Source organism: Cnephaeus nilssonii, assembly GCF_951640355.1.
Source record: "Cnephaeus nilssonii genome assembly, chromosome: 12".
Lineage (NCBI taxonomy): Eukaryota > Metazoa > Chordata > Mammalia > Chiroptera > Vespertilionidae > Cnephaeus > Cnephaeus nilssonii.
In genome coordinates this window covers 42837879-42901500 of record NC_137083.1, presented here as the reverse complement: position 1 = coordinate 42901500, position 63622 = coordinate 42837879, and the positions used below count along the sequence as shown (strand labels likewise).

Genomic DNA, 63622 nt, shown 5'->3' with positions numbered 1-63622 from the left:
ATGCACTTAGCCGCATTTCTTAACTTGGGTATTTTCTCACGTTAAATTTTTGAAACCAAATATCCCTTCTTCCAACCTCTTTTTCATTTCCATTTTGATCAAGTCTCTTCTCCAATAGTACACCTCTAACATATTTCCTTCTGGAAGGGAAAGTGAAGGCGCAGTTCTTTAAAGATGCTATAGAAAAGTAATCTGGGTTCTGTTTTTGAAATGACATGAAATCATGAAAAGGTATGCCTAATTATTTCTGTGAGTTGTATAACTAAGAAACATTTAGACTTTCTGCTTGATTCACTAATGCTTCAAAAATTTAATGTTGTTTGTACTTAAAAGTTATTTCAAGAGAATACTTACAGTAAGACTATCTTACCATAGACACAGACAATAGTGTGGTGAAGGCCTGGGAGGGGCAGGTACGAGGTGGAGGGGGTCAATGAGGAAAAAGACCCAAAGGGGACATCTGTAATACTTTCAACAATAAAGATAAATTTTTTTAAAAAAGACTAACTTACTTGATTTTTTTATTCCTTCTTTCCTTTCTTTTCCCAAAATTAAAATAAATGAAACATGATCTCAATATTAAAACAATCTTATGTTTGAATATTCAACACAGTCAAACTCCCCGCATCCCCCCCTACTCCCCCACCCCCCTGCCACCCCTTCAGGGAGAGGGATAGAGAGAGAGAAACATCAATTGGCTGCCTCCTGCATGCCCTCTACTGGGGATCAAGCCCGAAACCCAGGCATGTGCCGTGATAGGGAGCCGATGACCACTAACCCACACCTGCTGGGCTACATAAAGACCTGAAGGTGTGAACTGCACCTAGTGCACTGTTTTGCACATAGCCAATGCTCAAAAATATAACTTGTACTGAACAGAATTTAGCATCCTTTTGCGTTGCTTCAGATTAGCCTCTTACTTCAAATAACATCTCTAGAACCCTATATACTTCTTTTCAGCCCCATTACATCGGTATTGATGTGCTAATAACATTAACAAAATTTACTGAGTATATTCTCTGTGTTCATACCAGAGCTGGGACCACATCTCTTTTATTGACCAATATGTATTCAAAGACTTCTACAATGATCAGGTCATAAAAGTGTACTAGAAATATTTTTTTAAATACTAGGCATTTCACATATATTATCTCATATACACCTCTGTAAAAATCCTGTAAGATTGGTATTATTGTACCCATTTTTATTGGATATAAAAAATAACACACAGGAGGTTACAACACTTGTCCACCATCATTTTGGGAGAGATAAAATAACTCTGATCCATATGGCTCTGAATTTCATACTTTTGAGATTTTTTTTTTCATACTTTTGAGATTTTATGATATGATACAAGCAAGTATTACTGCCTTTCAAAATTTTACTTTCTATCTCAAACTGGATCCAAATTTACTTGTATGAGAAGGATATATTTTTCAAGAGTTGCTCAAATAAGTGGCAAAGCAAAAACAAGAACTTAAGTCTGTCCAGCTTCAAAGCCCATGCTTTTTACAAGTGATGTACTTTCCAAGGCTATTCTCTGACAAATCTTTAAGTGCTTAGAGATTGTAAAAACACTAAAGGAAAAGGGTACTTGCATGTAGGTACTGACTAATTCATAGTTCCAACCAGCACTTACCTGCTTGCTGTGTTGCTCAGCCATTTTGTTTTTCTGCCCTGCATTCCCCTCCTTCTTCCGGGCAAAACGTTTCTGCCAATACAGATTTGGTGGGAGATGCTGTTTTCTTAAAAAACCCAACATCCTAGGAATTTGAGGTAGCCTTACCATGCTGTCCAATCACGGTACTCATCCCCTGGCTGTAGATCATAATAGCCTTAGGTGATTAAATTTGGATTTTGAGAACTTTTACTGATGAGAAAAGAAAGGCTTGCAGAAGTTATTTCCTCAAAGTATCACAAACAGTAAAAGGTAAATAAGGCTAGGGCTCCAATCCTGTCTTAACTTTGAGGTTAAGAACAGTAATATTGATAGTAGTCTATAAGAAAACAACAATAAAATTCAATATTAGGGCATTTTAAGATTTTTGCTAAGTTTTTAACTGGGGCCTGGCTGGTGTTGCTCAGTGGTTGAGCATTGACCCAGGAACCAAGAGATCATCAGTTTGATTCTGGGTAAGGGCACATGCCTGGGTTACAGGCTTAATCCCCAATGGGGGGCGGTGGGGCATGCAGGAGGCAGCTCTCTCATTGATGTTTCTATCTCTCTATTTCTCTCCCTCTCTCTCTAAAAATCAATAAAAACATATTTAAAAATAAAATAAAAATTTAACTGGATAACATGGTGTATAAATATGTATAAAGTCAAGAAATTATCTACAAAAATATTATATAAAAAGTAAAATATAACTCAGATTCAAAAGCAAGTTAAACAAAATATAATTATTTGGGTCTTTAAGATTTTAATTTTGTGTTGTTACTTTTATGCTAAAAGCTGGGATAGAAATTTTCTATTAAAACTCTTCTTTGTTCACCCAGAAAATTACCGCATACAACTGGTTTAGCTCCTGGGGGGATGTCCCAGCAGGAAGTTGGATAAACTGTTTCAAAGTTGATACAGGCAAACTCTTGGGTGAAGAAAAAATAGGTTAAGTAGGAAAATAGATAACAAGAACAGAGCTTATGTCCTCCAAATCTTGACCTCTCATGATGCCAAAAGGAATCTACTTAAAACACAAATTTGACCATAGTACTCTTTTGCCTTAAAATCTAACAATGACTCTGATTACCCAGAATATTAAGTGCAATCTCGGCCTCTGTTCTCCCCACCCCCCAACTCTTATATCACATTTCCAGGACCAGCAACATGGAAAAGATCATAGTTCCTTTGGCGAATTACTGTGAGTACTCATGTGTTGTTTATCTCATTGCCTTTGTCTATTCTCTCTGTAAAGCTCTCTCTCTTCTTCCACACCTTTACCACCTCCACTACTGCCATCTGTCGTACTGTCGTACTAACAACTTCATCTTTGAAGACTCAGCTCAGAAATCCCTTCTCCAAGTAAGTTTTTCCTAACTCCACAGGTGGGGCTGGGGATACCTGCTCTGAGTTCTTATAATATTGGGTGCATATCCCTGTTAGCACTCTTTCCACAATAGTAGTATAATTACCTAAACTTATGCCATGAATTCTGTGAAGGTTCTTCAATTTTATTTATTTATTTTTTATCAAATTGCTTGATGCTTTTTGATAGGCACTCAGAATATAACTGTTGAATCAATGAATCTAATTCAATCAAGATGTATTCGTCAAATATTTATTGAGTACCTACTAAATGCCATGCCTAAAAGCTAAGGGTCAAAAACAAAGTCCTTGCCTTCATTTCCTCAAACTACATGAAGGTAGTCACATTCATTTTTCTATGGCTGCTGAAACAAAACAGCACACATTTATTAACTTGCAACAGCTCAGAGGTATTATGTCACAATTCTGCAGGTCAGAAGTCCAGATAGGGTCAACTGGTTCCTCTGCAACAGGTCTCACAAGGTCAAAGTCAAGATAACAGTCAGCCTAGGCTTTTATCTGGTGGCTCTGGTGCAATAAATTCTTTTAAAGGTCATGTAGGTTGTTGGCACAATTTAGCTTCCTGTAACTGTAGAGCTAAAATGTCCATTTTCTTGCTGGCTATCAGCAGGACCATCTCTTAGCTCTGTAAGCCCCCTGCATTTCTTGTCAAATTGTACCCCGACCACTCATGAATATCTATAACTACCCTCTGTCACACTTCTACTGCTTCCAGTCTGAGAAAGTTCTCTATTTTAGTGGCTCATGTGATTTAGATTGAGCCAACCTGGATCATCCAGGGTAATTTCCCTTTCTTAGCATTTGTACTCTTGAGCCATGACGCATAATGAAGAAGTCATCTGAGCACACAGCCAGCAGGTGGCCACCTACAAGCCAAGAGAAGAGGCTTCAGAAGGAAACCTACCTTCTCTAGGCTTCTTGCCTGGGTCTTGTCTTTGGCCTGCCAAGTCCAGTTTTAGCAAGAATCCTGTTAAGTCAGTTTAGAGAGAATTTCCCATCTTGCTATCTTATCATCTTTGGTATCTGATCAAATTCCTCATTTCTCACTCTTAATATCTGATCACACTGGTCTATCTCCAGCAAGAATTCTGTAAGGTCTGTTTAGTAAGAATCACCTCTACACTTAATGCCCCCTCTTAGTGATTTTCCTTCCACTGACTTCTTTCACTCTGCCCGTTGGCTATACATCTCCAGCTGTCTTTGTTGTATTCATAATTGAGGCTCAACTGTCTTCCCTATTATAGTATTGGCACCTAGTCCTAAATGAAGTCTTCCTTATCATTTTAACAAGTCTAAAGACTAAGTTAAAGGAATATTTTTTTCCTTTAATAATAGGGAGAAACATTTCTCCAAAACTAAAGACACTTCCATATGCCTCTAAAGTTTAATTTGTGCATATATCGTTTATTATATAGCTAAATAACATGTCTGGATTATGTACTGCAGGGTTTTACCAGGCATTATGAAGTATACAATCCATCCATTTGTGCCCCAAGAGCCTAGCAAGCTGGCTGTCACCTCATAATAAATAATAATAATGAAGAATAATAACAATAATGCCAGTTTAACACTATGTTTGTCAGCTCATACAATTCCTTCCTAAAAGGCTTTACACAGTCTTACAGGGAGCTAAAGCTAGCACCCATGAGAGTTGTGAGTCTAGGGGGAGAGAGTAACAGTCACCATATCCTTTTTAGTTTGCAGTCTAGTAATGACACTTTTGTATGTTTCCTAACCTCAACTTATTTCTAAGGTCAATTCAAGAGAGTAAGGGACGCTGTTGTAACTACCCAGATTCGGTGCTGTCCCATGAAAGCTGCTTGACATATAAAAGAATGGGCATGGCTGTGTTCTAATAAAACTTTTTTTTTTATGGACACCGAATTTGAATGTCATGTCATTGTCATGTCTCCCAAAAACATTCTTTTCTTTTAACCACTGAAAAAAAAATGTAAAAACCATTCTTAGCTCACAGATGTTAATAACAGGAGGTGGGCGCCCTAGTTGTTTTGGCTCAGTGGATAGAGTATCCGCCCGCGGACTAGAGGGTCACAGGTTCGATTCCAGTCAAGGGCATGTATGGTTCCAGGCTTCTCCCAGCTGGGGCCCTGGTCTAGAAGGCAACCAATGGATGTGTTTCTCTGGCTTTCCCTCTCTCTTCCCCTCTCCCTAAAAATCAATAGAAAAATATCCTTGGATGAGGATTTAAAAAAAAAGAAAAAAAGAGGGAGTGGGCCATATTTGCCCCAAGGACCGTCTCTAGTTTGCTGACCTGGTGTACACAAAATGTCAGAATTAGAAAAATGTGTTGAGTGTGGGACTTTCTGCGGGGTGGTATAGGCTAACGTCGCAGGCTAACTTTCAATGAGCTAATATATGGGAAAGCGTTTTCCAGTGATTTTTGGTCTGGCGGCCAAGCCCGGGTCAGGTGACAGCTGGATGTTAGGGGCGCGGGCTCCCGCCGCTCACCACCCGCTGGGCGGTTAGCAGCCCAGCGTCCAGCTCCGAGGTCCCGACAAAGCGCAGTCAGGGCCCTGCCTTCAAGGACACGGAGATGGAGGCTGCGATCAGCTGACAAGGGATGGAGGCCCACAAACAGAAGAAAACAAACTCCCTCGCCCGCCCCCACGTGGCGCCGCTCCAGGCGCTGGCGGGCGCGTGCCCACACGCACGCCCACTCGCACGCCCCCGCCCCGCGCTCAGTCATGCTCTATTGCGCATGTCTCCGGGCGGGGGGAGGAGCGGCCACTGAAGGGGGAGGCAGAGGCCCGAGCGAATCGGAAGCGCTCCTCCCGGGTGGGCGGGCCGCGCGCGCGTCACTTCCGCAGGGGCGGGGCGGAGAGGGGAGGGGTGGAGCCCGGCGGCTGCTCTCAGGTCTGTGTTGGAAGCTCAGCTGATGCGAGCCGCCTGGGGTGAACGTCCAAGCCGGGAGGTGGCGCGTCGCCGCTGCCGCCGAAGTCGTTGCGGCCTCCATTCGGGTAAGTGGCCGCTGGGGGACCGAGGCGGAACGAGGAGTGTGGGAAGCTGGAAGCCTGGTAGCCCCGGGCGCCTGTCCGGCCCTTCCGGCCTCCTCTCTCTCCGAAGGGCGTTTCCAGAGGGAGGGCGGGGAGACTCCCAGCTTGCTGGAGGCTCCAGGACCGAGGTCCCGAAAGGCCGCCGGTCACCGGCCACCGGCGGGAGCTCGCGGGCGCTGAGGCTGTTGGCTGCGCGGCGCCCTTCGCCGCTCCCGCCCCCGTGCGTTTTGCTGGCCCCAGGCGTGCGCATTGTTTTGGTTTCTCTGGCCCGGCCCCGCGCTTCCTGTCCCACCCCCACGACTCCCGGCCTAGTTACCCCGAGTCTGTTTGGCTTTCCCGGACCGGAGGGTTGTCCAGCAGTTTGCTGATGACTGTCCAAAAACAGTTTTCCTATTCTACCTCATTCTCGAATGTCAGTGCTCCCGGTGACTCCATTGCCTGGTCCTTTTTATTTATCATCGACTTCGTTTTCACGCCGCCCACGTTTAACTCTGTCCCCAACTACGGCTGCCTAAGCGGGTTCAGGTGTGTGCTTATTAAAGGGTGAAACTGTATGAATCACTATGTTGCCTTGCTTCCCGTCGTTGTCATTTCTATCATCACACTGGGAGGAACCTGGTTTCTGTGCCTAATGCAGTAATGTCAAAGAAAAGCGGTGACTCCTAGGAACAGCTGAGAGGTTTGGCACCGGGGACTGTCATGTAATCCTATTTAAAGTAGTGTTGTTACTTCCAGGAACAGTCCTAATGGTTGAGATTTCAAAAGGGACAACACTGTTTCTGTGTATCGAGGAAATGCTGTTAAAACAGTGAAGTATTAAGAATTTAAAATATAAAATTTTAAAGTATATTAAACTGTGAACTGAGAGTTTATGCCTCTTATGAGGGCAGTTGTTTCAAGCCCACTGTAGTTATTTTGTTAAATTGTTTGTGCAGATTAGTTGTACTTTCAATATAAGAACATGTTCTGACTTCATAAATTTTATGTTGAAAATATTTTTAAGTTTATTTTTATTGTTGAAAGTATTACAGATGTCTCCTTGTTTTTTTCCCCATTGACCTCCTCCATCATAATTTTTGTTAAATCACATTTTTTCTTAATGAATGTTGATGTTGTTTTCTATTTCTAAATGGAAATCTTGAAAGCAATATTCTTTTAACGAGTGATGTTGAATGAAAGGATCAGTTTCACACTAGTGTATATATTTACTTCCAGGAACATGCAAAGTTAAAAGTACCGCTTGTACCTTGACTTGTTTTTTTGGCTCAGTAATGACAAAGGAATTGTGCTGAGGTACATATTGTCTCACTTGTGGATCATATGTTTGTGAAAACGTCAGAGTTAGAGCTGTTGGCCCCTCATGTCTTAGTTCTCATCTTTCCCATTTCTTATCTTTTGTTCATTGTCCACCTCTTTTTAGACCTTGCTGTTGTATTCATTGCCCAGACTTTTTTCTGGCTGTCTCCCCCAGTGCTTTTTAGTTTTCTGGAAGACGTCCTCTAACCCTGGATGGCAGTCAAGGCTCGACCCTGTTCTTTCTAAACCAGAGTTTTAACATGTGAAACCAAAGGAATATGTTAGTAAGTCCATGAATATCCTGAATTGTCATGGAAAATGTAGTATACTAGTATATATGCAAATAAACACTTTTCAAGGGAGAGTTTTGTGTGTTTTTTTTTTTCAGGTTCTGTGATACCCAAATGCTCAAGAATTATTACTGTAATCCTTTCTTTGGTAAATCCAAACGTGATTTCAGCTGTCATTGTGCTGATAACTCCAAACACATCCACAGCCTATGTTCCTATAGAACACCTATACTTGCATGTCCCACTGTAAATACATATTTAATTGGACCCCTTCCCAGTTACCTCATATTTTTACAAATGACATTCTCCTTTCGTCTCTGATAAAAAATCCTTAAGTTGTCTTGAAACCTCCCTCTCCTTATCCCATTCTTCTCTGCCCTGTGTTGTTTCCCCACTTTCAAAGTGTGGCTCAGAGTAGCCCTCTACTCCCTTATAGTACTATTATCTTAATTCAAATCCTTGTAACTTTATGCCTGCATTATTGCAGTAACTACGTGAAGTCCCTATAAATTCATTCTTTCCATCCTCAGCAAAGCCTCCACCTCTAGAAATTCCCAAATTTCTTCTTCATTATATTTATACCTCCATTGTATTTATACTACTCTATAATTAGGTAATATAAAAAGAAAAATAAATTGAGACTAGAACACCCCCCCCCCCAGTATTTTAAATTTAAATAACAATGTAGCACTAATGTCTTCAATAAAGACTCATTGGTAAACTGATAAAAAAATAGTCTAATCTTCCCTGCTCTTCTCTAAGTTGATGATGGTACCTCTCACTTTACATTGTTCTCTGTATATTTTTGAAAGCTAACTTCTTTTCCCACTGAATTTACTCTCAAAACTCTTATCTACATTTACTGGCTTTGTGATTTGGGAGCAGTTAAATTAAGCTTGTTGGTTTTGTTAATAGCTCTCTATATTTAGTAATTTTTTGCTTGATAATTGTCATTTCTAATGAGGTACATTAAAATATTATGATCATGAAATTGTCTAGTCTTCCTGCAATTGCCCCCCCCCCTTTTTGCTTTATATACTGTATTTCAGTGTCAGATTTATAGGTGTATTTATAATTGGTCATGAGGGTTATAGCCTATTGGAAAGAAACAATTCAGACCCCTTACTGTAGTCTGTGCTTATGTAGCTCGTTTTCTTCGTGACTTTTGGGCCAACCTCTACCATTTTTCCTTCAACCACCTTGTTTTTGCTATTCTTCAACAGACATAGCTTATTCCTGTCTCCATAGGTTGGTTGCTTTTCCTCTGCCTTGAAAGCTTTTTTCCCAGATACTTTTAATAATTTGCTTCCTCACTTTATTTAGATCATCACTAAAATGTCAACTCAATTCTTCTCCCCTCCTCTACTAAAATAACACTCTGTGCCCGTTCTCCCCAATTCCCAGCTTTATTTTTCTTTATGGCACTTCTCCACCTGCTATTATGCATTATATTAGTTCTTTATTTGTTAATACATTATACTGTTCTCCAAAGCCCAAAAGACTGCCAGAGATTTAATAAATAAATGGATTATTCCTTTTACTATTATGTGTTATTCCTTTTTTAAAAATCCTTATTTCATGATTTTGCCTTACATTTGCTTGAAAGGGCTCTTTTGCTTTCTTTTGGTTAGTATATGCCTGGAATATTATTTTTCACATTCCATTATTTTCCGTCCCATTCTTTGTCATTATGGTATAGGTGTGTCTAGTAGCTAACATGTAACTGAAGTTTTCATTTCAAAAATTTGTTTTTCCTGTTCACTCTTTATATAGTTCTCTTTTTGCCTCATTATCTATTCCCTCTGTTATATCATTGACATTGTCAGTCTACTTAATTTTTTCTATTATTTCTAAATCTTGTTTACACATTTCCAAACTGTTTTGTAGCATGTGGTAGGATTTCCTTTTTAAAGGCTGCTTAATATTGTATTTCTTTGGCACATTTTATTTATCTATTCATCTATCCATGGCCATGGGTTGTTTCCACCTCTGCTGTTGTGAATAGTGCTGCTGTGAACAAAGTTGTGCAAATATCTTTTTGAGACCCTGCTTTCAATTCCTTTGGTGATATACCCAGAAGTAGGATTCATAGGATCATATACTAGTTCTATTTTTAATATTTTTTAGGAACCAACACCTGTTATTCATAGCAGCTGCACCATTTCAGTTCCACCAACAGTGCTCAATGATGTTGAGCATCCTCTTATATAATAAAAGGCTAATATGCAAATCGACCGAATGGTGGAACTACTGGTCGCTATGACATGCACTGACAACCGGGGGCAGACTCTCAACACAGGAGCTGCGCCCTGGTGCTCAGTGGGCTCCCACAGGGGGAGCGCTGCTCAGCCAGAAGCCGGGCTCACAGCTGGCGAGTGTAGCGGCAGTGGTGGAAGCCTCTCCCACCTCCGTGGCAGTGCTAAGGATGTCCTACTGACTGATGTCCCTGGGGAGTGGGCCTAAGCCAGCAGTAGGACATCCCCCAAGGGCTCCCGGACTTCGAGAGGGCGCAGGCCGGACTGAGGAACCCCCCCTCCCCCGCCCGAGTGCATGAATGTCATGAACCAGGCCTCTAGTCTTTTCATATGTATGCTGGTCATTCTTTGGTGAGAAGTCTAGTCAAGCCTGTTGCCCATTTTTATGATTTTTTAAAAATATGTTTTTATTGATTTCAGAGCGGAAGGGAGATGAGAGAGAGAGAGAGATATCAGTGGTGAGAAAGAATCATCAATCGGCTGCCTCCTGCATGCCCCCTACTGGGGAACGTGCCCACAACCCTGGCATGTGCCCTGACCAGGAGTCAAACCATGTCCTCCTGCCTCATAAGTCGATGCTTAACCACTGAACCATATCAGCTAGGCCCTTTGCCTATTTTTAATTAGGTTGATTTTTGTTGTTGAGATGTAGGAGTCCATAATTGGTTTTGAGTATGGCTTTTTATCCACAAGTACTTTAATTGTATTTTATCAAATATTTCTGTGTTGGGGATTGTAGAGCTTTCATGTTATTTCAGCTTATTACATTGACTGCAAGTCCTAGGGCGTTTAGAAGAGCCAGGTATGTTTGCTTCTTTTCTCTCCTCACCACTGTGAAATTGGTCATTTTAAAATATTATGCTCACATGCAATTTAGAAAGGTTTTTAGTTCAAGCTGCCATCTTCTGAACAGTCACAGTAAGTTCTTGGTTTCTGTCTTTCTCTGTTTTGTCCCATTATTCCATTCTGGCACAGATTTCCTGGAATCATCTTTTAATGTGATCCCTTAGCTTAAAATACTTTATTGACAGTTTGATTTTCAATCTCCTTGGCAAGATTTATAAGACCTTTCATGATCTGGTCCAAACTGTCTTTGTAATAGCATCTTCTACCTCTCCCTATTATTCTCTTCGGATCCTGGAGCGAAATTACACTACTTGCAGTTTTTGCTCATTTTGTGTATGCTTTTTTAAATGCTTTTTTGTGTTGGCTTGTGTTTATTTTTCCCCCATTAATTAGAATTCTCTCCTTTCCTTCTCATCTTTAACCCATGATGAATTTCTTTTTAACTTTGCCCAGTTTTTAGCATATTTTTTTCAGACTTACCTGGATATTTACTCTCACCTCGTGTCTTGCATTCACAAGGCACCATCTATTAAAGTGCTTTAAATTGTTTGATTTTTTTAAATTATAAAAGTAACACCTGGCTCATTGTAAAAAATTCAGACATTACAAAAATAAAAAGTAAGAGTCCTTCTGTTCTCTTTTGATCTTGCTCCTCGATTCATAACAATAAATAAACTGGTGCTAATCCTTCAGAATCATTGTGTGTGCTCGCGCGCACGCGTGCTTCTTGCCACAAATTTAAACTTCATAGGTAGGTTTTTGTTTTCTTTTATTATATAACTAGTAGCCCATTTGCAAGAAAATCCTGCAAGCGGCTGTTGCGGCCATGTGTGCTGCCGCTGCCTTTGCGGCCACCGCGCCTGCACCTGCTCGCCACTGCCGCCCGCCCCGTTCCACCCCGCTCTGCCCCGCCCGGGCTTTCCCTCTGGCAGCCACCTTGCTTTCCGCTTTCCCTCCCTCTTCCTTCTAAGTTGTCTTCAGTCTTCACTCCTCCCTCTCTCAGCGTATGCAAATTAACCGCCATCTTTGTTGGGTAATTTGCATACTCGCCCTGATTGGCTGGTGGGTGTGGCTTTGGCTAGTGGGCGTGGCTTGGGCGTAGCGAAGGTGCGGTCAATTTGCATATTACTATTTTATTAGGTAGGATGTCTACATCTCCGTGTCTTCATGAGTCTGTATTACATATAGTATTGCAGCTTCTCTTTTTTCACTGTATTCTGTAAGGAGGATATGTCAGTGTACACAGATCATCTGATTCTCTTTAACTGGTATAGTAATTCATTCCATTGTATGTACCCTAATTTAACCATCCCTTGCCAGAAGACATTTAGAGTTGTTTTCCAGTGTTTTATTTATTGCAAGCAGTACAGCAGGGATTGTGTGTATATACCTTTGCATTCTTATGCAAATAATTCTTAATAGGAAAATTGGTGATCAAAGAATATGTACCTTTAAAATGTCATAGATAGCATTTAATATTTCATGAGATACTGTCAAATAGCCCTCTGGGTCCCATTTCCCCCATCCATTATCAGTACTGGATATTATCAATCATTTAAATTTTTACTAGTTGCAAGAACAAAATATCTGCTTTAATTGGCATTTTTCTTTGATTCAAAGGATGTTTTCATAATTTTACTGTTTGTATTTATTTTTCTGTGACTGGCCTGTTTATGTTCTTTGCCTGTTTTTCTATAGGATTATTCTTTCCTTATTTGTATGTGTTTATTATATTTTTTAATTTATTTTTTGTATGTGTTCTTTTTATATTGTGGTTGGGAACCTCTGAGCTGTTAGTTGTTGCATATAGCTTCTTCTAGTCTGACTTCTTTAATTTAATAAGCTCTTAATACTAGATAGTGAAATTCTATCTCTAGCTCTATGCTGAAGCTCCTTATAGTATCCTATTTGTCTTTGTGGTCTCAGCATCTAGCAACTTGTAGTATAGATTAAATATTCTGTAAGTGATTTTCAATGAATGAATTATAAGACCTGCCTCTTGTCTTCAAAGAATGTAAGGTCTAGCATCACATAAGTTTGTCCTGACTTTAACAATAAGAAAAACAGCATTGTATCTAAATTTGCATATTCAATTACGTGTTGTAGAAAAACTTATCTTTGGCCCTACCCTGTTTGGCTCAGTGGATAGAGCATCGTCGGCCTGTGGACCAAAGGGTCCCGGGTTCGATTCCAGTCAAGGGCACGCACCTTGGTTGCATATTCCTCCCGGCTGGGGACCTGGTCAGGGCTTGTGCAGGAGGCAACCAATCAGTGTGTTTCTCTCGCATTGATGTTTCTTTGTCTTTCCCTCTCTCTTCCACTCTCCCTAAAAATCAATAGAAAAATATCCTCGGGTGAGGATTAACAAAAAAATAAAGCCAGGCTGGCGTGGGTCAGCCTATGAATCAGGAGGTCATGGTTCAATTCCCAGTCAGAGCACATGCCCGAGTTGCAGGCTGGATCTCGAGTGCAAGAGGCAGCTGATCAATGATTCTCTCATCATTGATGTTTCTCTCTCTCTCTCTCCCTCTCCCTTCCTCTCTGAAATCAATAATAAAAAATATTTAATAAATAAGTAAAATAAAAACTTATCTTTGGGTAGCTTCTCTAAATTAGTGCTTATAAAACATCCTACTAACTTTCTTTTTTCATTGACTTCTGTACTGAAAGATGAATTCTTTCCTATTAGCTTAAAAGTGAAATCTGTATCAGTCATAATGGAAATATATTACTCTTTTTTTTGAAACAAAGTTGCCGAGTTTAGTTCATGTAGTAATGTATTTTTCTTATACCCAATTTCAGTTATCTCTTGAATCCTAATTTTTGTTTTCTTGCCATTTCAGGTAAGACCATGAATTATGGCATTTCTTAAATGAAGCATTCAGGACTGAAGTGACAGTCATAACAAATAGAAAATAAGTGATTTTTAAGTTATGTCTATTAATTTGACTATAGATGTATATATTTACCTCCTTAGTAATGCGCGAAGTCTTTATGGGAAGCAGAAAAGCAAGCAACTACATTTCTTGTGCTCACCTAAACATTACTGGAAGATAAGCCACATCAGTCTACAAAGAGGTTTTCATACAAGCAAAATAAGATGTAAATGGACCGGAAGTGAAGCGCATTCTTGCAGTAAGCACTGGTACTCTCCAAGCAACAATGGGTTACATGGGATTTTGAAACTTAGCACTTCTGCTCCCAAAGGACTTACAAAAGTGAGCATTCGTATGTCCCGTATTAAAAGTACTTTGAACTCTGTTTCAAAGGCTGTTTTTGGAAATCAGAATGAAATGATCTCACGTTTAGCTCAATTTAAGCCAAGTTCTGAAATATTAAGAAAAGTATCAGATGGTGGCTGGTTAAAACAGAAAAACGTTAAACAAACCATCAAATCTCTGAAAAACTATAGTGACAAATCAGAAAAGAGTTCTGTTCTAGGAAAGCAAAGTGACGTTATAGATAAAGATAAAGATATTGGTAAACAAAGCCCTTTACCTTACACAAATAGTATAACAACGAAATTTGGAGAGTCATTCTACTTTTTATCCAATCATATTAATTCATACTTCAAACGTGACGAGAAAATGTCTCAAAAAAAGGAAAACAAACATTTTCAGGACAAGTCAAAACTTGAAGATAAAAAGGGTAAAGAAGGGAAATCCACGTCTGTAACTCCTGCTGTGCTGACTGACAAGAAGCCAGGCTCAGAATCCTCTTCATCTACTGTGGACAAGCCCAAAAGTCCCAGTGGGACACCTGAGGTCCTTCCAGTTTCTACTAAGAAAACTATTGCTAATTTTCTTTCTCATCCCACTGAAGGTGTACAAGCTTTAGTAGGTGGTTATATTGGTGGACTTGTCCCGAAATTCAAGTATGATTCAAAGAGTCAGTCAGAAGAACAGGAAGAAGCCACCAAAGCTGAGCAGGCTGACAGCAACGATAAAAATGCAGAGGAGAAAAGGAATTTAATTCTTCAGAGAGAAAAGGCAAGTTGTTATTCATGGTGGTTTTAAGTTTTAATTTTTGTCAAATTGATGTTTTATTTCTAATGGGACCTTAGAAACTTTAACCATTTGTTAGTATTACTAAAACAGTTTCATATATATTTAAATATGTCTCTGTAGATTATTGCAAGAGTGAGTATTGATAACAGAACCCGGGCATTAGTTCAGGCATTAAGAAGAACAACTGACCCCAAACTATGCATTAATAGGATTGAAGAACTGACTTTTCATCTTCTAGAATTTCCTGAAGGAAAAGGAGTGGCTGTCAAGGTAATTTTAATTTATTTACTCTGGTTTTGATTTGGAATAAGAATACTAATAAACCTTCTAAAAACTTTCATGTTTTTATTTAAATATTTTTTGTGGTTTTTATCATACATTTGATCTGTAATATACAGTAATTGACCCATTTATTCTATGATATACATTATCCAAAATGCTCCCTTTTATATAAATTACTAGAGGCCCAGTGCATGATTTAATCATGCACCTGGTGCACCAGCAGGCTGGCTGTCCGCCGGTGCACCAGGCCTTCCGAAAGCCTCCGGCGCGGCGGAGGCTTTCGAAAGGCCTTGTGCCGGAGCAGACAGCCGGCCAGCTCCCCCGCTTTGGCTTTTGATCGCGGGGGAGCTGGCCGGCTGTCCGCCGGTGCACCAGGCCTTCCGAAAGCCTCCGGCACAGCCATGGCACAGACGCTGAGCTCGAGGCGCCAGTGGCGCCGCGAGCTCAGCGTCCTGCTGGCCCAATCAGCTACCCCAGCCACCCTGAGTCCCGCCCCCTGCGCCTCCTGCTGGCCCAATCATGGGCATAGCGGAGTGATGGTAATTTACATATTACCATTTTATTATGTAGGATGCCATTAGTACTGATATCTGTACTTAGAGATTAAACATTTTAAAATGGAAGATAAATCTCAGTGTGTTAGCTTTTCTTTGCCTCAGTTTTGTCAAATATAAAATAGTCAAAAGAATTTATACCCATTTAAATAGTCTCTTTCCAGAGAAATACTATAAAATATGAATGACGTGTTTGAGTTGAGTCTCTGTACATCTGCACTACTAGGATTATTTGTAATATTTAATGAACAATTTGAAAACATAATGAGTAGATGATGTTGACATTTCATTGGAGTTCTGTAGTGCTTATCTTTAACTTGCCATTCAGAAAATTGTATGTTAATCTAAGTTTTTGAGTAATGTAGTTTTATATTGTACTAGAGGCCCGATACATGAAATTCGTGCAAGGGGCTTGCGCCCCTGCCCCCCCCCCGCCCCCCCCCGGCCTTGGCCCCTGCCACTGTGGCTTTGTCCGGAAGACATCTGATCTAATTAGCATATTACGCTTTTGTTGTTATAGATAATTCATGTTCATAAAATTTGGGATTATCTTTCACATAGATGTAATCTCTTACCTAAAAGATAAATTTTCTAAATATAGATAGATATGCATCTAAGTCCATTTAACATTTCAGTGACATACTGAAAGCAAAGACCTAAAATAGAATTCTGTATTTTAAAGAACTCTTTAAAAACATTTTATTGAAGTAAATTGTGAGTATAAAGTTCGCTGAATTTTCACAAACTGAACACATCATGTAACCAAGCACCCAGTTGAAGAATAGATTTTACTTGTACCCCAAATCACATTCTCCCCAAAAAGTAATCACAGGTTAGTTTTACCTGATGTTGGATATTATATGAAATATTGTGATTGGCTTCTTTCATTCAGCATTTTGGTAGAAATCATTCATATTGTTGTGGGTAGTTGTATATCATTCATTCTTTTTGCTTTTATATTTCATGGTTTGAATGTATCATAATTTATTTCTTCATTGTACTATTGATGGATTTCAGAGTAGTTTTCAGTTTTAGTCTATTATGAATAGTCTTGCTAAAAGAAGTTTTGAAGATTCTTATTTTGCATAACTAAGGACCCTTCAATATCCAGGAGAAATGTGATATAGGAATGTATATTCAGACCAGTTTATAAATGAAAATGTAAGTAGTCTAAAGAAAACTTTCTTTCCCTAAATAATAAGCATCTTACTGAATTTGATAAATTGCTTAAGACATGTTAGCATGTACACTTTCATGTGAACTTGCCCAACTAAATGTTTAATTATTAACAAGAATTGAGCTTTTTAAAAATGTTAGAATTGTTTATTAGACATTTATATGAGTTTTATTTTTTTGTGTGTGTACCGTATTTATGGTGGCCGAATTGTGAATATAGTACAATGTATTTATCAGTTTTACTGCTGATGGACATTTGGATAGTTTCAATTTGGGATATTTAGGAATTTTGCTTCTGAGATGTGTCTTTTGGAAAACATATGTCTTCTTTTCTTTTGGGTATATACCCAAAAGTAGTATTCCTGGTCCTAGTGTAGGCCTGTTTTCATCTTTAGTAGATACTGCCAGATGGTTTTACAAAATATTTATACCAATTTATACTTTCACCAGAATTGTATGAGCCTTCTGGTTGTTCTCCTTCCTCTCCAGCACTTTATATTATTCATCTTTTTTATTTTAACCATTTTGTTTGATGTTTAGTGATGTTAAATTGTGGCTTTAATTTGTATTTCTCTGGTAATAGTGAAGTTCAGCACCTTATCAGTGTTTATTGGCCATTTTTATACTTCCTTTGTGAAGTGCATATTCCAGGTCTTGTTCATTTTTCCATTGGGTTGGACGGCTTTTTCTTACTGATTTGGGGAATCTCTTTCATTGGGGAATATTTATAGGTATAAATATTTTAATATATTTTGTGATATATGTGTATACAATATACATATATCTATATCCTGTATAATAAAAGCATAGTATGCAAATTGTCCCCTCAACTGGGAGTTGTCCTTGAGTTCGACCAGAGGGCAGGGCCAGCCGGGGGAAGGGAGGGAGGTCCCAGCCAGCAGCCGCTAGGGACCCTACCAGTGCACGAAATTTGTATATACTATATAAAAGCCCGGGCGACCGTTATGACCCGCTGTTGACCAGATAAGATACTTCAGTGCACAGAACCTAGAGGGTCTTTGGGAAACTCAACATAGCACCCTAGGATTTAAGCTCTTGTCTCTGATCAACATTATGACGTTGAATGCTTAGAATCTTGAATTCTCAGTTTAAACTAATTTTTTAATTATAATGGTCAGCTTTTGCCTTCTACCTTAATTTTATTTATATACTTCATTGTGAGGTACCCTTGTGTCCCATGTGCAGTGTACACAAGATAATTTTTCCTTTAATAGCAAGTTTAATAATTACTATGAAGCAGTTTCATATTAACTTTGGAATTTAGACAAAATATTGTATAAAATTTATGATAACCTTTTGTTGTAACATTAATAGTTTATAAATTTGTGTTAAGCAAATTACATTTTCTCTAATTCTTAAGTATTCCACTTTTTAAAAGATATATTTGGATATAGGTTAATTTTTTTACCTAAAAATTAGGACAAATATTGACATTAAAAAGTCAAACACTAATGTATCAGTTGAGATCACTTAGAAAATAATAAACACTTGCACCTTGATTGTGGAGGCCTACACATGTTGGTTAAAAATAATAATACATTTTCACATTTGATTTGATAAAAGTAACAAAAAAGTCTTTTTTCCTCAATTCAGGAGAAAATTATTCCATATTTATTACGATTGCGACAAATTAAGGATGAAACTCTTCAGGCTGCAGTTAGAGAAATTTTGGCTTTAATTGGCTATGTGGATCCAGTGAAAGGAAGAGGAATCCGAATTCTCACAATTGATGGTGGAGGAACAAGGTAAGAATAGAAAATTGATTTTTAAAAACTATAGCTCCAACCTGGCTTGTGTTTCTCTCTGGTTAGAGTGTTGGCCTGCGCATTGAAGGGTCAGGGGTTCATTTCCTGGTTAAGGGCATACACCTTGGTTGCAAGTTCAATCCCTGGCCCGGTCAGAGTGAGTATGGGAAGCAACCAGTTGATGTGTCCCTCTCACATTGATGTTTCCCTCTCTACCCCACTTCTACTCTCTGAAATTCATTGGGGAAAAAAAATCCTCATTTGAGGATCAACAAAAAAATAACACAAAAAAAAACTATAGTTCCAATTCAGTCATAGGAATTTTTTAAGGTATATCATTACAAAATTGAATTTTTAAAATAAAACATGAAATAGTTTTTTAAAATTTCTTTATCAATCTCAAAGCTTCTTTAACATATCTGAATTTCTTTAATTTGACATACTACTTATATTTTAGTTTGGTCTTTTCAGACATTTTGTGTAGTTTAGGACAGTTTATCAACCAAGATTCTCTTAAAATCTTGGCAGTGTTTTATAATGTCTTATTTTTGTCTTACCCATATGTCAACTAGTCATTTGGTAAAGTAATGGTTATAAAAGAACTTTTTAAAAATAATATATTTTTTTATTTCAGAGTGGAAGGAAGAAATAAAAACATCAATGATGAGAGAGAATCATTGATCGGCTGCCTCCTGCATGCCCACATTGGGGATCCAGCCTGCAACCCGGGCATATACCTTGTCTGAGAATGGAACCATGACTACCTGGTTCATAGGTTGATGCTTAGTCACTGAGCCACACCACTGGGCTAAATATAGCATTTTTAAATAGTTTCTCCTCATTATACTAGTACAAGTAAAACTTGGGAGAAAAATATATAAACAAAGAAATCATAGCTCAGAATTTCAAGATTATTTTTAATATTTTTATTTCTTCAAATATTTTTCTATGATATATATGTACATGTTTTATTTCATTTTTATAAGTAATGGAGGTCACATTGTTAAATATTTTTCTTCAGCATTATCTTTAATGCTTCATGTCTCACCTTGAATTCATAATGTATCTCTTATATGCCATCTTATGTACTCTTATTATTCTTCAAATCCACATTACTTCTTGCAATTAAAAAAAAAATCAACATTTTTGGTTTTTTACTTGAATCTTACAATATTTTCTGGTGAATTCCTTTTCACAGTATCAAAGCATAATTTGGCACTCCAAATTTTATTTTGTGGTGTCTGGCTACCATTGTGTTCAGGACTTCTCTATATCTCACACCTTGTGTTGGGATTATTATGTTTAATTATTTCTGTATATTCTCCTAGTATTAAGAATTATCCACATTCTAGAGAGCATTGTGCTAAGTGAAATAAATCAGACAAAGACAATTACCAAATGATTTCACTTATATATGGAATCTAAAAAACACAATTAATGAACACACAAAACAAACTGATGGTTTCTGAATGGGAGGTGGTTTGGGGAATGGGTGAAAAGGTAAAAGGATTTAGAAGTACAAATTGGTAGTTACAAAATAGTGATGGGGATATAAAGTACAGTATAGGAAATATAGTAAAGAATATTGTAATAACTGTATGGTGTCAGGTAGGTTACTAAATTTATCAGGGTGAGCACTTTGTAAGTTATATAAATATCTAATCACTGTGTTATACACCGGACACTAACATAATGTTCTATGTCAACTATAATTGAAGAATACATTTTTAAAAATAAAATTGTTCACTTGTTACACTCACTCTGAATTCGCCTACACTTCCTAGATTATTTCATCTTTCATATTCATTATGAAGCTATTTGCCACCTTTGGCAAGAATCCAGAAATGAATCAAGTCAGCAGATAAATTAATACATCCTTAATGTAGAGCATTGTCCTAATACTGTTAAGTTTTAAAAAATGAATAAAAGCTTAAAAAATAAGACAAAATATATAAAACAAAGCCATATAGAAGCATCGGTGACCAGCTACATTGGTGAGAGAAGAAACCCAATATATAGCCTCCCAAAACTGGTGAGTGGAGACTTTAAGTATTTTCCACAGTTGGGGTATTGTTTTTAAAAAAATCTTACATTGGCATATCTTTGTAGTCTAGATACTAGTATAAATTTAAAGAAGTGCAGCTATAGCACAGGTTTTGTGCTTAGATATTGAATATTACTTAGATATTGAATATTCAGCCCTGGCCAGTGTGGCTCAGTTGGTTGGAGCATCCTCCCAAACACCAAATGGTGGTGGGTTTGATTCCTGGTCAGGGCACATGCCTAGGTTGCAGGTTCAATCCCCAGTCCAAGCATGTATGGGAGGCAACCAGTCAATGTTTCTCTCTCACATCAATGTTTTTTTCTCCCTTCCTCTTGAAAAGTCAATAAAAGCATATCCTCGGGTGGGGATTTAAAAAAATAAATAAGAAAATGATATCAGATATTGAAAAGTGACCTTAAAAACTTAAGCAACTTTTACTGATGCTAAATTATATTATTAGTTTTCATATATGTTAGAAATGTCATTTTTAGGATTGTTTTGTTCAATAACTTAGCTTTCCTTGAATCATGAATTCTCGTTTTGTCTTTATTTTTTTCTATAGGGGTTTAGTTGCTCTTCAAACACTGAGAAAATTAGTTGAACTCACTCAGAAGCCGGTTCACCAGCTGTTTGATTACATCTGTGGTGTAAGCACAGGTAATTATCATTATGGGGGTGCTACATCCCAGCAGTGCATTAAGAAAAAGAATATTAAGCACTTATATTCAGTATCATTCTTTGAAAAAGTGGGTATTAATTTCATGTTTTGATGAATAATTCTTTTTTAATAATTACTTTTCTAAAAATTACTTAATTAACTTTTTAAAATATTTATTGGAAATAAATTAACATTAAGAGAATAGTTTGGAATGCATTGTCTAACATTTTTTAAAAAGTCACAGTGACCAGTTATGAATTATGAATTATTGCCGTAAGGTCTAGTCACCTTCAGTGATGAAATGTAAGGAAAGTAGGTACTGAAGTTGTACTTGAACCAGTAGAATATTAAAGATGGAAAAGATTGTACTTATTTGTGAGAGGTGTCCCTCTGTGAGGCACTATTCTTTTAAGTCGTAGAGATTTACTCATGGTATAGAATATCAGTTTATGCAATATGTACATTTCTGTATTAACCACAATATATATTTTCCATTGTTTTCTAGTTTATGTTAAACTTAATTTATAATACTGTACTTATACTTTTCTTTTTTCCATTTTTTATATTCTAATGTAGAAATTTTGTTTCATAATTTCTCAAAAGTTAATAAATTTATACTTAATTCATCAGTAAAGTACTTACCAGTTCGATAAAATTCAGCTTTTTAAATACCTGCTCATCTTCATAGTAGTTCTGCTTAAAAGGAAAGGAACTTAATTTTTTGGCAAGTTATTTCTTGTATTAATTATAACTTTTCCACAAATTGAAAAATAGCAATTTCTATTATATAGTTATGCCATACATTGCATGCTATCTTACCTTTTATTATAATAAGACTTTTACTATAATAACATATAAAATATTTAAAATACATTAATACTTTCCTGGGTTGTTTTTTTTTCTCTTTCTTTGCTTTGTCCCACCCTCTCCCCATCCCCTAAACCAGTGATGGCGAACCTATGACACTAGTGTCAGCACTGACACGCGTAGCCATTTCTGATGACACGTGGCCGCTGAGGCGGCCGCATGCCGAGGATGAAACATTTGCTGCTCCTGAGGATGAAACATTTGCGAAATAATGTTTTTTCCTCAAAGTGACACACTACCCGAGTTATGCTCAGTTTTTTGGCGAAGTTTGACACACCAAGCTCAAAAGGTTGCCCATCACTGCTTCCTAAACCTTTCTCCAGTTTCTTGTTAGTTCAGGATTAGGCCAATTATGTACACTAGGTGGCAGTGTGTCCTACCAATTGCAGCTAGGATATGAAATCTGCTATTTAAAAGGACATTCCAGAGACCTAATTTATTTAATTACATTGGTTCCCAGGACCAATCTGAAGAAGCAATTTTTTAATGAATTGTTAAATTGTCAAATATACTGTATTCTGTGACCAAAACTAAGGGATTTATTAGGTTAGAAAGGATATTCTCTGCCACAATATCTTAATTATGTATTATTTAATGTAATGTAAAATAACACATTTTTATATATTTTTAAATTGTCATCATCATCATCGGTTGCCATTTATGTATCCTTATTGAGGCCTAGTAATTAAAGCCATTTACATGTGTTATCCCAATATAAGAACTTTATAGATGTTAGTTGTTGTAATTACCCTTGTTTTTTAGATGAAAAAAAATAGGGCTCTGATAGGTTAAGTAGTTTGTCCCAGGTGACACAGTTTGAAAGTATCAAAAGCAGAGTTTTAACCAGGTCTGTGATTCAGAATATTTTAAAGTATTATATCATCAACACTGACAAAAACAAAAGATTTTTTCTTTCAGGTGCTATATTAGCATTCATGTTGGGATTCTTTCATATGCCTCTGGATGAATGTGAAGAACTTTATCGAAAATTAGGAACAGATGTGTTTTCACAAAATGTCATTGTTGGGACAGTCAAAATGAGTTGGAGCCATGCATTTTATGACAGTCAAACATGGGAAAATATTCTTAAGTAAGTTATAATTATTCTTTTTAAAAAACATTTTGATTATCTAGGTAATATGTACATATTAATTTGAAAAAATTATGAAAATATAAAATTAAATTATCCTAGTAGTTAGATGTAATCACTTAATATTTTGGTGAATCTATTCTAGTCTCTATTTTCTTGGGTTCATGCATGTGAGATTTTCATGTAAAAGTTGCAATTGCCTTTTTAAAATTTGAGACCATATTGTATTTAGACCATGTTTTGCATCTGATAGTTTTTACTTATCATATTAGTCTTCCTCACTTTCCAAAAATAAAAGCCCTGGTGCAAAAGTACTTACAAGCTTCCATTTATTTTACTTATTTATTTATTTAAATTCAAAGTGTATCAACAGAAATACGCCATAAATTCTTTTTGACACTCACCAAAATAGTTACCTGGTAAACCGGCTTTTTGTAACAAAGTACAGAAAGCTTGGTAATATTAAATCACAGAGAACTAGAAAAAAATACTATCGCAAACTATAATAGACATGATATCCATAAACATTTTCCCAATTCTTTTTGTAATATTGCACAGTACTGTTGCTACATGGCCAACTAGTGTAGCATAGAAGGAAAAGCAAAGACAAACCATAGAAAGAAAGCCACAAGTCTAAAATTGTAGACAGTTAACAGTTCAAACTTCATAGTCAAATCTACCATTGGGCTCATTAAAACAAATCCTCCTACACCTTTGCTGTGTATGATTTAACTTTTACTTAACATGAATCAAGTTTAAAATTAGTAGTAGAGATTTTAAAAATTAAAAGATTTTGCTAATGGTATGCCTGCCGATGTTCAGTTGACCAAAGCCACTCAAACTCAGGGTTATGTGGAAAGGAACTATATACAGAAATATAGATATCAGAAGTGTAATTCATTGGGAGCCATTATTATTATAATCTACCACACCTACTCTGGACTTTTTTTCTTTTTTTCTTTCATTGTTTATTGAGAGCATTTTTATAGGTGTTGTGTGTTTTTTTCTGTGACAATTTTATCTTATTTTAGGGACATTATTTTTAATTATAGCATCAATAAAATCTAGGAATGTTGAAAATTGTTTTTGTATTTTGACATCTCTCTGAAATAAACAATGTTCCTGACTTTATTTTTGAATTTATATTTATAACTTAATTCACTAATGCATTTCAGTTCAGTTAATAAATCAAAGTTTAAACAAAAAGCAAATATGAATTTTGCTTAAACTGTGAAAGCAGCTTCTAGATTTCTATGAAAAGATAAAGTGAAAGATCTGTAGAAGAATAAAATTACATTGATCTTCATGCACAAGATCATAGGTCAGGTGGGGAAAGATAAAAGACCTTGTCCGTTTTAGAAAGTATTTTACTTTGATATTTTTAAAAGGTTGTGAAGGGTAGGTCACTACCTAATTTGTAAATACTAACGTTAGATGAATTTACTAACATTCTAGTTGAAAAATAGGAGTATCATTTGAAAAAAATGTAATTAGGAAAATGTATTTGTCTTACGGAGGCAGGTTGGTAAAAAACATAGTTTTTATATTCAATACAAGGGGAAAACATAATTTTTAAGTCAGGAAAAAATCTGCACTGAAATAAAATTCCCCTATAATGGACTTGTAAAAATTGCTGCCCAAAGCACAATTTCTGTAATGTTGCAGTAATTCAAATGCCAACTCAGATGACTTAATAAACGTTTTTTGTGGGGTGACATTGACTGTGTTGCTAATACAAGTTTAAAGTCTTAATGTCCTGATCTGGTTTTTGGACTACTCTGTAACTAGCCTACCCATTCTGCAGTCTTATCTCAACACAGCAGCTTTATTCTATCAGGAGGACTCTGAAAACAGATTGATTCTGCCTCTGTGCCTTTCCCCTCTTAGGTCCTGACTTTGAATGTGTTACCTTGCCATGTTTTGGTGTCCTTTTCAAGCTACACCTCCATGCATCTTTCCCAAATACTACAGTAGATACTTATAATTTGAGTAATAAATTAGTAAATTTATTACTCAATAATAAATTAATAAATACTAACCACATATTGTTTCATGTACATTAATTAGATGATAAGCCTCCTAGAGGAGATTCATATACTTTTTTTTTTTTAATTTGGTCCCTCATAGGGCTTTGATAAAGCCATGGGCAAACAGTAATTGCATAACATATATTCCCTGATGTTAGAAGATAAATAATTTTGATATAATTTATTTCTTCCCCTTTAATAAAGGGAAAAAATGGGTTCTTCACTAATGATTGAAACAGCAAGAGACCCCACATGTCCTAAGGTAAGTTTCGAGTATATAACACCTTACTGGAATTGAAGGTTAGATGAAAACACTTATGCTGAAGGCCCTTTATTAAAGGGAAAATTTCTTAGGAACCTCTTTTTAAGGATTATATTGTTCCTTATATGTTGAGTTATTCTAGGAAGATGTGGGATGTGATCATTAGACTTTATCTGTATATAGTAAAAGTACAACAAAAGTTTAAGAACATGAAAAATGTAGACTAAAGATAAGGAAGACTTACCATAAGGGTTAATCAAATCTAGTGACTTAAGAAAAATTGTGTAATTTTCTCTCCTAGATTTTTTAAAAGAAATTATATATGTATCTTAGATATATATTATATACAAATGAAATCCCAATTTTCAAAATGTAGTTGTTACTAGAATAAGTCTCAGCATGGCTTCTTTTTTGATTTTGTTTGAAACACAGTGATCTGAGTTTTGCTTAAGTTCTATGTTCTTTGATAATACTTACTTGATTAAGGAGTAGGATTTCTGCACCTAGGAATTCCATGCAATTTGTATTTATTTTTGGATAACAAGCTATAACCATGAAAAATCAAATACAGCTCCCTCTAGTGCTCTTTCACTCTTGCTTATTTATATTTTCTTTCATACTACTAAATAATATTTAATTTTTACAAATCCCAAATATTGCTGCTTACAATGGATATTGTTCACTTTTTAATTTACTAGGTAGCTGCAGTAAGTACCATAGTAAACAGAGGGGTAATACCAAAAGCTTTTGTGTTCAGAAACTATGGTCATTTTCCTGGAGTCAACTCTCACTATTTGGGAGGCTGTCAGTACAAAATGTGGGAGGCCATTAGAGCCTCGTCTGCTGCCCCAGGCTACTTTGCAGAGTATGCATTGGGAAGTGATCTTCATCAGGTAAGTTGAGTCTATGGCCTATCTTGTAAACCTTTACGTGATTAAAAAGAATTAGCACTTATTAAATGTCACTGACCTTACTGAGGAATCAACCAAGGAGACTTTCTTCTTTATGTCTCCATGTAGCAGAAGATGTGCAGTAGAAGCTATTTTTATTTGTTGTTGGTTTCTCTTTAACAAGCTGCCTGGCCTGAAGAGCATATTTTAGGAAGAGCATATTTCAGTCTTTCATATGAAGTGATTCACATAGCCAATTATGATAGTTTTATTGTTGGGAAAAATGAAGTAGTATATCTGATTGGCTTTCTAAATGTGATAAAAATTACAAATGAAGCACAGTCCCTGGAAATGCAGAATCCAATCTGTTTGACAATTTTGGTGATTTTTTAAAAGAACTTTTGTTTCAGTTATCATTGACATATAATGTTATATTAGTTTCAGGTGTAAAAGTAATTTATATATAGCCATGTGCTTATATCTCTGAAACAATGAGAATGTGTGGATGATCCCAGGGTATCTGGTGTTGGGAAGCTCTGGTGCCAGAGACAGACAAGACAGATAACACTGAGGGAAACTGGTCCTGGAGAGAGAACTGAAATCCTGTGATCAGCCAGCCCAGAGCTCCGTGTACATATCCCAGCACTCACCTGGGCTCTGGAAATGCTACTCCAGCTTCCACCAGCATCTGGGGGAGATGAGCCACGCTCCTTTTGATAACAGGACCTTCATTTAAAATATGTGTTGCGTTATTGAATGACAATTTAAGGTTATATTTCTCTTCCTATTATTGGGTATGACATTTCAAATTTCTTGTTCAATATAATACTACTATAGAATTCAGTAATGTCTTATCTTCCAATAGAAATGAATTGTTTTCTACTCAATATGTTAGTATTCAGTTAGGTTCTTAATAGAATAAATGACTCTTGGACCATATTTTCAAGAATAAGTGGGGGTTGGTTGAGCAAAGGAGGAGGCCAGGGAAAGAGTGTTTTGAGATGACAACATGAGCAAAGGCATGAAGGCCAGAGAATGTGGCTCATTCAGAAAACTGCAAATAATTCACAAATGGCTACATTGTGGGAGTAGAAGATGACCAATTCTGTGAAACTTCAAAATGCAAAATCTAAAACTAATAGGTAAAAGTTACAGAGAGAAATTTGCACTACATTCTACTACATTTTTATAGTACTCTATCAGCATTTTTGAATTCTTCAAAATAATATTGATAATAGATAAATGCTTAGAAATACAAAACTTGCCTGCTTGGTTAGGTTATGTCTGCATTATAATGAATGGTGATACTTTGAAATTATACTGTTAACAAAATTTCAGCTTAAATTTGTTGAATTAATTTGTTTATATTTGACTTGTGAAAGAAGAATTAGCTTTAATTGTTTAGGAGAACCATAATTTTTTTTTTATTATTTTTATTTCAGAGAGGAGGGGAGAGAGAGAAACATAAATGATGAGAGAAAAATCATTGATCAGTTGCCTCCAGCACACCCCATACTGGGAATCAAGCCCACAACCCTAGCATATACCCTAACCAGGAATCTAACCGTGACCTCCTGATTCATAGGCCGATGCTCAACCACTGAGCCACACCAGCTGGGCAGAATCATAATCTTTTTCTTAGGTTTTATATAGGAGCTATATTAACCATTAAACAAGGATAATATATCTTTAAAAAGTAATTCAATTCATTTCAGTAGTTCTGAGCAAAATGTGCAAAGCAATCCAAGAAGTTCAAAGAACTTTCATAATAAGAAATGAAAGCTTAATAAGGTCAGGGAGGCCAGTGAGTTTTTGCATGACTTCTTTGTATCTGTGATATATAAAATCAATTTGAGTTAAAGGAACCTTTTGTTTTTAAGTAATACGTTGTTGAATTTATTACATAATCCAGCTTTTCCTATGACTAAATTTCAAACTGTTTAAAATATAATTTTTCTTTTCATATTTGTAAAATAGAATTTCACTTTTAAGAGTTCTGTATTATATTTTCTTAACTTACATTTTGCAGGATGGAGGTTTGCTTCTGAATAACCCTTCAGCCTTAGCAATGCATGAATGTAAATGTCTTTGGCCAGACGTCCCCCTAGAGTGTATAGTGTCCTTAGGCACTGGACGTTATGAGAGTGATGTGAAAAACACCATGACATATACAAGCTTGAAAGCCAAACTGTCTAATGTTATCAACAGTGCAACAGATACAGAAGGTTGGTTGTTTGCTATTTTAGAGCACTTTAACTTCTAAAATTCAGCTTTTAGTAGAATATGCTCATGCTAACTGCAGAAGAGTATGTTATTTCTGTATTGTGTAGGCTTAGGAAGCACATGGGAGCAAGTCTTCTGTTTTTTTTTTCTCCTCACTCATTTCTTCTAAATGACCCTGGAATAGAGGCTGTTCTCCATGCAGGAGTTAGTGCTACCTTTGCCTACTTACAGTTGGAAAAGTATCTAAACCTGGATTAGCACAAAGGCTTGGTTGGAGACTATTATGCCAGTTGCGAAACGGAAAAGGAGTCAGGTTGGTTCAAATATACACGTAACAGTGAGAGAATTAGAATACTTACAGAATTCGATTATTTAGTAATGTGGAGGCAAACTGGAATTAGAATAAGTTCTTCACTCTTGCTGCCCCAATAATCTAGTCTTCATATAAAAGCTGAAGTGATTTTTTTTAAAAACATAAATTATGTTTTTTACCCTGCTCAAAACCCTCCAGGCTTCCTATCATACCTAGAACCAAATCCAGAAATATTATTCACTGAAATTTACAGGCCCTGTAAGACCCAGCTTTTGAATACATCTATTCCTCACCTTCCCCTTTCAAATGTGTCCCTTTTATATAGTGTAGCTGGCTACCCTTTCATTTTTGCTGTTCCCCAAACTTGCTAGATCTCTTTATTTTATTATTTTATTTTTAAGTCTTATGTGAAGTCAGTTATTAAATTTTTACAAAGAATTGTTACCACTTAGCTCCTTGCTTTTGAATCTCACTTTTTCCATATTACCATGTTATTAGTTAAGTCATTAGCCTATGGGAGGATCTTAAACGACCCACTGAGGACTTTCATATATTAAATGATAACCCAAGAAAAGCTGATATACTGGATTTTTCACTATGAAATTTTGTTGTCAAGTCAATAAAATATTCTTACTGTAAGCAATCTGAGGGGAAAAAACTTTAATCAGTAAGTTTCATAATACTTAAAGACATACTTTGTGCAAACCCTGTGATGGGCTCATTTGAAATTTTTAAGAAACATGAAATGCTGCCTTTATGTATTTATGCTCTAGTTAATGAAGAATTTATATGGATATGCACAGGACCTAAAATAGCCAAGACAGTTTTTAAAAAGAACAAAGTTGGAGTACTTACACCCTTTGATTTCAAAACTATACAAATACAGTAAGCAAGGGACTATGTTATTTGCATAAAGATGGGCATAGGTCAGTGGTATGTAATAAGAGAACACAGAAATTGATCTATAAACATAAGCTCAAAAGTTTTTTGATAAAGGTAACTCAATGAGTAAGGGATATTCTTTTCAACAAATGGTACTGGGACAACCAGATAACTATATTCCAAAAATTGAACCTTGACCATTCTATATACAGAAATTAACTTGAATGGACCTTAGACCTAATTATAACAGCTAAAACTATAAAACTTCTAGAAAAATACCCTGGAGAAAAATCTTAATGGCCTTGACGTACAATGAAGATTTTTTAGATAGAACACAAAAAGCATGAACCAAAAAAGAAAAATTAATACTTTATCAAATTACAAATTTTGATATTTCAAAGACACTTTTAATAATGAAAAGACAAGCTACAGACTGAAATAAATATTAGTGAAACATGTATCTGATCCATTATCAGAAATATGTAATCATATCCAAAATCTAGAGAGAATTCTTATATATTATCTATAAAAGAAGAAAAAGAAATTCAGTAAAAAAAAAAAAATGAGCTAAATATTTGAACAGACATTCCATGAAGAAGACATACAGGTGAAAGACTTCTCAACGTCATTAGTCATTAGGGAAATGAATATTAAAGCCACAAGGTACTACCACACATCCTTTGGAATGGCTAAAATTAAGACTGACAATCCCAAGTTTTGGCAAAGATGTGAAGTAGTGGGAACTCTTCTGTATTGATGGTTGGAATGCAAAATGGTACAGCCATTTGGAAAACAGTGCTGTAGTTCTTTTAAAAAACAAAAAACATACTTTTGCCTTATGCCCAGCAATTTCATCCCCGGAAGAAATGGAATCATCGATCCACAAAAATACTTAGGGGTAAATATTTATAGGAGGATTATTACTAATATCTAAAAACTGAAGAGAACTAGACAGGAGAGAACAAATTATGCTATATTGTACAATGAAATACTAGTCAGCAGTAAAAAGAAAAATTATCATATATGCTACAACATAGATGAATTTCAAAAGCATTTTGCTAAGTAAAAGAAGCTAGGCATACAAGGGCTATATCCTTATGATTTTATGTGAAATTCTAGAAGAGATAATGACAAGAGGAACCAACTATAAAGAAGCATGATGGAACTTTTTTAAGTGATGGAAATGTCCTATGTCATGATTGTTGTGGTGGTTACATTGTATATGTGTCAGAACTTGTCTTTTTCTTAAAATTGGTGAATTTTTTTTAAATCTATTTTATTGATTTTTTACAGAGAGGAAAGGAGAGGGATAGAGAGTTAGAAACATGGATGAGAGAGAAACATTGATCAGCTGCCTCCTGCACATCCCCCACTGGGGATGTGCCCGCAACCAAGGTACATGCCCTTGACCAGAATTGAACCCGGGACCCTTCAGTCCGCAGGCTGACGTTCTATCCACTGAGCCAAACCGGTTAGGGCTAAAATTGGTGAATTTTATTGTGAGTAAATTATGCCTCAATAAAGATAACTCCAGGAAAAAAACAAAATGGAGGTTGAAAAGGCATTTTAGCAGTGGCTAACAGTATGACCAAAAACAGAGAGAAGAAAGTATTAGAGCAAGTATCCTAATTTAACAGAATTATATGAAGTATTCTGATAATTTTATTTTATAGTATATTTACACTGACTGGCCAGATTATTATGATCTCTGAACGCATAATAATCTGGCCACTCAGTGTGTGTGTGTGTGTGTGTGTGTGTGTGTGTGTGTGTGTGTGTGTGTGTGTGTGTATTAGAGCCCTGGTGCATGAATTGGTGCATGGGTGGGGTCCGGCCAGCCTGGCCAGTGGGAGGGGACATGGGCGGTTGGCCGGCCTACCTGCTGGTCGAACTCCTGGTCAAGGGGACAATTTGCATATTAGCCTTTTATTATATAGGATATACACTGAGTGGCCAGATTATTATGCGTTCAGAGATCATAATAATCTGGCCACTCAGTGTATTATTATGGATTCCTTTTCTAAGGTTAATTAGCTGGAATGATGAAATAAGCAAGGCTTTATAATTTTCCTAAAAGAATATAATTTTTAAAAAAGATAACATTGGATCACTGTAGAATAACTTTTCTTAATCACCCTATTGTCTCTGTTTGTTTTAACAGAAGTCCATGTAATGCTTGATGGTCTGTTACCTCCTGACACCTATTTTAGATTCAATCCTGTAATGTGTGAAAACATACCTCTAGATGAAAGTCGCAATGAAAAGCTGGATCAACTGCAGTTGGAAGGGTTGAGGTACATAGAAAGAAATGAAGAAAAAATGAACAAACTTGCAAAAATTTTACGTCAAGAAAAAACAACTCTGCAGAAAATTAATGACTGGATAAAACTAAAATCTGACATGTATGAAGGCCTTTCATTCTTTTCAAAATTGTGATGAGTGTGTGCATATATTCCCATAAATGAAGGCCTGTTCAGAAGATCCACAGAACCCAGTGAGGAATCGTAGGGTTCAACGTGATTTAACTGAAATACTCATGAATTCTGGGGAATCCTGAAAAAGATGGTGCTTGGACTAGCTTGCACAGCACAGAGGCAGACTTTATAAGGGAAGGGAATTAGATTTTTATGATGTTAATAATTAGCTATATTTTAAGAATCTTATTGTACTAGTTGGTTGTAGTAGATAGATATTGGTGTTATATTGTTTGATATTTGAAAACTTATTAATGTAGTGCCAACCAACTGAAAAAATATCATACTTAATTTTTTTGCTTTAGTCACCATAATCATGTTGAATTTATTTGATCATTGATTTTCTTCCATGTGGAAAAGCTAATTTCTTTTTAAATTTACATCACATGTATTCACGAGCTACATTCTGCTATCCAAATGTTGCCTTTTACTGTAATATCATTTAAACACATACAGAAAAGTGGAGTTTTTTCTGTCAAAGAACTTTTACATTGGAAATATGAAAGAACCAAATACGGTTTTTTATTCAAACTTGATTGATTCAAAATCATAGGTGAGATTCCAATCACTTTTCACCCTTGAAATTTCAAGATAATGCTGTATGTTAACTTTTCTAGCTCTGGCTTTTTATTCATTGTCATAAAATTAATTACTTTAATTTACTAAGAAAATATTCTTATCATTAACAAAAATAAACTATTGAAATAATTTATTGTTAAAAGGCTAAAGTCATTTTAAGATTATTTATTCTTTGTAATGTAGTTCCCCATATCTTTGTAGCGTTTGAATATACCTATCAAGAGTATGCTTTAAAAAATAAGTTAGGCTAGCCCTAGCTGGTTTGGTTCAGAGAATAGAGCTTTGACCTGCAGACTAAAGGGTCCCGGGTTCGATTCCAGTCAAGAGCACAAGCCTGGGTTGCGGGCTTGATCCCCAGTAGGGGGTGTGCAGGAGGCAGCCAATCAATGATTCTCATTGTTGATGTTTCTATCTCTCCTTCTACCCTCCTCTCTAAAATCAATAAAATATATATTTAAAAAAAAATAAGTTAGGCTTGTTTTACCATAGTAACTCCTTTAACTGGATTTCACAGAGGTTAATAACATAAACCAACTCAGATCATTGTTTATACCAACCAAATTAATCTTTGTTGTATTATCTATCTGCCTTGTTAATCCTTATATCATGTTTAGTTTTGTACGTATAAACTAAAGCTAAAACCACAGTTTGCCAGGTTGTCATATTGTTCTCTGCTGATTCACAGGGTATAGTATGGTTCAGGGAGTGCTGAGGGGAGCTGAGAGTCTGAATGCTAATCCTGGCTCAGGCTCTGATGCAGAGACCCATTTGTGACCTGGAGGAGGGCAGACAGCCTCTCTGGGTTTCAGATATTTCATTTGTAAAGTGAGGAAAGCTAGCTCTAAAATTTTACTTACTTTTCTTTATGGTAACCTAAAAATTAAGTTCTGCAAATGTACAAGCAAAAGATAGGAAGAGTTGGGAAAATGAATTTCCAGTCCAACCCAAGTAAAATATCTATTCTTTTTAAAGAAACCAAGAAGAGTCTATTTTAGAAATAAAATGTGATTAAATTCTCCAACTCATCAGTTATATAAAAATACTAGCCCTGGCCAGTTTGGCTCAGTGGGTAGAGCATCGGCCTGCGAACTGAAGGGTCCTGGGTTCGATTCCAGTCAAGGGCATGTACCTTGGTTGCGCACACATCCCCGGTGGCAGGTGTGCAGGAGGCAGCTGATCAATGTTTCTCTCATCGATGTTTCTAACTCTCTATCCCTCTCCCTTCCTCTCTGTAAAAAATCAATAAAATATATTTTAAAAAATAAATAAATAAAATAAAAATACTAGAAGCCCAGCGTGCGAAATCGCGTGGCCCTGCCCACCCATGCCAGTCTTTGGGCGTTACAGCGTTAGGGCCTTAGACCTTTTATAATATAGGTAGAGTATAAAAATGGTTTTGATGGTGAGGCCTTCTTGGATGTCTCAGAATTCTTATTTCTATAATGGCATGTTGGTGATATTTCAGTTCTGTTTTTGCTGCAGATATTATTCTTTATTAATAGTACCTCAGATAACTAATAGAGTTGTCCCTAGAGGCATATGGGCTGACTAGGATTTTCCCTGGAGTTATAATTACACTGTGTTTCTTCCCCTCCCAAGCCTCATTTTATTCAGGAGAAAGTAGATATCAAAGGATCTTCTGAGTGGGGAAGGAAGTCACAAAGTGCCTGCCTGCAGTCTGAAGGGATAGAGGAGGATCTTACAACTTTGTTTTGGTAGTATGACAGAAGGACTCCCTTTTAGCTCCCACCTCCCCTTCCCCCAGCAGTGCCTGACAACTGCCTCTCCTTTTCACTTATTATAGAGCTGCTAATTACTGAAGTAGCTAGGACCTCTAGAGTTCAAAGATCAAAATTTTACCTAACTTGCTATGCTCTAGAAATAATTCTAGTCACAGTTTTGAATATCACACAAGTATTAGTGCTAGAAAAACTGAGGAAGACAAATATCACATGATCTCACTTATTTGTGGAATTTAATGAACAAAATGTATTGACCAACAAAAGAAGATCCAAAGCATGGAGGCATGGAAAGACTGAGATATCTCAATGTGGGGTTGGAGGGACAAGAAGAGTAAACCAAAAAACTCATATACATAGCCCATGGACACAGGCAATAAGGTAGTGAAGACCTGGGGGCAGGGGGATGGGAAATAGCTGTAATACTTCAACAATAAATATATATTTAAAAATAGTACTTAATGCAGCGTTTTATTTACATTACCTATCAAAATAATTATTAAAAACTGTATGCAATTAAAAATAACTGATACCTGGGGTGCACCTAGAGTGCCCAGCTCAGGTGCCTGGGACCACTGGTCACCTACTATACAAGGCCACGCTACCAATTCCAGGAGACATAACAGCTCTACCTAATACATAGAAACAAACACAGGGAAGCAGCCAAAATGTGTAGACAAAGGTACGTGTTACAAATGAAAGAAATGGAAGCAAGCAGACCACTGGATAGAGTTCAAAAAATGGTTTTAAGGTTACTCAAGGATCTTAATGAGATCTTCAAAGGAATTACTGAGAGCATCAAGGGATTAATAAGACTTTCAAGGATCTTAGTGAGAATGTCAAAGACATGAAAAAGGACCAGTCAGAAATTAAGCATACAATAACTGAAATAAAGAATAATTCACAGGGATTCAACAGAGTAAAGGATTTGAAAAATCAAATCGATGGTTTGGAATATGAGGAAGCATAAAAGCACCCAATCAGAAGAGCAAAAAGAAAAAATCCAAAAATGTAAAAATAGTATAAGGAGCCTCCAGGACAACTTCAAATGTACCAACATTCTCATTATGGAGGTGACAGAAAGAGAAGAGAGAGAGCAAAATATTGAAAACCTATTTGAAGAAATAATGACAGAAAACTTCCCCTACCTGGTGAAATAGACTTACAAGTCCAGGAAGCGCAAAGTCCCAAACAAGAGGAACCCAAAGAGGCCCACACCAAGACACATCATAATTAAAATGCCAAGGGCTAAAGACATAATCTTAAAAGTAACAAGAGAAAAGCAGTTGCCTACAACGGAATGCCCATATGATTATTAGCTGATTTCTCAACAAAACTTTGCAGGCCAGAAGGGAGTGGCAAGAAATACTCAAAAGTGATGAATAGCAATGACCTACAACCAATTTACCCAGCAAAGCTATTATTTAGAATTGAAAGTCAGATAAAGAGCTTCACAGACAAGAAAAAGCTAAAGGAGTTCACCACCAAACCAATATTACAAGAAATGTTAAAGGGTATTCTTTAAGAAGAAGGAGAAGGAGAAAACAATAAAAAATATGAGCAATAAAATGGCAATAAATACGTATCTATCAACAATTGAATCTAAAAATCAAATGAACAAGAAATCTAATGAATAAAGTAAATGGATGTATAAAATAGAATCAGAGACATGCAAACATGGAACAGACTGATGAATCTCGGATGGAAGGGGATGGGGGGTGGGTGGTGGGAAGAGATTAACCAAAGATCTTATAAGCACATATGCATTACCTATGGACACAGACAATAGTGTGGTGAAGGCCTTGGGGGGGGGGGGGGCGGGGAGGGAACCAGGTGAAGGGGTTAAAGGGAGAATCTGTAATATTCTCAACAATAAAGATTTAATTTAAAAAATAACTGATACCTGACCAAACAGAATAATATTAAAAGAGAAAAAAAACAAGTCACCAAATGTTCTATGCCAAGATCCACAGATCTTGGGACTCACTATAGCAATCTCGCAAAAGAAAGTCTCATCTTCCATTATGTTTTGTCCAATTGGATCAAATTTTCAAAAATTTGCTCTAGGATTAACATAGTCGCTCCAATAGTTAGTTTGTAGTAACATATATAAACTAAATTAATTCTTAATCAGAAGTTTCTCAAATAGAAAAAGTTAAAACCAGTGTAACTTATACCTTGCTTTGCCTTTCAGGTTTATTTTTAACTTTATTTTTATGATTGATACTATTACAGTTGTTCCCATCCCCCCCCCTTTGCCCACCCCCACACAGCTCCCACCCAACATCCTCCCTCCCCCTTACTTCTGGCCATCACCCCACTGTTGCCTGTGTCTGTGGGGTACGTATATATGTTCTTTGGCTAATTCCTTCACCTTCATTCATCCAGTCCCTCAATTCCCCTCTCCTCTGACAGCTGTCAGTCCGTTCCATGTATCCATGCCTCTTTCTATTTCGTTCATCGATTTATTTTGTTAAAATCAGTGTAATTTAAACTCTTCTCTGCCTTTCAGATTTGTTTTAAAAAATACGTTTTTATAAAACTAGTAGAATTAGAGTCTTTTAAAATAGTTTCCCCGCCCCTTTCCCCCCTGCCCCAGGTCAGTCATTAAAGCCACATTCTTATAAATCACAGGTGCTCTTGTTTTGCTTATTTTGCTTAACACATTTGGTATCAGGACACAGTTAATCCATACACATCTAAACATGCCTTCAGGCATCCATTTCCAATTTTAATTATGGGAAAAGTACCCAGTGCTGACAAACACTGTAGAAGCAATGGAACTTTATAATTAGTATATAATGAAAATAATGTGTTTATATATGCATATAGGATAAAACAGTGAAGTATATGCTTTAAGGTTTTGATGAAGTTTAAATACTTAGAATTTTAATACAGGCTTTGTCAACTAATGGTCATTGGCAGTTCAATACCAACAGTAATTTTCAATCTGGGGCACAGTGAAGAAGAAAACTTTATTTAGTGCAAACAGCTCAATTGTGACACATCAAGGGTATGAAAACAGCAAGGCGGAGGAACAGCTCAGTAGCATTACAACTCAATTATGAAGCAGCATGGCTGTGAAACAGCATAGCTGTGAGGCAGCCCTGGGGCGAGGAGGCCCTCTCCTGCTAGACAGCTCTGCTATGCCCTGGGCTGGTCTGTACTCCTCTATTCCTGTGCCAGTCTGCCCCAAGATGCCTCTACTCCAGCCAAGGAAATGTGGTCATCAGCCTTTGGGGAAAAGGAAGGTGTTTCTGAGCCAGGGGAACTTCTATAGACAGAATTTTTGGACCTGGTCCCTGATTGGTCTGTTCTCATGCAGATGAGAACTCCAAATCCCAGCCTGATTGGTCCAAAAGGCACTGTCCTGGTTGGTCAGAATGGAGCTGCTCTAGTCAGTCGGTGCAGATGCTGATGGTGATATAGGTGTGCAGCTCCAATTGTTGAGGAGGGAGAAGGTGGGGGGGGGGGGGGGAGGCGTTGCGGGGAGAAGCCTCAGTCCTATTAGTTAAAAGACTATTCCAGGAACTCCTTTGTAAGAGGTGGCTCAGATGACAGAAACAGTGCAGGAAGGCCGTTCAATGGAGGAGGCAGACAACTACACTGCAGGCTTCTCCCTAAAGTGTGGTTTACATGAGGCCCCTGTGTAGAAATGGCTGCTAGGCTGTTTTGTTTGTTTTTTGTTTGTTTTAAATTTGAGCACAGTTAGCACCAGGAGCCCTTCTGGGAAGGCATCTTCTTTCTCAGGGTACACAGCTTATACCAGTATCGCTTTTTGAGCATGGATAAGTGGCTATGTCCTGATATTCAGACAGTGTCCCATGTGTCTGCAGTGGTGTGTGGAAAAGTACTGTTACATCCATCTCATCACAAGCATAATCAGCTCAATAAGAGCTCAACTGCAACACTCTAGAGTAATTTTCAGAACCAGAGTTACTTTAAAAATAAGTATCTCAAATGCACTGCAATATTTGAAAACATCTGCAAAAGTCATGATTACAATTTTAAAACATGTAGATAAAACTATTACATGTGCTTCTTTATGAAGCATTAGAGAAAATGAAAAACAGTCATCGGGTAACAACTAATTGAAATAATGTAGCTTTCTTTATTTTATCCTATATAATAAAAGCCTAATATGCTAAGTGCCCGGTGATCAGTTGACTGTTCAACCAATCAAAGCATAATATGCTAATGATATGCTAAAACCGCTCAACCACTTGCTATGACATGCACTGACCACCAGGGGGCAGACAGTCGACCGGTCAACCAGTCACTATGATGTGCACTGCCCACTAGGGGGCAGACACTCCAACCGGTAGGTTAGCTTGCTGCTGGGGTCAGCAGATCGGGACTGAGTGAGATGGGCCAGACATGCCCTGGAGCCCTCCCGAGGTCCCTCCCCAGCTGGCCAACCTCCTGCATCCCTCCCTGGCCGGCCAACCCCAATCATTCCCCATCGGGACTAGGCGAGACGGGGCCGGACATGCCCTGGAGCCCTCCTGTGCACTCTCCCCCCCGTTCCGTTCGTGCACTGGTGGGGTCCCTTGGCCTGGCCTGCACCCTCTCGCAATCCAGGACCCCTCCCTCGGGGTATGTCAGAGAGCCAGTTTCATCCCTATCCCGCAAGCCACTCCCCTCGAGAGGGCACCAGATGCAGGGCTCATGGCTGGGGAGTGCTGCTGCTGCTGCTGCATCAGTGCAAGCCTCTCCCACTTGGGACTGATTGGGCGTGAGCCCGCGGCAGGTGCAGTGGGGCCGGGATGAGTGGGAGCAGCAGGTAGGAGCTGCAGGTGGCACTGGACTGCGGGTTTAGGCCCGATCCACACAGGCCACCCCGAGGGACCCCGCCCATGCACGAATTTGTGCACTGGGCCTCTAGTCTAATTATATTATGCATTCCCAACTCATATGCTTCTTGAGAATATCTCACAACGTCTAGCACCCTGTTAGGTGCATTATAGGTCCTTGATAAATATTTTTCTTAAGTTAGGCTTAATTGAATAATCTGCCTTATACCATTATGGGGAGATTGGCAAAATGAAAATGCTTTAAAAAGTACTTTCTGAAACACTTTACTTTTAAAATCTGAAAAAGGGGTTTGTTCTCTGTGCTGGTTGTAGAATCACGGCTGGGGTCATTTTCTTCCATGTGAGTGAGACCCTCTTCAGACAATAGAAGTTCCAGTTTACAAAGCCTGTCATTTCATCCCACCCAGCACCTGAGCTAAACATTGTTCACCCTGTTTGCATGTCTTAAGATGTTGACAGGGACTCAAATACAACCCTCTGGGCACAAAAATGGTGGTGGTGGTTGTTTTTTATTTTTAAATGTGAACTTTTTCTTTTTCCCCACCTCTTTCTGATCAATATCTGTTCATTCTAAAAGCATGTTACTTTTCCTCATAACTGCCCCCTACCTTGGGGTCTTCTTCATTTTGTCACATTGAGACTTTTTTTGGGCTACCTTGTTGCCTAAACCCTTAAAAATACACCTTATTTTTGTAAGTTTATAGGTAAGGAACTCTGTACCTTCAATAAATAATAATTTGTATGTAACATTTATAGTTGCATACAGCATTTATTTACTTTCCAAAACACCTTTAAACATACTTCTTCATTTTATTCTAACAGCCATTCTGTGGGTTTGGCAAGGCCTGCATTGTTATCACACAAGGGATATATAAAAAGCATTGCACTGAAAAATCCAAAGGTTTGTATGACCTCACCCTGTTAAATAAGATGGCTGGAGCCAGTGGATTCCCAGCCCAGGGCTCTTTCCACTGCTTTCCAAATAATAGTTTGGGGTAAGGAAATTGGATGCAATAAATATGTTTGATCATGGTGATGATTTGTATTCTTTCCCAATATTGCACAAGAGTTGTATTTCTGTGAGATTTGATTTTATATTTCTAAAATGGGAGTACTTCATCATCTAAATAACGTTTGTTAAGTGCCTATTTGTATCATCAATCTTAATTAGAATGATCTCTGTAGGATTTGACCTCTAAAGATTCTGTGATGATCTGGACGGAATAAAAGTAATATTACAGTGAGTAATATCCTGTACACTTTGGAAGTACACAAATGGAACAAGAATGGGGTAGTGTTATCCCGTTCTGTATTTACTTTCTCTAAAGTGTCTAGTCATAGCCCACAGGAGGCAATAGGTTTTGTGTTTAAGATGATGGTTTTTGTCAAAACTTGAATGAATTCGAAGTGAAGTCTTAGATGTTACTTCACATCCCTGAGAGTTCTCTCATTTGAAAAATGCAGTTGCTGTGAGCACTAAGAACAGTGGAGGTTAAAGTACTTGGGATGTAGTAGGTACTCAGTAAAGAATAGCTGTTATTTTTGTGTTCTGGGCAATTGAAATACTGAGGGAAGTACATCAAATTAATTTTTACTGCAATGTATTGTTCTAAAATCAAAGTGTGTGTTTCTCAAATACAATGTCACAGTTCTAAGTTGTGCAACAGTCCTCCCCTCCAGTCCTTGAAAGGAGCATGGGATCACTTGCTATGACCTCTTTGTATTTTTCTGCATTATCTTTTATTATTGTTATATTGTACCAAATGGTGCATTGCTAAAAACATTAATACTAGTATTAGATATAAATGGAGGATATAAATGATACCCACTCTTGTCGATGTGAAAATAATGTTACAGATCTTGGAGACAAATGCTCTTGTTGCACACGAATTGATGCATTCCGTGTTATTTACTTCCAAATGATTTTAAACAATTTTCAATGCCCTTGTTTCTGAAATTGATTTTGAAATAAAATAAGTACAAACTTAGAGTGTAAGCCTTAAATGTTTCATTTATGCCTAAAAAGATATTGTTAAGATATTCGGCAAATTATATTTCCCTTAGGTTGCAGAAGTTACTAACTGGGCGGGTCATGCTGTGTGAAATGAAACCAGTTAGCTGTGAAGAAATGTATCACACACAGGCTTACTGTTGTTACCACCTCAGATGGAGACTGCTGACTGCAGAGTCTACTCCCTTCCCTCAGAGACTAACTACTCCATCAGAAAATGGGGAAGAGTGTGGTCCCCGTTACCTGGCAGGAGCTTTGGCAGGCAGGGAAGGAAGTTTCCAGAGTCCACATTGGCTTTTGTTGTCCTGGATCTGGGGATTTAATCTTCCTTTGTATCTGAAGAAAGAAGATGTAATATCTTGGTGTCTCCTGTGTTTTTAAACTCACTGTTATTTATTTTTATTTTTAAAAATACATTTTTATTGACTTCAGAGAGGAAGGGAGAGGGAGGGAGGGGTAGAAACATCAGTGATGAGAGAGAACCATTGATCGGCTGCCTCCTGCATGCCCCACACTGGGCATGTGCCCTGACCTGAAATCGAACTGTGACCTCCTGGTTCATAGGTTGACAATCAACCACTAAGCCATGCCAGCTGGGCTAAACTCACTGTTTTTTTAATAGAGTGTCCTTCTTGTGGCTCACACTAAACACTCCCTCTCCCCTTGACATACACATGCCATGACCATAGTTCCTGAGCCCTATGAGTTCTCTGTGCTCACATTTCATTTGTTCCTTGAGTGAATATTTATTAAACGCCTAATATGTGCCAGACATATTCAAGAAATTATAATAGAACAGTTAGGCAGAGTGGTGAAAACACCCAAGTACCAGACCATGTGCATCCAAAAGAGAGCTTCTTGGTCTTTAAAGCAGGCCAAGCTCTGTTAAGCTTTGCAGTTTTATAAGTGGTTTTCCCATCGAGACCTCTCTTGGAACTGTATTCCTGAGCCAGTACATGTATATGTTTATATATATAAAATAACTATGCATATGTTTAATTTTATGTAATTTCTTTAGGTGGAAATAACTGAAACTTTGAAACAAAACAAACTTGAGTTTGAACACACAACCTTTCAGGAAGTTATTTAACCCAAGTTTCGGTTTCTTCATCTGTAAGGCTGTATTAACAATGGAAAATCATATGGTCATGAGGATTTTTATTATTATTATTTAATTAATCCAAAATGGTATCAGTGACATTGAACACCCATCTTACTTGACAAAAATATATCTAGACATTTAAAAAATTAAATAAGCCTCAATATTGCTTTTTAGTCAGAAATACCTTCTATATCACATAGAACTTTTGTGCACTTACATAGAAGCATGCATTGGTGAACAAAAGTATATTAAAATGTTCAGCATATTTGGCTTTTATTTCTGCCTTTAAATTTTTCTGTTTCAAAATATGCATTTCCAAAGAGAATCACTAAAGGGCCAAAGTCCAGGAGTTCTTTAAGCAAGTACATAGTCTTTGCCTTGCCCACGTGGGCCTCCCTATTGTAAGCTTGAAGGATGGTGGTGTATTGTATTTCTGGACCATCCTTTGAAGATCACCAGAATGCAAAGGCCCCTCTACTCCTGGACATGGGAGCATGAACATTAGCAACCTCAGCTCCAAGTTTCAGCGCCAAGACCAACCATTGCCCAGGAGCCCACCAGGTACCACGGACTGGCCTAGGGCATGACAGTAGAAAAGGGAAGAAAAGATAAATTAGAAAATAGACCAAGATTTTAATTTAAAATATTTTATTGGAAAGATAAGTCTAGTCAAACTTTAAACCAATGATTTTAACCAGTTAACTGCCACTATATTTTGAACTTAATTAAAAAAATGTCCGCCGCTTGCGTCTATAGACGCTTATGGCATACAAGTGGTTCAAATTCCCCATAATTCTGTCATCTTAATAGAACTATTTTCATTTGCATATTGTCTTTCTCTTGTGTGCATTTTAGGATTGCAGAAATAGTGCACATCCCGTTTTGTGCTCCTCTGCTTGGTTGGGGTTTGTGGGAGAGTTTAGGAAAGTTGCAGCACAAGCAGAGGCTGGCTGCTCGTGGAGAAGAGCCACTGAAAGAGGTTTGAGATGATGCTCTGAGTGGGCGGGGCGGAGTCTCAGGTAATCACCAGGATGGGTCAAGTGGTATTGGCCAGGTTGATGAAGACACAGATTGGGCACCTACATGAGTTCAAAGGGTTCAACAAAGGATCGATGGTGCCTGCCAGCACTCTGCCTGGGAGAGAGCTGCCCCTTGGTCTGAAGTCAGTCAGTTAGTTCCTCCCCACATGTCCCTGGTGCTTTCTGAGCTGCTGTCCTTTCACTGGAGCTCCGAGCGAGAGTTTGTGAGCGAGTGGAACTGTGCTTGGGCTCTTTAAGCGGCCACTTAGGTTCACAGCTCTTGTCTCACCTGGACAGAGTCCCTGCTGATGTTCACAACTAGATGTGGGGACTCCTCTTCCTGGTACTGGTGCTCCAGGCTGGGGAGGCTGATGTGCGGGGGGGGGCTGGGACCCCTTGCTCCTCAGGGGGGACCTCCACAGCTGAGAGATTCCTAACCGCCACCTGTGGGTGTGGAACCAACTCGTTTCACATCTCCACGCCTCCTACCAGTCTGGACATGGCTCCTTTATCTCCTTAGTTATAGGTGCACTGTTAAGCTAGTCTTCAGGTGGTTCTCAAGGTTGGTGGTTCTGTAATTTAGTTGTCATTTTGATGTAGTCAGGGGAGGAAGTGAGCAAAGTTTACCTACTTTGCTGTCTTGGCCGAAGAGAACGATTAAGATGTACTCTCTTCAGGCATCCAGTTTTGCACACTAGGAGAACAGTCCCCTGTTAGGAGCATGAGGAGGCGGCCTTTGCAGATCCTAACGGGATTCTGGGATCGTGGGTACCCAGATGTGGTAGTCAGGGTGGCATGGGCTACTGGCAAACCAGAGCAGGGCTTTCTGAAGCACAAGGCCCAGGGTAGGATGGTGCTGGACTTGTGTCCTACACAAATTTGCCATTTAAAAATATTGGAGGACCTTCTGGTAAAATTTAAATCAAGTCTTAAAAGAAAATGTAAACAGAAGTACAATGTCAGTGTCTACTTAACATCTTTGTTGTTCTTTTAAAGATGTGGCAAAAACAAATAAGAAAGGCTTTAGTCAACCATTCATGGGGACCTCAGAGTGTTGTATCTGAGCCATTTCCTTCCCTTTCTCCACAGTGAATTCATCTTCACTGCACCTGTCATCTCTCCCCTCTCAAGCCAGAAACAAAGGGCACATAGCAAGAGTATTGCTCAGCATCTCTGTTTTCCAGAGCAACAGTTTTCTGTCCCTGATGACCCCAACTGAAACGGCTGATTGCACATTGACCTTGGCTAGTGTGAAATCCATTCAGCAGAATGGATTTATACGTTCTTATAGATCGAAACTGTAGGAACAGATGGAGGAGTTGGCTGCAAGGAATCTGCTTATTATTACCGAAAATGTTCCTCCTCCTCCCAGCTTGGTTCCCCAAGCCCGGGGGTGGGCAGAAGGTCCTGGTGACTCATGGCTTCTGCAGAAGAAATCCACATATGGCAACCACTAAAATCACATCTCCCGCCAATTGCTTGAGCATTACATTGTTTAGATAGGGGTAGGGACACTGTCTTGCTAAGCACCAGGCAAGGAATGGGTTGCAATTTCTGGTTTCTGTTTGACACATGCCCAAGTGGCACCAGACAGGCACTAGAATTCTGTGGTTATCTGGCAGACAGTGAGAGGAGGCATGAGAGAACAACTGAAATTTTGCAGCTGTGGTACCATTCCTCTGCTCCCTGGTCAGGCAATGTATGAAGCTGCACATTTTATTATTTACATATTATATCTACAACTGCACATCCTCTTATTATCCATGGTGGGTATTAATCACCAACTATGAAACTTCAAGAGGTGCGGGCCGGCTGAACCTGTGGCTGGCATCCAGAAGAAAGGAGCAGCTCTGGGTGGGCACGGTGGATGGGCAGCCCCAGGCTTGGCTGTCTGAGCGGAATGTGTCTTTGGGGTGTGGAACCAGGAGCTGCTGAGGTTAACCTTGGACAGGTCATTCTGAGGTCTCATCTGTTTTCCACAAGTGCCTCTTTAACCAGCACCGTATCTGTATCGTATGACAACCACCATTTAATCAATTTTCTCCTTTCCCATCCAGAAAATAGATACGATTTGTGTGGTCAGATGCAAATTTAGAGTTCTGAGACGCACTTACATAACTGTATCAGTGATGGAATTCACAGCTTAAAACTAGAAACATTAGTTATCTCCCAACACAGATGAGCTGGGTGCTCTGGCTCAGGGTCTCTCAAAAGGCTGCAGCCAGGGAGTCAGCCTGGACTGGAGTCATCTCGAGGCTCGACTGAGGGCACTCTGCTTCCACGCTCCCTTCGCTCCCTTCGATGGCGGAGGCGGGATTCAGCTCCTCATGGCTGCTGAACTGAGGGCCTCTTTCCTCACAGGCCACGGGCCACAGGCATCCCCCATTTCCGTGACGTGAGGGCCACTCATAGGGAAGCTCACAACACGGCCGCTTCCTTCCCTCTGAGCAAGCAAAGGAGCAATTCTGCAAGACAGACGAAGCCAGAGTATTTTTGTAATAAAATCAGAAGTGACATCCCAGTACTCTTTCCGTATTATATTCATTAGAAGTGAGTCACTAGCTCTGGTCTGTACTGAAGGGCAGGGTTAGGGAAAGAACACCCAGAAGAGGCGATTGCTGGGAGCCTGCCTCAGAAGCTGCCCACCATAACAACTATGCCTTTTGATAACATGGGGTTATAATCATGTCCTTTCAAATAGAAGGGTTTTAAAAATTACCATGTTTACCACATCCCTGTCAGAAACCTAATGCATGTTGCCCAGCCATGGAATATTATGACAACGATGACAGTAATGTGAGCCACTTGTAGCAGAAACCTTGTTATATTACTATAGAACATTTTTTTTTTAGTGATCTACTCTTTCTTACCTAGAATTCAGCCAGCTTTCATAGAGTCTTACTACAGCAGCAAAAAAAAAAAAAAAAAAAAAAAAAAAAAAAAAGCTCTTGGTTACCACCAGAATCATAAAGTGACACAGCTAAAAAAAAAACAATTTTTGTTTTCACCTAGCGGCTAGGTCCTAGGTCCTAGCCCAACTCCTTCCTTTCCTTCCTTTCACAGAATGGAAACACTAAGAGAGGAAATAACTTGCTCATGAACACACATCTTGCTACTAGTGTGGCTGGGTCCATGGTAGGTTTTGGTGAACTAAACATTAGTTTTAGGGCAGGGCCTATGGCACAGCCTTCCCTGGGTGGCCTGAACCATGGATGAAGATCAAGAAAACTAGGATGGATGCCCAGCTGGCATGGCTCAGTGGTTAAGCTTCAGCCCAGGAACCAAGAGATCACTGGTTTGATTCCCAGTTGGGGCACATGCCAGGGTTGCAGGCTCAATCTTAAGGGGACGTGCAGGAGGCGGCCGATTGGTGATGCTTTTCTATCATCAATGTTTTTCTCTCTCTATCCCTCTCCCTTCCTCTCTCTCTAAAAATCAATAAAAAATATACACATATATTGCCCTGACTGGTTTGGCTCAGTGGATAGAGCGTCCGCCTGTGGACTCAAGGGTCCCAGGTTCGATTCCGGTCAAGGGCATGTACCTTGGTTGCGGGCACATCCCCAATAGGGGGTGTGCAAGAGGCAGCTGATCGATGTTTCTCTCTCATCGATGTTTCTAACTCTCTATCCCTCTCTCTTCCTCTCTGTAAAAAATCAATAAAATATATTTAAAATATATATATATATATAAATATATACACATATATTTTTAAAAAGAGCTAAATTTAAAAAAGGAGAAAACAAGGATGGAGAAAACAAGGTTGAGGGTTCAAGTGCTGGTCAGGACACATACTAAGTTGTGGGTTTGATCCCCGGGTCAGGGCACATACTCTCTCTCTCCCTTTTTCTTTAAAAATCAAAAAGCATGTCCTCAGATGAGAATTAAAAATAAAATGAAATAAATAAATAAGGTGAGGGAAGAAAAAAGTGAAAGAGAAAAAGAGGAGAGGGAACATTCCGAGAAAGAAACAAACAGGGCTGCAAAAGAGGAAAGGAGAAAGGCTCAAGACATATTCACTGCAGGTGCCACTGGAGGGCTCCATGACTTTCTGATACAGCTGCTTTCATGCGATGCCATTCCGAGGCACCCATCAACACGCACACGTCAAGCGTACTGTCATGGGAAGGCAGCAGAGCACAGTGGTTAAGACTGTGAACTCTGGAGCCAGAAGGCCCAGGCCTGAGTCCCAGCCCTGCCACTGGCTTGTGTGGCCTCTGCAAGTTACTTACCCCCTCTTTCACTGTTTTCTAAAGTGGGGATACTGCTAGTATACACTGCATGGGGTTGCCATGGGATTAAATGAGTAATCAATGTAAGTGCTGACAATAGTGCTGGGCACATGGAGAATTCTTATTTTTAAAAATATATTTTTATTGATTTCAGAGAGGAAGGGAGAGGGAGAGAGACACAGAAACATTAATGATGGGAGAGAATCATTGATTGGCTGCCTCCTGCACGCCCCCTACTGGGGGATCGAGCCCGCAACCCAGGCATATGCCCTTGACAGGAATCCAACCTGGGATCCTTCAGTCCCTAGGCCCACGCTCCATCCACGGAGACACTCTGGCTAGGGCTGGAAAATTCTTTTATTATCAACCAATGGGGAAAACAGACTAATGTTATTCTCTGCCCTAAACTGGGTTTGAGGATGGAGTGAAGCTTGGAGTAGAGGACAGGTAAGGCTTAGGGATGCAATAAAGAGTGGCCATTTAGGTAAGGAGGTGTGTCCATAAGTAGTCAAATCAGAACGCCACATGCATCACCAAGCAAATCCAATGGATAGTCCTTTTGCCCACTCAGGCATCTTTCTAACCCTCCTCCAGTCATTCCTCGTTCCCCTCATGCTCTCTTCTTTTCCGCTCCTCATGCAGCAGCTCTTTGGTTCTTCCTGTCACTCGTCCTCTCGGGAACTAATCCCCAGCAATGCAGCGCTGCAATGCAATCAGAACTGCATAATAATTGTATATTATTGTAAGTATTATGTAGTATCAAAATTATTTAATTTTATATTGTGGTGCTGTCACGGTGGTCCCCTTTCTCTAAAGCTTTCCCCCTCTTCTTTGTTCTTTTTATTGGAGTATATATTCATATGACAACACATCTGATTAAACATTTTTTTAAAAAGTAGAGAACGGAGGGAAACAAAGCTCAGGTTAAGCGGAGTGAGCGTGGAGCCTGCAGTAAACGGTCACACGGTCAAGTCAGTGACACCTGGCAGCTGGGAGGAACCTCTGGGAGAGCAGGTTGCAGAGTCGAGTCCTGAGGACCTGAGGGCCAGGCCAAGGGTCTCGGACACCATCCAGGATTCAGTGGAGAGAAGTCTCCGGACCTGACCGATGCAGCCTGCACTGTGTGTGTGCTAACATACTACATATTTAGAAAATCTAACTCTCTTCTTACATTTCAATTAGTTCTCCATAATGCTCTCAAAGCGGGGGAAAAAGCAAACTTGAACGAATCCTGTTCCCTGGGACTAGGAAACCCAATTCCTACCACGAATAGACAACATCCACCTTACCCTGAAGGCCCCCTTTCTGGGGGCTGTTTGGAAATAACGCCAGCAAACAAACAAACAAACAAACAAACAAAACAAAAGGAAATCGTCTCAATCATCCCAACTGGTGAGTTTCGAAGAAATTAAATGTTTTAGAAGAAAAAGAATAAAGAAAAAAAAAAAAAGGCCACAGACGTTGCACAGAAATCTAAAGCCAGGAGCGTGGCATTTAAAAACCAGTTATTTATTTTCCGGAACATCTCTGGTAGCCAAATCCCAACCACTCTCATCCCCCCCCCCCCCCCGCCCCCCAACCCTTCACCACCTGCCCCACCGCCTCACAGGCTCGCGGGAAGACGTTGCTGGGTAGCGGCGTGGCCGCTCAGGTGAGGGCCCCCCCCCCCCCAGCCCCCCAAGGCGCAGGCGGCCAGAGTCCACTCGCCGCCGCCACCATCCCAGCAGGGGCGGGAGAGGTGCTGGCCCGGAGGGGAAGGGGCGGGGACGCCGGGAGTGCGGGAGTCGGGAGGAGGGGGAGCCGACGCGGGGCGGGGGCGCGGCGAGGGCGGGAGCGGCGGGGGCGCGCCGGCGCGGGGCCGGTCCTGCTTCCCCGGGTCGCCGGCTGACGCGCGCCGCAGTCGGAGCCCCAGACGCGCGGGCGCAGGGACGCGGGGCCGCCAGAGGCGACAGCTTCCTCGCGAACGAAGGACATCCGCGCTGCGGGCTCTCCGGCCGCCGCTCCGGGCTGCGTGGCGGGCGCCGCGGACGAACGTGAGTAGCTCGCGGCGCGTCTGGCAGGGCACCCGGTGCTGCCAGGGGGCAACGACGGAAGCGAGGGGCGCGGGCGCTGGTGTGTGGGCACCGGGACCCCGGCCCGGGGCTTAGCCGAGCGCCCTCCTGCCGGCAGGGCGAGCCTCGTCGCCAACTCCCCGCTTCTCCTTAGGCCCCGGCCCGGCGGGCGCCCGGGCGAGGGCACCGCGGAAGTGCCGCATCCCCGGCTGCGCGGGCGGGCGCCCATCACCGCCTCCCGGCTGGGACCAACTTATGCCTCCGCGCCCACGCCCCACGCGGTCCGGGAAGCCCTACCTCGCCGTCTCTCTCTGTAGAGTGGGGCCTGGAGGGGCTGCTGAGCCGGACATTGGGCTTCCCGGAAACCCGGCGCGGAGGGTTTGGGGGGGCCCGGGCCGGTGCCGGCCGGCGGGGAGCGCAGCGGCCGGGCGGGTGCGCTCGGGCGTGTGCGCGTGCAGGTCCCCGCGAGCACAGCTGGGCGTGGGCTTTGTTCGGATGTGCTCACACCTGCGGACCGCGGAGTTCTGGGGCGAGCCCCCCTCCGCTCCCGCCGCTCTGGAGAGCACTGGGGGAGACTGGGGACGGCAGGGTGGGGGCTTTCCTGGGCTTTGTGGCCCCGCAGGTGCGGGCCCCGGTCGTCCTGGCGCCCCGCCCAGACTCTCCGGGCTGGGACTTGTAGGGACTGGCTCGCTGGGGCGTGGAGCCGACCCAGGCTCCCAGAGCGGGTGTCTGGCAGCAGCTTCGGCCGGGGAGGCTGTGTTGAGCCGCGGGTGATGCCGGATCTGGAGCATCCTTGGCGCGGCGAGCGCCCTCTGCACCGGGCCCCTGCTCGCCTCGCGGGTGGGCGCCGCAGCGAGCGAGTCCTCAGCCGATCGCCGGCTCCACCGCTCTGGGCCCGCATCTGCCAGCGCCCGGAGCCGGGAGCCGGGGAGTCGTCATTTCTTCCAGAGCGGTGGACACCGGGCAGCAAGTGACGCCGGTGGGTTCCCAGGGTCCGGGGGACTGGAGAGCAAGCCCGTTGCCTTCCCTCCGGGTCGTCTCCCCGCCTGCCTCCCGGCCTGCGGCCGCAGCCTCTACCCGCGACTCTCCGCGGTCGCCCCTGCGCGGCGGCGGGCGCGGAGGGAGGTGCTGGCGCTGAGAGGTGGCGTCTCTTTCCCACCCGGCCTCTCTCCGGTCTTTGGGTACCATCAGCTCCAGCCAGAGGCCTCTGGGGCTCGTGTCTGTCTGTCTGTCTGTCTGTCTGTCTGTCTGTCTGTCTGTCTGAAAAGGGGAGCATTCTTTTCCTGCCGGGTCCCGCGTGGTTAACGTGCAGAGGTGCGGTTCCCAAGTGGGCCCTCCCTCGCCCTGAGCAGAGGTGGAAGCCGGTGTGGCGAGGCGGGAGGCTTTCGTGCGGTACGGTACCGGGAGCTCCCCCTGGGACTTTCCTGGGAAGGAAGACGGTAGCCACTGAATGCAGACCCAGGGAGGCTGGGCTGTTTTGCTTGGGACTGTTTTAGGTTAACCATGCCCTGCTATTAACATATTGTAATAATAGGTCGCGAGTCAATGAGACCTTCCAGAAGAACTGAAATGGGTTTAGACAATTGGATGCTTTCTACTTTAATGATCATGATAGTCAACATTTTTTTTTTTTAAAGCTGCTGATACGCTTGGTGCTGTGCAGTTTACAAGTATCATCTCATTTACTTCCACAACGGTCCCATTTTGAAAACTGGGAGATGGAAACTTAAAGAAACCAAGTAACTTTCCTAAGGCCACAGAGCTAGGAAGTAGGGGAGCAAGGGTTAGCTTCTTGCCCCTACACTTGGTCATTCAAGACTGTGAACATGTGGCCCTTTGGAGGCTTATTAGTTTAGAGGAAGCCTGAAACCACCCGGTGTTCAAGATCAGGGACATATTATAAGCCCATTTAATTCTAACTCCTGCAGACCTCACAGTAGCGAGCAATATAGTAATTCAGCGAATTGTATTTGCAGAATAGCCTTTTATTGCCCTGTATTGCTCTTGAATTCCTTTACAAGTTCCTTTATTCTTGTTAGCTTTTAAGTACTTGGCTGTTAACCCACAATTCAAGTAGTTACAGTCATTGGACTGTGCTTAGTGACCGGTGCCCCCCCCCCCCCTCATTACAGAGACTGAGAGATTCCTGGCACGTCACAATTTTTAAGAAACTTTTTTTTTTTTTAAATAAAGGTAAAGTTTCCATTTGGCAATGTTTCTATTTCAGGTTCCCAGCCTTGAATCTCTTGTAGACCCTTTTGACTGCGGAAGATTTACTCCTCAAATTGGATATTGAGTTTAAATAGAACTCTAGTATAAAATCTTAAAAAAGCATTCGATATCCTAAATATATAAGAATGTGTGGTGCATTTACAAAAATGCTCCATATTAACTACTAGAAACAAGAATTTGAACTAAAGTGAAATCAGCTATTCCTGGAATAGCTTTTAGCATGATTTTAATTGGCTGATCACTTGGAAAAATGAGTTCTAAATTCTGACTCATGGTCTTCTTTCAGCCTGCTTATACTAGTACCTTATTACAGGAAAGTTGCTAATCATGTCACACAATCCAGGAATTTTAGAGCTGTAAGAAAGCACTATGTAAACTTTTGGGTTTTGAAAGAAGTGCAGTGGGGCTGGGAGAGGTCACCAGCCCTCTAATGCAGGAAAGTGATGAGGTCTTTGGACTGTAGGCCAGTGCCCTTACACCACATCATTTTAAAAAATATTTCTATTGATTTCACAAAGGAAGGGAGAGGGAGAGAGAGAGAAACATCAACGATGAGAGAGAATCATTGATTGACTGCCTCCTGCACACCCCCCACTGGGGATGGAGCCTGCAACCCGGGCATGTGCCCTGACCAGAATTGAACCTCCTGGTTTATAGGTTGACGCTCAACCACTGAGCCACACTGGCTGGGCACCATATCATTTTTTTAAAAAATTTCTTTATTGATTAAGGTATCACATATTTGTCCTCATCCCCCCACCATTCCCATCCCACACCCCTCCCCACACATGCCCCCACCCCCCTGTTGTCCTTAACCGCTGGTTAGGCTCATATGCTTGCACACAAGTCCTTTGGTTGATCTCTCCCCTTTACCCTCACCCTTCCCTACCCTCCCTCTGAGGCCCGACAGTCTGATCCATGCCTCCTTGTTTCTGGGTCTGTTCTTGTTCATCAGTCTATGTTGTTCATCATTTCCCCTAGATGAGTGAGATCATGTGCTATTAGAAATACACTTATAAGAACCGAAAATGAGACGAGCAATAATAGTTATGCTGACAGGCAAATGAATCAGTCTGTAGTGAGTTTCTTTCTGGGCCAACAGTTCTTTTGAGATCCAATTTCAATGTCCAACAGTTCCTTATGTGTACATGTCAGCACTGACATTACAGTTCTGGATGGTGGACAAATGGTCCAACTCTCTCTGATTTGGTCCTGGGCAAACCATATCATTTTTTATCATTGCATCAGTGATGGTAAATAGAAAGCAAGTTGTCTTTAGAAATGATACTTTCTGTGAGGCCGATGTGACAATGACAATAATAGTTGGGTGTGAGCACTTCAGGAAGGTGAGAGGGTAATGAGAATGTATACACCTGGGCGATAGAAAACTTCCTGAAGAGTCATTTCAAACAGTGCTTTTGTGTTGGTGTAGTTTTCCTTGTGTAGTAATAGGTTGAATATAAATAGAATCTGAGGATATTATATTGTGTATGCACAAAGGAATTATTTAATGGAACCCCACAAGAAGCTTTTCTGATAAAGAGATTCGTTCATTCATTCGTTCATTCATTCATCACCACTTATTGGGTACATGTTCTAGGGATACAGTGTACTGGGGATACAGTGGTGAGCAAATCAGAATTCCTGCCTTGGGGGAGATTCTAATTTTATGCCACATACTTCCACATACAGATATTCTTTTTTCACCTACTGTAAATGTACAGCTTGATGAACTTGCACAAACTGAGGACACCCAACTAGTGCTCAAAACAAGGAACAGAGAACATCATGAACATCGGAGAAAGCCCTCTTGTGGCTCCTACCAGTCATTACTCACCTTAAGGGTAACCCCTGAGAAACCCATGCTTTTTTTGTCTGATATTCTCACATGAAATCAGAGTCTTTGTCGTAGTTAGCTCCGGCTACCTTAACAAAATACATACGGGGTGGCTTAAAGAACAGACATTGATTTTCTTACACTCTGGTGGCTGGAAGTCAGAGATCCGGATGCCAGCATGGTTGGGTTCTCTCGAGAGCTTTCTTCCCAGCTTGCAGACTGCTGTCTTCTCTTTTCCTTGGTGCATGTCTGAGAGAGAGAGAGAGAGAGAGAGAGAGAGAGAGAGAGAGAGAGAGAGAGACTGCTTCCCTTCCTCTTCTTATAAGGCCTTATTACCTTACTAGTGGCCCGGTGCACAAAATTCGTGCACATTAAAAGGGGATTAATTAGAGGAAATATTTTAATATTGCTATTTGCCCTTTCTCTATAATAGAAGTGTCAGAGATGAAAGAAAATTAGTAAAATATATATGAAAATCTTTCTCCTGTCAGAGTCTGGGACACAACGCGGGACCCAGAGTTAAGTCCCTGTCCATCCGCAGCACCTCAAAATCACGTGAGACCCAGACCCAGCTGGCCCCACCCCATTGGGCGATATCTGGACCTGGCCGGCCCCACCCTCATCAACCCTCGCCGTGTTGGGGGCACAGCCTCAGGTCCCCCAGCGCACCCTCAGGTCCCCTGGCCCAGTGCCAGGGCAGGGGGCATGTCCTGAGGTCCTTTGGCCCAGCGCCAGGGCGAGCGGTGTGGCCTGAGGTCCCCTGGCCCAGCACTGGGGCGGGGCTGGGGGGGCGGCGCACCTTGAGGTTCCCCATCAAGCCGCGCCAGGCTGGGGGTGTGGCCTGAGGTCCCCCGTCAAGCCCCGCCAGGCTGGGGGTGCAACCTGAGGTCCCCCGTTAAGCCCCACCGGGTGGGGGGGCATGGCCTGAGGTCCCCCATCAAGCCCCACCGGGCGGGGGGCACGGCCTGAGGTCCCCTGTCAAGCCCTGCCGGGCAGGGGGCACAGCCTCACGTCCCCTGGCCCGGCGCTGAAGCGGGGGCGTGGTCTCAGGTCCCCTGTCAAGTCCCACCAGGTGAGGAGCATGGCCTGAGATCCCCTGGCCCAGTGCCAGGGCGGGGGGCATGGCCTGAGGTCCCCCAGCCTGGCACCGGGGCAGGGGCGAAGCCTGAGGTCCCCTGTCAAGCCCTGCCAGGCGGGAGGGTGTGGCCTGAGGTCCCCTGTCAAGCCCCACTGGACGGGGAGCGCAGCCTCAGGTCGCCTGCCCCGGCCCAGTGCCATGCAGCCTCAGGTTCCTGCTGCTTGCTAGTTAAGGCTCCTATGGGAACTCCGCCTCCGCTGTGGGCACAGCCATCTTGTATTACGGAAACCTCCACCCTGTGCGCGCTGCCATCTTTGTGATGGTGTGATGGTCAATTTGCATATTCCCTCTTTCTTAGATAGGATATAACCTTAATTACCTGCTAAAAGCCCTGTCTCCAAACACAGTCGTATTGGGGATTAGGACGTCAACATATGAAATGGCGGGGGTGGGGAGCGGGGACGACACAGTTCAGTCCATAGGAGTCCTGGTTTGCTGCCTCTGTCCGTAGCCTTTGGAATCTCATTCCCATTTACAAAGAACATTTTCCACTTGAGAAGCATGGTAACCAATAACGAATTTAACAAGAATATAGAGTTCCTAAAGTATTCTTTTTCTCTAGGACGTTTTGTGTGCTTGCATCCAAAGACTGCTTTAGTCTTCAACTGCTGAGATGATTAGCAAAGAGAAAAATGAAGATGATTTGAAATGATTGAATATTACTAAATACATATAGATGTATTTCCCTTTTATGTTTCATGTTTTCCCACTGGAAGGAGCCTTGGATTTGCTGCCAGGTGAAGTCAGAGGAGGGGGTAGGGAACTCTTAGCACCTAAGGATGTCAGGGGCAAGAATCCAGTATCTTATTTTATTTAACCTTCTGTCCACCCAGGCAAATGAAAGGCCCCTTTAGTTTTAGAGTCTTTTATTGCCATCAGAGGCTAAGACTAGGAAAATGTCCCCAAGTGAACTGATGGATGTTTATTTTTCCTCTCAAACTGTGAATGAGAGGGCTACATGAAGAAAATATGGGATGGCTCTGCCTTCAGCAATAACTCTTTCAATATCAGGTTGTCTTTAAATGGGGGAGCAAATGCAATATCCTATATAATAAAAGGGTAATATTCATATTGACCCTAATGGCGGAATGGCTGGTTGCTGTGATGTACAGTGACCACCAGGGGGCAGACGCTCAACGCAGGAGCTGCCCCCTCGTGGTCAGTGCACTTCCACAGGGAGAGCACCACTTAGCTAGAGACTGGCTCATGTCTGGCCAGCGCAGCGGCAGCGGTAGGAGCCTCTTCCACCACCACAACAGTGCTAAGGATGTCTGGCTAATGGCTTAGGCCCACTCCCTAGAATGGGCCTAAGCAGGCAGGTGGACATCCCCTGAGGGCTCCTGGGTTGCCAGAGGGATGTCTGACTGCCGGCTTAGGCCCGATTTCCTGGGGAGTGGGCCTAAGCCATCAGTCAGACATCCCTTGAGGGGTCCCAGACTGTGAGAGGGCGCAGGCCAGGCTGAGGGACCGCCCCCTTAGTGCATGAATTTTCGTGCACCGGGCCTCTAGTATGTATAGAAAATGGGATGTTTTTGCTAAGTTACTTCTTTGTTTTGGTGAAATATATGTAACAGAATTTACTGTCTTATTTACTGTCTTAACTTCTTTTAAAAACCCTTACCCAGGGATATTTTCCCATTGATTTTTAGAGAGAGTGGAAGGGAGGGGGAGAGACCGAAAGAAACATCAATGTTAGAGAGACACATTGATTGGTGTCTCCCCCTCCCCCCCTTCCCCCCCTCCCCCGCAGGCGCCCCAACCAGGGCTCAGGGCTGGGGATTGAGCCTGCAACCAAGGTACATGCCCTTGACTGGAACCAAACCCAGGACCCTTCAGTCTTTGGGCCAATGTTCTATCCATTGAGCCAAACTGGCTAGAGCTGTTTTAACTATTTTTAACTGTGTAGTTTAGTGGCATTAAATACTTCACATTGTTAAGTAACCATCACTGCTGTCCGTCTTTCCAGAACTTTTCTCACTTTCCCAAACTGGAACTCTGTGTCCATTAAACACTAACCCTCCATTAACCTTCTCCTGCAAACCTGGAAAGAATTATTCTACTTTCTGTCTCTATGAATTTGACAATTTGACTACCCTAAGTACCTTATATGAATGAAATCCTACAGTACTTGCCCTTTTGTAACTGGCTTATTTCATTTCACTTAATAAAATAAGTATAATGTCTTCAAGGCTCATCTACGTGTCAGAATTTCCTTCCTTTTTAAAGCTGAATAATATTCCATTATATATACACTAGGGCCCAGTGCGCGAAATCACGTGAGACCCAGGACCCAGAGTCCCGCGGCTCAGCAGGACCCAGAAAGAGTCCTGTGGCTGCCACCGCGGGAAGCAGGACCCAGAAACCCACCCGCGCCTCTGGTCAAATCCTTCAGAGTCAAGTCCCCGCCCACCCGCGTGCGCCTCGCCACACGTGCAGCCCCGCCCACCCTGCGCACGCAGCCTCCTGCTGATCAGTTGTTACGGCGTGATGGCGTGATGACCACAGGCTTTTTATATAATAGAATAGATATCACTTAAAAAAAAAAGAAGTATTAACCTGTCAGTGGGCAGTTGGGCTGTTTCCACTTTTTGGCAATTGTGAACAATGTTGCTATGCACATGTATGTACAAATATTTTTTTTTTGAGTCACTGCTTTCAACTTTTTTGGGCAAGTAGCCTGAAGTGGGATTGCTGGATCATATGATAATTCTATTTTAATTTTTTGAGGAACCACCACAGTGTTTTCTATAGCAGCTGCAAAATGTTACATTTCCGCCGAAACCGGTTTGGCTCAGTGGATAGAGCGTCGTCCTGCGGACTCAAGGGTCCCAGGTTCGATTCCGGTCAAGGGCATGTACCTTGGTTGCGGGCACATCCCCAGTAGGGGTTGTGCAAGAGGCAGCTGATCGATGTTTCTCTCTCGTCGATGTTTCTAACTCTCTATCCCTCTCTCTTCCTCTCTGTAAAAAACCAATAAAATATATTTTAAAAAAAATGTTACATTTCCACCCAGAGTGCACAAGGGTTCCAATTTCTCCACACTAATTTTCTGTTTTCTTAATAATTAATAGCCATCCTATTGGGTGTCAAGAGCTATAGCTTTTACTTTTTAAAATATATATATTTTTTATTGATTTCAGAGAGGATGGGAGAAGGAGATAGAAACAGCAGTGATGAGAGAGAATCATTGATCAGCTGCCTCCTGCACACCCCCCACTGGGAACCAAGCCTACAATCCGGGCATGTGCTCTTGGCCAGAATTAAACCTGGGACTCTTCAGTCCATAGGCCGATGCTTTATCCACTGAGCCAAACCAGCTAGGGCAAGTTGTTACTTTTAAAATTATAAATTAATATACAATGTATTGTGAAAAAGTTATTCATAATGTTTTCTAACTTATCAGTTTAACTTTTTAAAATTATTAATTTCAGTGAGAGGAAGGGGGAGAGAGAGAGAGGCATAGAAACATCAATGATGAGAAAGAATAATTGATTGGCTGCTGGGGATGGAGCCCACAACCCAGGCATGTGCCCTAATCGGGAATTGAACTGTGACCTCCTGGTTCATAGGTCGATGTTCAACCACTGAGCAACACTGGTCGGGCTCAATTTAACTTTTATTAATAAGGAGATGGATGGCTTTTAAGAAATATTCATTGACTCCATACTTCACACAAAGCATGAAATAGAGGCTATGTAGCATGTGCATCATTGGCCAGGATAAGCCAGCATTGGGGACATACATTCATGTTATTATTTGTAAATGTTGAATTAGAGCATATATGTCTGTAGTGCACTTGTGCTTAGTGATTTTGCTGTGAGGATAGATTACATATTAGTATGCTTTTATTTTACTGGGAAAATGACACTATTATTTTAACCCATATCAAGAGCAGATTTGCCTCATATCTAGAAATATGTAGGGATGTGCTGGAGCTGTAAATTCCAGGTCTGCGTTGGGCATTTCCCCCCACCATTGAGTCTTTAAAGATGACAGCACAAACCCTCACCACCCAATTATAATTGCTTAGCTGAGCTAATCAAAAAGATGTGGCGTCAATTTGATTGACCTATTTTACTAGCCTACAAGATTGGAATTTCAAATTAGAAAAAGGTAATTTTTAAAAGTCTGATGGAGGATTTCCCTGAATTGTAAAAAAAAAACACCCAAAAACAACTAGTGAATAAATACCAATGATAAAGGGAACAAACCTACAAACACTTTTGCTCATCGGCTACACATACTGTCCAACTGGCTTATTCAGCCTAAAAGCAGGAATGACAAGTAAATCTTACCTTGTCTTTTGTGCACTCTGATTTTCTTCCATACTGCCCTGTACTAAAAGAAGCATTGCTGAATTCACATGAGAATGAAAATGACAGTTACTGTCAGATGAAAGTGATCTTTTGAAAATTCTTCTTATTAAATGACAGAAAGGGTTGGAAAAAGTGTTTTGAATATATATGTGTGTATATATATATATATATATATATATATTTACATGTATATTTAAATTTTATGATGTGCATGGTATTTTGGTTCAAAACACACTGTAACCAGAAAAATATATTCCCAGGGCAATCTGAGGGAATCCTGTAGGAGGTCTTCTACTGTGTAATATGCAGTGAATTTGATTTATCTTTCTCAAGTGGGCTGAGAGCATTCGGAAAATTCAGTATATGTATTCAGTTTGTAGTGATCTTTTCTCCGAATTTCAACTTTAAAGCTGCTTTCATGCCATTTTTAGATGCCCTTGGCATTTGAACGGGTCTGATTTACAGCATACATTTCGGATGAACATTACAAACTCATGTAAAACACCATTAGCATATTCTCCCTCAGGGGAACGGGAAAGTACTAATGTTCCGTTAATTGTGCCTTAAGGTAGAAGTGGACTGTGGAGAGAGTTCCATCCTGGAGCGTTTTTTTGGCCTCCGCGGAAGGACGGCTTGCGAGCTGGAGTGCGGCTGCCTTCCAAGGCCCTGTGTGCTTTTCAGTCCCTCACCTCAATAGAGAGCTGAAAGGACAAAACCGAACAAAGGAGGCCTGTTTCGCCTGCCCCACTTGCTGGGCTGTTGTCTTGGCCCTTTTCAGTGAAGGACGGAGGGGGAGCTGGGTCAAAGTTGAAGAACACTGAAAAGGAATTCAAGCTTCATGTCAAAATTTGAATTATAGCTTCGGTTTGAGTGCCGAGTAGATTAGTGTGAATTGAAATCTGTGAGTCTGTGGAAGCCTAAGTGACAGATGGCGTTGGAACAACGCACAGGGAGCTGGATGGTGTCCCCCAAATGTTGAGTGCCCCAGTGCGGCGCTCGGTAAACATTGAGTTAACTGACAGAAGTTTGAAAACTGTAGGAAGTGCAGTTTGATGCTGTACGCTGCATTAAGACATTGGACTGTGTGAATTAAGGGGAGGCCCCTGCGCCTGGCATACACTCAGATGCACTTGTTCCCCCTAATTGCATTGCAAATCTTCTGACTGTTCGGCTATCCCGCCTCGAGTATCTGCTCGAATAAATACAGAAATGTCCAATCAGCTTCCCTTGTAAAATCTCATTGCAGTGTTTTGATATTGATCACAGATTGTTTTGAGATGTAACAAGAGAAATCTGTCATAAACATTGACTAACCAGTGTGTTCTCCTATATGAGTATATTTAAGAAGAGTGATTTCAGCTTTCTGCTACCAGAGGGAACCCACCGCTGTTATATCTGTTATTGAAGTTTTTAATATGGCACAGGGTTCCCCATTCAGTTTGGTAGGCAGCATCTGATTGAAAACATTTCAGAAAGAGAAGTTAGCTGAATGTGTAACTGGAAAACTAAATAGCTATTGGGAAGTTGAGGTTACTAGAATGTAAGAGAAATGAAAAATAATTTTGGGTAATTTGAAATGCTTCCCGGGGTTCCATAATACTGCAGTTGGAAGATTTTGCTTTGGTATCTTTGGCCACTTAAATGACTTGATGGCAATAGCCTTTTGTTCTGCTTTTAGTGGCATGATAGCTAAAAGCCATTATATATATATATATATATATATATATATATATATATATATATTTAATACATTCCAATGACTATTGCTGCTTTTAGGGAAATAATATTGACATGGCAAAAAAAATCTACATGAACAAAATAGTGAAGAAGAAACTTAGAGATAATTTAATATTAATTATGTAATATGAACAAAAGTGAATTTACTTCAGAATTGATTATGCTAACTTCTATTACATGTATTTTACATACATCATGATATGTGCTTTGTATGTCTCATAAATTTAAGGTAGCTTGCAATTTAATAATTGGAATAGGGTTTTTAAAACTCCATGGCTGTGTATATATTTCTAGTAACAGTTACTTTGTTGTAAAATTAAGTGGAAGGTAAAATATATCAAGGGTTTATTGCTGTCCTAGAACTATGTGGGGACTCATTAAACAGCAGGGAGTTCATGGTCAGATTGATGGTTGGGGCTGGGATTGGAAGAGTAGAGATCAGGGAGTGTGAAGGATTCAGATGGAGAGAAGGCTCAGGTGGGTAATGAGAATTGTGACATCCTGGAGAAGTGTGCTATATAGAAGGCAGAAGGAGCAAAAGAAATTTTAAATAATGAAGAGAGAGTGAAGAACAGTGCCCTGCAAAGTCAATAACTTAAAATCTGAAAGAAAAAGAAAGAGAGGAGAGTAAAAATGTTTGTGGTAATTGCTTGGCTAATGAAGAATACTCTCCATTTCATAGCATTCAATACTAAGTATTTTAAGGAGAATTTTTGGTGGCAACTTGACATCATAAAATGGAAATAACTCATAAGGCACTCCTCAAAAATGGAATATGATAATACATTTAAGAAATGTTAAGAAATGCATTGAGAAGAATTTACTAAGAGTCAAAGCTAAAGTTATTTCAGCATAACAGTAAAATTCTTAATCAGATTATCTCTTCTTCCAAGCTATTTTACTTCTTTATTTACAGAATTAGATATATGAAAACATGAAATTGTCAAACGTATTTGGGGGTAATTATTAGTATTAGACAGGATTCTTTGCTGTTATAAGGATTATGTGATGAGTGAACTCCTATAACGTTTCAAAGTTCAATTCCAGAATAGCTTTTCAGTGATATCTAAGTGGACAGATGAATCTGTCTGCTGAATGAGCACAGCATTTTAGATACCAAGTGAAGCCCAAGCAAATAAGGCTAAAGAAAAATCGGTAAAGAGGTTAACAGGTGGCAAATGAAGATAATCACCTCAGTTTATGAAAATGTTTTATATTTCCTCTAGGGAACATTGAGAGGCCAAGTCTCTCAAGATAAAGAAAAGCAGAGAATAGTCATCCAGACAATTTTGGCCTTGTTTGAAAGAATTTGGTTAGCTTTTCCAGGTCTGACTCTGTTCCCTTAGGAGCCTCAGCTGCATTTCCATGATGCATGTGGTATGTATGCAAGAGTTCCCATATTTGATGAATGAGTGAATGCAAGAATGAATGACCAAATACTTGAACATTGCAAAATGTCAAATAGATCTTTTGTTGTTGTTAATCCTCACCTGATGATATTTTTTCCCATTGATTTTTTTTTGAGAGAGTGGAAGGGAGGAAGTGGGGGGGGGGGGGGGGAGAGAGAGAGAGAGAGAGAGAGAGAGAGAGAGAGAGAGAGACATCGATGTGAGAGAGACACATCGATTGTTTGCCTATGGCAAGCACCTCAGCTGGGGCTGAGATCAAACCTGCAACCCAGGTACATGCCCTTGACCAGGAATCAAATCAGTGACCCTTCAGTGGGTGGCCAATGCTCTAACCACTTAGAAACATTGTCCAGCACGCAAATGGATCATTTTTGGGGAGAAAAGTGGGGAATTTGGCCCTCAGCCCTGGTTTGAAGACAGACAAAGTCTAGACCAATGGAAACAGACATTCATAATTTCATGCCTGGATTCTGTATGATTGTAATTTGCTTCCTTGTTCTAAACTAGGCACTTGAGCTGGCAGGTAAAATAATTTAATCTAGAAGAGTACCAGTTTTAAAATTGCTACTGTGGAGCCCTAAATGGCATCTTTGTGTCCCAGAAGAGTTCTTCTGTGTCCTTTGCTCACGGAGATGATTCAGGATTTGCAGGGGCTTTCCTTTCCCTTCCTGTCTGAAGCTGGTGCTTGTCATTCCCCTTGGAGGTCTCTGGGTGGCTGCACACTGGCTGAGTTAAGGACTTTCTGAGGTTGCTTTCTGCTCTGCATGTGAAGAAATCAGAAGTGAGACACACAGGGCTGAGATGACAAGTGTAAAGGCTGGTGTGTGAAACCAGCTTCTGAAGCGCTCAGGGTGCAGCTTTGAAACCTAAATTTTCTCACCGTTGGGTTGATCATTAAGCACTCCTATCTGTTGTTTTCTTTATCTTCCAAGTTGAGAGTTTATATCCTGGCCTTTCCCAGCTACTTAGTGGGTTATATTGGTTAGGTTCAAGGCAGCAGTGCCATGTTTTAGAGACACCTAGAGTAAAAAATTTACATGAAATGTATAATTAAGTTGTGAGAAGTCACTGGTCTACTCTACATAGACTAAGAAACCTCAGTATTTGTATAGCGTTGGAGAAGTAGCTTACGTACTTTAGCTAGAAA

General features: G+C 40.3%; 1 protein-coding gene across 2 annotated transcripts; it reads left to right on the top strand.

Annotated features, from left to right (window-relative positions):
* Positions 1–5881: 5881 nt before the first annotated feature.
* PNPLA8 (patatin like domain 8, phospholipase A2) lies at positions 5882–34681 on the top strand. Of its 2 annotated transcripts, none has more exons than XM_079785847.1 (10): positions 5882–6021; positions 13722–14733; positions 14872–15021; positions 18378–18529; positions 21136–21230; positions 23017–23188; positions 25420–25477; positions 26176–26370; positions 28397–28592; positions 31947–34681. In XM_079785847.1, the coding sequence occupies exons 2-10, from the start codon at positions 13975–13977 to the stop codon at positions 32219–32221; spliced, it is 2052 nt and encodes a 683-aa protein (XP_079641973.1). In that variant the 5' UTR covers positions 5882–6021; positions 13722–13974; the 3' UTR covers positions 32222–34681. The 2 variants fall into 2 exon arrangements, with proteins under 2 accessions (XP_079641973.1, XP_079641972.1); XM_079785846.1 differs by having other exon boundaries at positions 5893–6021; positions 13588–14733; positions 31947–34678.
* Positions 34682–63622: the final 28941 nt, after the last annotated feature.

What these genes read in the sequence shown, in the direction of transcription:
- PNPLA8 (XM_079785846.1), top strand. Translation starts at nt 13,678, where the DNA reads ATGTCTATTAATTTGACTATAGATGTATATATTTACCTCCTTAGTAAT. An exon ending in GAAAAGGAGTGGCTGTCAAG is followed by an intron (nt 15,022 to 18,377) that starts GTAATTTTAATT and finishes TCCTCAATTCAG; the next exon opens with GAGAAAATTATTCCATATTT. An exon ending in ACATGGGAAAATATTCTTAA is followed by an intron (nt 23,189 to 25,419) that starts GTAAGTTATAAT and finishes CCTTTAATAAAG; the next exon opens with GGAAAAAATGGGTTCTTCAC.